At 42.6% G+C, this 72,089-nt stretch overlaps 1 protein-coding gene across 2 annotated transcripts; it reads left to right on the plus strand.

Moving 5' to 3' along the window:
- The first annotated feature begins 8,421 nt into the window (after positions 1–8,421).
- Positions 8,422–40,206, plus strand: LOC138648771 (5-hydroxytryptamine receptor 3A-like). 2 transcript variants are annotated; one of them, XM_069738656.1, is made up of 9 exons: positions 8,422–8,519; positions 13,830–13,975; positions 16,698–16,742; positions 25,898–26,007; positions 29,063–29,235; positions 36,968–37,128; positions 38,302–38,509; positions 39,268–39,474; positions 39,545–40,206. In XM_069738656.1, exons 1-9 carry the CDS (start codon positions 8,474–8,476, stop codon positions 39,814–39,816), a joined length of 1,368 nt encoding a protein of 455 aa, XP_069594757.1. In that variant the 5' UTR covers positions 8,422–8,473; the 3' UTR covers positions 39,817–40,206. The 2 variants fall into 2 exon arrangements, with proteins under 2 accessions (XP_069594757.1, XP_069594758.1); XM_069738657.1 differs by lacking the exon at positions 39,268–39,474.
- The last annotated feature ends 31,883 nt before the right edge of the window (positions 40,207–72,089 follow it).

Raw genomic sequence — 72,089 nt, forward strand, 5'->3', positions numbered from 1 at the left:
CAGACTACGTGCTAAGACATCTAACATCTGCACCAGCACCACCTCCAGTTTCTAACACGGATGCGCCCGCAAGTCAAGAAATGTCGCCACCTACTGCCAACAAGGTAACTTCCAGCACTAACTCACAATTTAGGCAACAGCCAGCAGAACCTATAGAGACTAAACCGCAGTTTAACCCTTATGCCGCATCATTTCGTCCTGATTTGTCGCAGTCATATAAGCCAGAGAACTTACATTCCCTACGGATACCACAAGTTCATCCTGCAACAATGACCGGGAGATCGGACATGTCTGACTTCGCCAGATGCATGATTCGCCGGGAGTTAATAAACATTAGTCTCTCAAAGTTTGATGATCGTGCTGAGAATTATAGAGCCTGGAAATCCACCTTTCAAGCATTGATCCAAGACCTTAATCTCACCGGCAAGGAACAACTGGATTTGCTTGTTAACTGGTTAGGCCCTGAATCAGCAGAGCGCATAAAGACAATAAGGGCAGTTCATGTGGACTACTCAGATGCAGGTCTTATTGCAGCCTGGGAGAGACTAGAACAAACCTATGGCAGCTCAGAAGCTATAGAATGTGCCTTATTTAAAAGACTGCAAACCTTCCCAAAGATAACTAACAAGGACAATAGAAAACTTCAAGATCTGAGCGACCTGCTAAAGGAAATAGAATTGGCAAAATTAGACCCACGTCTCTCAGGACTGAGCTACCTAGATACTGCTCATGGCGTTAATCCAATAGTGTCCAAGTTGCCACACGGCATGCAGGATAAATGGGCAGACCACGGCTCACGGTATAAAAGGCAGCATGATGTGTCCTTTCCCCCCTTTTCATATTTTTCCAGGTTCATCAGTGACCAAGCTCGGAAGAAGAATGATCCCAGCTTTGACTTCACTGAGCCTACTCCACCAGCATCATCATCATCTACAAGGTATGATAACATTGCCAAACGTAGAGATTCAAGGAACACAGTATCTGTGAGAAAGACTGACGTTCCACTTACTACACCTGCCTTCACTAAGACAAATAATGTTGCTCCTAAAGTCATGGACAATAACCGTATGTGCCCTATCCACAAAAGGCCTCACCCACTTAAAGAATGCCATGGATTCAGAGCAAGGAATTTGCAGGAGCGTAAAGATACCCTCAAGGAGCTTGGGATATGTTATAAGTGTTGCACCTCCTCAGACCACCTCGCTAAGGACTGTAAGGCCGCCATTAAGTGCACTGAATGCAGCAGTGATAAACACGTCACAGCCATGCATCCCACGCCAGCTCCATACAACTCACAACCTTCTGCAGCATCTAACCCTGCTCAAAAGCATGGCGGGGAGCCACAGGTCCCTGACCCAACTGCAACCGCTGTTTCCTCCTCATGTACTGAGGTATGTGGAGAAGGGACTGATCCTAAATGCTGTGCCAAGGTATGTCTGATTGAGGTCTATCCAGAAGGACAACCCGACAAGGCCTCCAAAATGTATGCCATAATAGATGAGCAAAGTAACCGATCTCTAGCAAGGCCCAAATTCTTTGAGATCTTCAACATAAAGGGACAAACGACTCCATACATCCTCAACACCTGCTCTGGTCGTGTTGAGACTTCTGGCAGGAGAGCCTCTGGGTACATAGTCTCTTCAATCAAGGGAAACGTGCATATACCCTTGCCAACCCTAATTGAATGTGACCAGATACCTGATAACAGGGAGGAGATTCCCACTCCGGAAGCCGCACTTCATCATCGCCACTTGAGGCACCTGACTAATGAAATTCCTCCTCTGGACATGAATGCTGATATTCTAATCCTACTCGGAAGGGACATTCTGAAGGTCCACAAGGTACGCCAACAATGCAACGGCCTAGATGATGCTCCATACGCCCAAAGACTCGACCTAGGCTGGGTAATCGTGGGCGATGTATGTCTGGATAGGAGTCACAAGGCATCCGAAGTCAACGCCTGTAAAACGTATGTGCTCCAAAATGGTCGAGCAACTCACTTTAAGCCATGCCTTCATCACTACGAAGTGAAAGAGAGGTTCTCTGATTGCATCCAGGAGCCTGACATCATTCCCACTCCCTACGGTGATGACTTAGGGAGAACAGTGTTTCACACAACAAAAGATGACAACAAAGTCGCCTTATCCATAGAAGACAAGGAGTTTCTTAAAATCATGGACAGTGGATTCTTCAAAAATGAATCTGACCGCTGGGTTGCTCCCTTACCCTTCAAGGCTTCAAGGACCAGCCTTCCTAATAACAGAGAACAGGCCTTATCTAGATTCATCTCACTGCAGAGAACATTAAGGAACAAGCCTGAAATGAAAGAACATTTCATTGCTTTTATGGACAAGATATTTCGCAATGATCACGCAGAGCCAGCTCCACCATTGCAAGCTGATGAAGAATGCTGGTATCTACCTTCCTTTGGAGTGTATCATCCAGGAAAGCCGAAACAAATCAGGGTGGTGTTCGATTAAAGCGCCAAACATGACGGCGTATCTCTGAATGACGTTCTCCTCACTGGTCCGAACCTGACTAACAACCTGGTTGGAGTGCTCATGAGATTCAGAAAGGAACCGGTCGCCATTACCGCCGACATCGAACAAATGTTCCATTGTTTCATCGTGCAACAAGATCACAGAAATTATCTCCGTTTTCTATGGCACCGAGACAACGATACCAACAAGGAAATGATCGAATACCGCATGAAGGTGCACGTTTTCGGAAACAGTCCTTCTCCTGCAGTCGCTACCTACGGCCTACGTAGGACCGCCTCCGATGGTGCAGCAGAGTTCGGGAAGGATGCCCAACAGTTCGTTGAAAAGGACTTCTACGTGGACGACGATCTTAAATCCCTGCCCACGGCGGAAGAAGCCACAGATCTGCTCAAACGGACACAAGGTATGCTTTCTAAAGCTCATTTAAGATTGCATAAAATTGCCTCCAATAGTGCTGTTGTCATGAAGGCCTTTCACCCTAATGATCATGCCGCAGAATTTAGGGACTTGAACCTAGGCTCAGACAATCCACCAGTACAGAGAAGTCTAGGCCTGAGGTGGAACTTGCTAAATGACTCCTTCAGCTTTCAGGTTAGTGGTTCAGAAAAACCATTTACTAAGCGTGGGGTTCTGTCAGTGGTGAACAGTCTATATGATCCACTTGGGTTTGTCGCACCCCTGACTATACAAGGCAAGCTCCTGCTGAGACAACTCTCAGAGTACATTAAGGACTGGGATATACCACTCCCTGCAGACAAACAACTAAAGTGGAAGTCATGGAGAGAATCTCTTTGCGCCTTGGAGAAGATCCACATACCACGTTGTTACACTCCAGCATCCCTAACTACAAGTCAAAGGAAGGAGATTCATGTATTCGCTGATGCCTCCACTGAAGCTATTGCCGATGTCGCTTACTTGAAGGTTGTAGACTCTAATAATGAAGCCCATGTTGGATTTCTGTTTGGAAAGGCTAAACTGGCTCCTAAACCCGAGCACACCATACCCAGACTCGAGCTCTGTGGGGCTGTACTAGCCATAGAGATTGCAGACTTCATACAGAGCGAACTAGCTATTCACGTGGATGACACAAAATTCTACACAGACAGTAAGGTAGTTCTGGGCTACATATACAACCAGACGAAACGCTTCTACGTCTGTCAGTAACCGAGTGGAAAGGATCAGGAAATCCTCCAAACCCCAGCAATGGCAGCACGTCCCATCCCATCTTAACCCTGCGGACCTTGCTACTAGACCATTGTCTATTGGTGCCTTCGCAAGCTCTTCTTGGTTGACCGGACCGGAGTTCCTTCACGAACAGTGCAAAGAGACTGCCGTTGAAGACAGCTTCAGCCTTGAGGATCCAGATGTCGACCCAGAGATCCGTCCTGATGTCAGCACCTTCATCACCAAATTCAAGGAGAAGGTTGGCTTGGACTGTCAGCGTTTTGATCGCTTCTCAAGATGGACGAGGCTGGTTCGTGCCATTGCAAGGTTAGTACACATTGTACAATGCTATCGCAATAAGGACAGTAACACTGATTGTCATGGTTGGCATATCTGCCATAAGCCTCTCTCTGCAGAAGACATTGCTCTGAGTGAACTCATTGTGATACGCAATGTGCAGCAGAATGTTTTTCACAAGGAACTGGAATGTATACGTAAAAAACAAGACGTTCCTAAAAACAGCCCCATTGTCAACTTAAACCCAGTAATAGACGAAAGGTGTTTATTGAGAGTTGGTGGTCGTTTAAACAAAGCTAAATTGGATGAGGCAGAAAAGAATCCTCTAATTATTCCTGGTCATCACCATATCACCACTCTACTTATTCGACATTACCATGAAAAAATCAAACATCAAGGCAGACACTTCACTGAAGGTGCTTTAAGAGCTGCAGGCCTCTGGATTGTGGGAGCAAAGAGACCGGTTTCCCATTTAATTCATCATTGTGTTCAGTGTCGTAAGACAAGAGGAAAACTGCAACAACAACAGATGTCTGATTTGCCTGTTGATAGGTAAATGGGGGCTCTGTGCTTGTCCTATGTTGGCTTGGATGTTTTTGGCCCATGGGCAGTCGCTGCACGTCGGACCAGAGGCGGGCATGCGGAAAGTAAACGTTGGGCAGTGTTGTTCACGTGCATGAGTGTACGAGCAGTACAGATAGAAGTGAGAGTCCATGGATTCCTCCAGTTTCATTAATGCCCTAAGACGATTCTTCTCCATCAGAGGACCAGTAAAACAACTAAGATCTGATTGTGGAACAAACTTTGTTGGTGCCTGTCGAGAACTACAACTGAATTCAACACCAGTCCAGAACTTCTTAACAACCAATGGCTGTTCCTGGGTCTTTAATCCTCCTCATGCTTCCCATATGGGCGGATCATGGGAAAGAATGATAGGCATTACTCGTCGGATACTGGAATCTATGCTGATGGACTCAAATCTTTCAAGACTCACTCACGAGACCTTGACCACTTTCTTAGCAGAAGTCTCTGCTATAGTAAACTCAAGAACTCTTGTACCCATATCTACGGATCCAGAATCTCCTACAATTCTCACTCCGGCAACTCTCCTCACCCAGAAACTTGGAACTGTTCCTAACCCGCCTGAAGACTCTGTGTCTGGTAACAAATATCAGAGACGGTGGAAATATGTGCAACATCTGGCTAATTGTTTCTGGAATAGATGGAAGAGGGAGTACCTGACACTTCTCCAAAAACGAAGAAAATGGCAACAAGTAAAGCCAAATTTACAAGTAGGAGATATTATCCTCATGAAAGACCAGAAGGAGGAAAGAAACAAATGGCCTATGGGACTTATATCTAAAACCTTTCCAAGTGACGATGGCAAGGTACGCAAGGTAGAAGTGACAGTTACTAAGCAAGGTGACCCCAAAACTTTCATTAGGCCTATATCAGAGATTATTTTACTCATACCGGTTGAGGATTGATTATCCATCCAATCAGTAGGAACTCTTTCAAGGAACTTCAACCTTTGGATTACAAATGGGTTGGAGACAGTTTGGCCTAGCGCGGCTTCTCCAATCCGAAGATGGGTTATCCTTTGGATTACTTCAAGAAATTGTTCTAGACTTGTTATTCAATATGTTATTGTTGCATTGCATGCGTTGTTTTTATCTTACAGGTTGAGGTATCCCTCCATGCACTTCTGGTGAACACTCCCAATTCGAGACTTATGGTATAGTGAAATCCAAGGATTTCAGACGGGGAGTGTGCTGCTCAGTTTATTATGATAGACTTTCAGCCATACATGGACATTATGTAGTGCTAATAAGCCTGGTTCTATCATTTGTTATACTTTGCTGCCATCTACTGGCCGTTTGCTATATCACTGTAATATTTGTTATGGAATTCTCCCACACCTTTCTGTCTTTAGCTCCTCCTATCTTTTTCCTTCTCTTCCTGTTTTGTACTCCGTGCCATCTTGGATCCCACATGTGCTGCAGAGCTGGAGAAAGGATTCTCTTGTTACCTCTAACCTGAAGCTTCTATTATCTCTGTCTGGTGATTCTGTAACAGCTCTAACCTACAGTCCTCACTCTCACCAAGGTACTGTAAATAAAACCTGTTGAATGTATCACTGCATCATCCTTCCGGATCACCACGCGCGGCTGATAGAGACTGGTGGCACAGGTTGGCGAGTAACGCTACCTGCCATTGTTTATATAGCGATTTGTGATCACATCCCTCAGACACATCTCATCCACGTATATCGGTGGCAGAATAACTATCCTCTCTAGTCGTTCACAACGTGTCAGACTTGTACTGTTTTGCTGGTGCACATACTGGTTTAAAAAATGTGTGAAATGACTCACAGAAATTGGTTATGCCACTGTGTTTTTGCAATTAAGCCTGACGTTCCCAGGGTTGGATGTCTAGAACTAGGATGCACACTGTGTGCCTCACTGCTGTCTTCAGAATAAACACTCTTAAGATTGTCTACAAGCGTGTTTTGATAATCCAGCATGCGCGCATCACTTTCCGGGCAGCGAAGCATCTAGCTAAATTTACTCTTGTACCGTGGCTCTAACAAAGTGGCAACCCAGTAGTCAACACTATTTCTGACCCTAAGAATATGGGAATCATGTTGATAGATAGTGAAGCAAGAAAGTGCTCATGTGTTGGGCGCTTCTATGAAGTCCAATTTCACTGTGTGTTGGTGGCGGGGTAACACTCAAGGTTGCTTCCTCCGTCCCCTCCTGCCAACCACAGACAACAGAGAGGGGCTCATTATCCTCTTCATCTCTTGACTGTTGCGCATCCATCACTTTGTTCTCCTCTATTTGTTAATCGGATCCTGCACTATTACTAACAGTTTGTCTGGTACCATGAGCCCTCCTCGATTGCTGTAAGCCACCCTTCTGTGGAACCCGCCTGTGAGACAGTCTGGAAATTTGAAATATTGTTATCTCTTCCGCATCATCCTCTGTTCCTCTGGACCACCACCTCCTCACGCAGACTATTCAAAGTGTGCACCAGCATGTAGATGACCCGAATAGTGATGCTGATAACGGCATTGTCAGCGCCAACCATCTTAGTAGCCATTTCAAAAGTGTTCAGAAGGGTACAGAGATCCTTAATCTGTGACCACTCCGCAAGCATGATTTGCACCACGTCCATACTGCGTTGGCCCAGGCTATGCAAAAGGACATACTGCACCAAGGCTCGTTGCTACTGCCACAGTCCCACACCAGTCCATCATAGTCCACATGGAGTTCCCACGCTGGTCCGCAGTAGTATGCATGGAGGTCAAATGACAATCCCGTCTCCATATTTCAAGCCTTTCAACAAGCTCTATTAAACATCAGAACACTGAACAGTAACATGTAATTCTGGGAGAAGTCCGTGTCATTACAGCTCGGGTTCGCTCCTCCCTACTCTCAATATAAAATTGACCAAGAAATATGATATTAGGAGGATTGATTTTTTGAATATCAGCATTGAAGTGGATAATCTTTTTTACAAACCGATGTCTACAGAAAATCGACATCACTCAACTCTTTGATACATGCCACATCCGCTCACAGTGCTGCTACCATAAGGGCTCTCCCGGTTGGACAGGTCAGGAGTATCAGCTCATCTGAAGAAAAATTTGAGATGCAGACTAGGGATCTTAGATCAAGATTTGAACAAAGGAGATACAGTCATAGATGTATCAAAAATTAGATCTATTATTTCCAAACAATGGTCAGTAATAAAAACAGAACCGTCTTTGGGGCCTACTGGTGACTTGTCCTCGCTCCTGGGCATGGGTATTGATGATTTGATGGCTGAGCGATGCTGGGTTGATGTATGCGGCGTAGTGAGTCACATGATGGTTAACATGGATACAAAAGATCCTGCAGGATACATTGTATACACTATCTCCCCTTGAGAAAGCACATCAACATGCGAAACGCTTGTTGGGGAATGGGGACCTCTCTCTGTCCTTCATTTAAAAATCTTAGTGCTTACTTTTGAATTTATAGGTAAGAAAAATGTCTCTTTATATTTTAGGTATTGGCAGTTATTAAAAGATGCTATTGGGAATTTGGACCATTATATCTTTCATGAGAGACTCTACACATACTCATGGGTGCATGTTTATATATCATGTTTGCAGATACGAATTAAATTAAATTATTTATGTTACCTGTTTGTTCATCCTTTTCTATGCAGCTTTTCTAATGTAACTTATTTGCATTTTGAATAAATATATCTTTTAAACCTTTAAATCCCAGTTATCCTCTGATCCTTTTATTAAAAATGATGCATTTTGTTTTGTCGCTATATTAAGTACATTTCTCCATTTCCTTCCTCCAGTCAGTCTGATAAGCTCCAAGAAAAACTCTATTTCAAACAAGTTTATCAACTTTCTATACCCTTTGAGTCTCTGAAAAAAGGAGAATAACTCCTCCCTATATACAAAACAAAGTCTCAGTGACAGCAAAACATGTATTTCTTTCTGTCTCGCAATGTCTCCGCACAGCCTGACCCTCCTGCTAACATGTACCTTGTTTGGTAGGTTTGTCTACATTTATTATATAAAAATAATTTCAATTTTGTAAGATTTGCAACAAGATAACACATTTACTTTTATTATCCCTGACGTTGGAGCGAGGTCGTTAGTGTCCTCATTGTAGCTATCGGCATGAGTTCATAGTCTGAACAGTTACTTTCTTTTTAGGATAAAGAAAAATAAAATTTTTGTGTGTTAAGTTGTAAGTTTTCAAATGAGTTGTGTCTATGTAGCTATAGGAAAGGGATTCAACACAGATCATCCATACGTGACTTATCCATAATGCAAAAAAGTATTCATTATTATTAAAACATTACAAGTAACAGGATACGTAGTGATCATCTATGTTCATAAATAACACTGGGGAACACAATTTTTTAAGAGTTAGGTTAGACAACTGTTCTTAATTAATTTTTGGATGCTGAATCCAGAAATGATCTCAGTTTTTCTCTATCACGTCAAGTTTTTGAACTATAGGATTTTTGTCTTCTGAAAACTATGTAAACTACTGTACCTAAAAAGTGTTTTTTTTTAATTATTAAATAGTACAAATATGAACAAAAAATGAAACATATAAGAAATAGGCATGACAAAGTTGTGACTACTCTTACAAGTTGCCACGTAGCTCTATATGAGTCGAATTGTAATCAGACAAGTCTTATTACAGATATCAGTGCAATTGTGCTTCTCTGGCAGGTAAGTTGTGTAGGAAAAACTTGACGTGCTAGAAAAAAACTGATTACATTTTTGGAATCAGCATGCCAATTTTAGTATAAATCAGCTCAAAAACCTAAGGCTACGTTCACATTGGCGTTCCGCCAATGTGCGTCGCTGTTGTGCCGGCGACGCAGCGGCGACGCGCCCCTATGTTTAACATAGGGGACGCGTGCGTTTTTTGGGTGGCGTTTTTTGACACTTGCGTCGTTTACGACGCTAGCGTCGGACGCAAGAAAATGCAACAAGTTGCATTTTCTGTGCGTCCGATTCTCGTCAAAAAACGACGCACGCGTCGCAAAACGCGCGCGTTTTTGCGTGCGTTTGTGCGCGTTTTTTCATGCGTCGCGCGTTGCGTCGCTGACGCAGGGCGGCGCAACGCTAGTGTGAACGTAGCCTAACTCAACAGAAAATGTTTTTCAAATTGTTCCCCTGTGTAATCTTAAGATATATTCTTGGAAACCAATATTTTAAGGGAGGATTTTTTATTTGCATGTTGCATGTCTACATAGGCAGCTATAGGGACATAACATGTGAATAAATACAGAGCAGGGAGATCTATCGGTAGTGCATAGATCCCTGGACATAAGTTTTACTTTCTTATGCTAAAAATCAGCAAAATTGTGATGCATTTTTCCAAACTGGTGAGATTTGTAAAAAAAAAAAAAAAAAAAAAAATTATTTTTTTGCACAAATATTTTTTTGTAGTAGTCTCCATTAACTGGCTGTGTGCACACAACATCTTTTAGATGTCAAAGATTTATCCCAGGCAAAGATATTTCAGGAAAAAGCCGGTGGCTTCTTTCCTGAAGCAGCTTCTCCATTGGTTTTATGTTCATTTTCACCACCGATGCCTTTTCAATTGTTCTTTTCTTCCTGTATAATGAATATGTTACTTCTTTTTACAGTTCCACAGTTTCTGAACCCCAAGGGTGTAAAAGAGGTGACAAAATACTGAATATGTACAGGACAGACCAAAAGTTTGGACACATCTTCTCATTTAAAGATTTTTCTGTATTTTCATGACTATGAAAATTGTACATTCACACTGAAGGCATCAAAACTATGAATTAACACATGTGGAATTATATACTTAACAAAAAAGTGTGAAACAACTGAAAATATGTCTTATATTCTAGGTTCTTCAAAGTAGCCACCTTTTGCTTTGATGAATGCTTTGCACACTCTTTGCATTCTCTTGATGAGCTTCAAGAGGTAGTCACCGGGAATGGTTTTCACTTCACAGGTGTGCCCTGCCAGGCTTAATAAGTGGGATTTCTTGCCATATAAATGGAGTTGGGACCATCAGTTGTGTTGTGCAGAAGTCTGGTGGATACACAGCTGATAGTCCTATTGAATAGACTGTTAGAATTTGTATTATGGCAAGAAAAAGGCAGCTAAGTAAAGAAAAATGAGTGACCATCATTATTTTAAGAAATGAAGGTCAGTCAGTCCGAAAAATTGGGAAAACTTTGAAAGTGTCCCCAAGTGCAGTGGCAAAAACCATCAAGTGCTACAAAGAAACTGGCTTACATGAGGACCGCCCCAGGAAAGGAAGACCAAGAGCCACCTCTGCTTCTGAGGATAAGTTTATTCGAGTCACCAGCCTCAGAAATTCAAGGTTAACAGCAGCTCAGATTAGAGACCAGGTCAATGCCACACAGAGTTCTAGCAGCAGACACATCTCTACAACAACTGTTAAGAGGAGACTTTGTGCAGCAGGCCTTCATGGTAAAATAGCTGCTAGGAAACCACTGCTAAGGACAGGCAACAAGCAGAAGAGACTTGTTTGGGCTTAAGAACACAAGGAATGGACATTAGACCAGTGGAAATCTGTGCTTTGGTCTGATTAGTCCAAATTTGAGGTCTTTGGTTTCAACCACCGTGACTTTGTGCGATGTAGAAAAGGTGAATGGATGGACTCTACATGCCTGGTTCCCACCGTGAAGCATGGAGGAGGCGGTGTGATGGTGTGGAGGTGCTTTGCTGGTGACACTGTTGGGGACTTATTCAAAATTGAAGGCATTCTGAACCAGTATGGCTACCACAGCATCTTGCAGCGGCATGCTATTCCATCCAGTTTGCGTTTAGTTGGACCATCATTTATTTTTCAACAGGACAATGACCCCAAACACACCTCCAGGCTGTGTAAGGGCTATTTGACCAAGAAGGAGAGGGATGGGGTGCTATGCCAGATGGCCTGGCCTCCACAGTCACCAGCCCTGAACCCAATCGAGATGGTTTGGGGTGAGCTGGACCGCATAGTGAAGGCAAAAGGGCCAACAAGTGCTAAGCATCTCTGGGAACTCCTTCAAGATTGTTGGAAGACCATTCCCGGTGACTACCTCTTGAAGCTCATCGAGAGAATGCCAAGAGTGTTCAAAGCAGTCATCAAAGCAAAAGGTGGCTACTTTGAAGAACCTAGAATATAAGACATTTTCAGTTGTTTCACAATTTTTTGTTAAGTATATCATTCCACGTGTTAATTCATAGTTTTGATGCCTTCAGTGTGAATGTACAATTTTCCCAGTCATGAAAATACAGAAAAATCTTTAAATGAGAAGGTGTGTCCAAACTTTTGGTCTGTACTGTGTATGTGCACAGCAATGTTGTTTTTACTTTGCTGTTCATTATGACTATTTTTTGATACCTTTTTTTAGTGCTTTTTGAAAAAGATACTGTCTGCATATAGCCATTCAAAGCACTTTGAAAATCCATTTTATGTACCCACTTAGAGAACTATTCGTAAATTAAGGGAGTAGCCTGTTCTTGACAAGGGTGAAGTGAGACTACAAAGAGTGTGTCTCACTCTAAAGGATTTGTCTAATCCTGCGTTACACAGATAATCCACTCCAAACTATTCACTGTCCAATCAAAAGGCTTATAAAATATATATATATAAGGTTGAAACCATAACTTTGCATACACTATATAAAAAGACACATATGTATGTTTTTTCTCAATATCTAACATGAAATCAGAATAAACCTTTCCCACTTTAGGTCAATAAGGAATACCATAATTATTAATATTTGCCAAAGGCCAGCATAATCAGTGAGAGAGAGAGAGAGAATGTTTTACGGCATTTTTGTTTCTTGCTGCAAAGTCAAGAGTTTACATAAACTAAGATTACTATGCCTTTAAACAATTCTGGACTGCCCATATGATGATTTCATGTGTTTGGAAGCTTCTGTTTTTTTGTCAACATCTGAGTTAATTAGAGACACACCTGTGGATGTGTTTTAATGCACACCTGAAATACACTGCTTCTTTGTGGCATTTGGAAAGTCTAAAGATATCAGCCAAGATATCAGGAAGAGAATTGTGGACTTGAACAAGTCTGGCTCATGCTTGAGTACAAATTCAAGATACCTGAAGGTGCCTCGTTCATCTGTACAAACAATTATACACAAGTACAACCAAGATGGGAATATCCAGCCATCATACCACTCATGAAGAAGATGGGTCCTGTGTCCCAGAGATGACCGTGCATTGGCCTGACGTGCATTTCAACCCAAGGACAAAAGCAAAAGACCTTGTGAAGATGATGGCAGAAGCTGGTGAGATTGTGTCAATATCCAAAGTAGAAACGTGTACTGTATCAACATGGGCTGAAAGGTCACTCTGCCAGGAAGAAGCCATTACTCCAAAAGAAACATAAAAAATGCCAGATTAATGTTTGCAAATGCACACAGGAACAAATACCTTAATTTTTGAAGACATGTCCTGTGGCCTGATGAAACTAAAATTGAACTTATTGGTCATAATGACCATCGTTATTTTTGGAGATAAAAGGGAGAAGCTTGGAAGCCTAAGAACACCATACCAATTGTGAAACACAGTGGTGGCAGCTTCATGTTATGAAGTTGTTTTGCTGCAGGAGGGACTGGTGCACTTCACAAAATAGATATCATAAGAAAAGAAGATTATCTGGCAATAGTGAAGCAACATCTCAAAACATCAGCCTGGAAGTTCAAGCTGGGCGGAAATGGGTCTTCCAAATGAACAATGACCCGAAACATACTGTCAAAATGGTAACAAAGTGGCCTAAGGATAACAAAGTCAATGTTTTGGAGTGACCATCACAAAGACTTGATCTCAATCCTATTGAAAATTTATGGGCAAAGCTGAAAAGGCAGGTGCGAGCAAGGCGACCTACAAACCTGCATCAGTTACACCAATTTTGCCAGGAGGAATGGAACCAAATTCAGACCAACTATTGTGAGAAGCTTGTGGAAGGATATCCCAAACGTTTGACACAAGTCATTAAAGGGCAATGGTACCAAATACCAATGAAATGTATGTAAACTTTTTACTTTGCAATAAGTAATAAAAATGCCTTAAAACATTCTCGCGCTCTCTCATTATTCTGGCATTTGGCAAATATGAATATGTAATCTTAATTGACCTAAAGCAGGAAACGTTTATTCTGACTTCATGTCAGATATTGAGCAAAACATGCAGATGTGTCTTTTTATATAGTGTATGTAAACTTCTAGTTTCAACTGTATACATCATTGGCCTTGCAGCACAGTATCGGTACCGCTCCTAATGCATTTCCTTCTCTTATAATTAATTCTGCTTTCTCTACTTCCTAGGTGTCAGTTTCTGCCAGAAGAACTGTAGTTTTGACGATTTGATCCAAAATCTGTCCTTCCCAAATCCAAATTTTCGCCCAGTGAAAAACTGGACAACTGTAACAGAAGTATCTATTGGAATGACCCTGTACACTGTCGTTCAACTGGTATCTTCATGTTTTCAAATGTTTTTCTGAAATACGATAACATTTTATAGGAGATAAGGGCTTATCATTTTTTGTGTAATCCTCTAAGGCTAGGTTCACATTGCGCTAATGGGTGTCCCCAATTGTCGCAATTAACGCCATGCAATGGATCCGTTAGCGCACCCATTGACGGCAATGTGCTAACGGGTCTCTAGCGCATCGCTAGCGCATGCCATTTTCGGCATGCGCTAGCGATGTCCCGTTAGTTTCGGACGGACCGCGGACGCTGCTTGCAGCGTCCGAGGTCCGTTCCTCGCTAGCGCAGATCGGGCATCTGCGCTAGCAGGATCGCCAAACGCGATCCCTTTTGGGACATTGCGTTAGCGCAATCCGCTAGTGTATGCGCTAAACAGACTGCCCTAACGCAATGTGAACCTAGCCTAAGGCTATGTGAACACAGAGTATTTTCTGAAGTGGTCAAAAATGATGAACCGTTTAATAGTAGAAACCACTTCAGGAAACACTCTTTCTTTAGGTGTTTCCTTAGATCATTTTGCAGCTTTTTTAACCTTTTTGGAAGATTTTTTTGTAAACTTTTTTTTTGGTGGGTGGTTTGTAGCCTTTTGATTGGAAAGTGCATAGTTTGGTGAGGATTCCTCCATCAAGAGCCACTTCAAAGTAGTGACGTGCACTTACGCCAAGTTTTGTGCTACATTTTCAGAGCATAACGTCTTCAGCTATCCAATCAAAACTATTTTTTTTTAGAGAATTTCAGCTCCTAAAACTCAACAAATAACCAAATCCATATTCTTAACAGGCAGTTTTTCACACACAAAAACACTCAAAAGACTGAATATGTGAACAGCAAAGTTTTACAAAAGAAATGAATAGGAAGAGTCTTTCAAGCATTTTTGTAGCAATTTTTTAAGCATTTTTTTAAAATTGGGTCCTTAAAAAAAAAAAAAAAAACTATGCACACATATACCCTTGATATCACAAAATCCTGATAAATTTTTAGAATTTGATTAGAGAATAGAGCTATGTTTCGTTTGAATTGTTGATAAAGAAATAAAAATATGTCAAAGATGTGAAAAACATTTTTAAAAAGACTCAAACTGGTATTTAAAGAAAAAACAAGAAATATTACTCTTAAAATCCTATTCTGAAGCAAACCTGGACCCAACTGATCTCAACTTTCTAGTCCATGGCCTTCTTCAACCAATTGATATACCGTACTCAATGGGGACCTGTCATAACCAATATTTTGTGGGAATTAGAAAGTGATGGATAGGGAGCAGCGCAGAATCTGTGAGGGTAACTGTCACTTTTTTTTTTTTATACCAGTTGGAACTCTTCTATAATTGTCTAATGGGTACTTCAGTCTGTCTGTAATGGAAATCCCACATGGCTGATTGGTCGTGGCCGCCATGCCGTGACCAATCAGCGACGGGCACAGTCCAGCCGAGAATTAGTCCCTCCCTACTTCCATCCAGTCAGTGCCCAGGGCCCGCTCCATACTCCCCTCTAGTCAGCGCTGACACAGGGTTAATGGCAGCGTTAACAGACCGCATTATGCCGCGGGTAACGCACTCCGTTAACGCTGCTATTAAACCTGTGTGACTAACGTTTTACTATTGATGCTGCCTATTCAGCATCAATAGTAAAAAGATATAATGTTAAAAATAATAAAAAAACGAAAAACCTGCTATTCTCACATTCCGTCGTCCGCCGATGCGCACGCGGCTGCCGCCAGCTTCCGTTCCCAGAGATGCATTGCGAAATTACCCAGAAGATTTAGCGGTCTCGTGAGACTGCTAAGTCATCTGGGTAATTTCGCAATGCATCGTTGGGAACGGAAGCTGGCGGCAGCAGCACGCACATCGGGACAGCTTCGCTGGACGCCGGCGGGTGAGTATATAACTATTTTTTATTTTTTTTATTTTTTTTTACAGGGATATGGTGCCCACACTGCTATATACTACGTTGGCTGGGTTATATACTGCGTAGCTGCTATATACTACGTGGCCAGTGTTATATACTATGTGGGCTGTTATATACTGCTTGGGCTGTGCTATATATTACGTGGGCTGTGTTATATACTGCGTGGGCTGTATTATATACTGCGTGGGCAGTGTTATATACTGCGCGGCCTGTGTTATGTACTGTATGGGCTGTGTTATATACTGCATGGGCTGTGTAATATACTGCGTGGGCTGTGTAATATACTGCGTGGCTGTTATATACTGCATGTCTGCTATATACTACAAGGCTCCTATATACTACGTGGCCTGTGCTATATACTATGTGGCTGCTATATACATACATGCATACATATTCTAGAATACCTGATGCGTTCGAATCGGGCCACCATCTAGTTTAATAATAATGTACAATTTTCCAACAGTCTACACTAGTAACACAGAGCATTACCACATAGGGAAGCAGTAATATGCAAATATATTCCAGAAAGACTGGTATCCTTGAACACTTCCTTCTCGCCTATGCCAACTTACAATGCTGAAAATCAAAAATCCTGCCACACTTTAGTTACTAACCTAATACAAAAAATGAAAATAGTGATATCTGTACATTACAAGACACATTTGCACCACTGTTATACCATGATATTTTCTGTTTTTTTAATTACCCAATTATGTCTGTGCATATTTCCATCTGTTAATATTCAACTGTATATTAATAAATAAAAAGTAATAATTTCAATTCACATTGATTCTGCTTCTAGGACACAAGTTTGCAGTCTTTAACTACCTTGTTGTGGTTCAACATGGTAAGAGATATAGATTTCTAAATATAAGTAATATGAATATGTTTTCAAGTTCCTGACAAGGACAATTATTTTAATTTTCACCAGTATCAATTTATGAAGTAATAACTCTGGAACACTTCAATGTATCCCAGTGATGCTGAGAATATTTTTTGTGACATATTGTACTTCGTAATATTGGTAACATTTGTTTGATATGCCTTGTTTTTATTTGTGAAAATATTAAAAATGTGGTGAAAATTTTGACATTTTGGAAATTTTGAAAGCTTATTTTTTTTGTTCTTAAACCGGAATTCAAACAAAATAGTAAATGAATGACATTTACTACATATCTACTTTCCATCAACGCAATTTTTGAAACATACCTTTTAGTTCTTAGGAAGTTAGAAGGGTTAAAAGTTGATCAGTAATTTCTAATTTTTCCAACAAAATTTTCAAAAAAACATTTTTTAGGGAGCACATCACACTTGAGGTGACTTTGATGGGCCTATATGACATACAGTGCCCAAAAGTGACACCATTCTAAAAACTGCCCCACAGAAGCTGCTCAAAACCACACACAATAAATTTTTTTAACCCTTTAGGTGCTTCACAGGAATTAAAGGAATATAGAATGAATAAATTAACATTTCAATTTTTTTACACAAAAATGTTACTTTAGCCATAAGTTTTCCATTTTTAAAAGGGTAACAGTAGAAAATGAGCTATATAATTTGTTGTGCAATTTCTTCTGAATACGCCAATACCCAATACGTGGTGGAAAACTACTGTTTAAGTGCACAGCAGGGCTCAGAAGGGAATTAGCGCCACTTGAATTTTGGAGCTCAAAATTGTGTGGAATAGACAGTGAACGCCATGTCGTGTTTTGAGAGCCACTGATGTGCTCAAACTGTGGAAACCTTCCCAAGTGACTATTTTGGAAACCAGACACCTATTTATTAAGATGTGTGGTGAGCACCTTGAACTCCTAGGTGCTACACAGAATTTTATAATATTGAGAAATAAATATACAAAATCAAATTTTTCTAGCAAAAAATGTACTTTTAGCCCCATATTTTTTATTTTCACAAGGGTAATAGGAGCAAAATGGACTGTAGAATTTGTTGTGAAATTTCTCATGAGTACACAGATACTCCATATGTGGTCAAAAACTACTTTTGAGGCACATTGCAAAACTCAGAATTGAAGAAGCAACCTACTGGAGTTCAGATTTTGATGAAATAGTTTGAGGGTGTCATCTTACATTGGCAGAGCCCCTGAGGCCCCAAAGCAGCAGAACCCCCCATAAGTGACCCCATTTTACATTTTACACCCTACCAATGAGGTGCAGTGAGTGTGTTGATACCACATATGCCTCACAGAATTTTATATCATTGGGAAGTGATTTAAGAATAATTAAATTTTTACCATTAAAATGTTATTTTAGCTGCAAATTTTAATTTTTATATTGGCTAATAGGAAAAAGTGGGCCTTACAATTTGTTGTGCAATTTCACCTGAGTGCAAAAATATCCTACATGTAATCAGGAACTACTTTTCAGGCAAAGCGAAAAACTCAAAAGGGAAGGAGCGCCATATTATAGTCTAGATTTTATTATTATGATTTGCAAGTGCCATGACCCACTGGAAGAGCCCTAGGAGTGCTAGAACAGCAGAACCCCCTATAAGTGACCCCATTTTACAAACTAAAGGGTCCAGTGATCATATTGACACCATGGGTGTGTCAAAGCATTTTATACCATTGGGCAGTGAGGAAAAAAATTACATTTTACCACAAAAAAATAGTTTTAGCCCCAGAATTTACATTTTTACACAGGGAAATGGTGAAACATGGCACCATGATTTGTCACACATTTTCTGCTGAACGTGGCAATAACCCATATGTGCTGTTCAGTAATGCTTAGCCAGATGGTGAGACTCAGGAGCGAATGAGGCTTTTTGCCTTCTTGAGCACAGATTTTCGAAGAACAGTTTGCAGACTCCATATACTGTACAGAGCCCCTAAGTGCTAGAACAGCAAGAGACCCCATTTTGGAAATGATACCCCTTTGGAAATTTATTTACAGGTGCAGGGTTGATTCGACTCCATAAGTGTTTTCCAGAAACAAGCAGTAGTGGCTGTTGCTGAGTGAAAATTGCAAATCTTCTATTGTAGTACATGTACATTTTAGTCACTAGTTCGTTGTAGTGCCCAGCTTGTGCTCCTGGAGATATGCAACCACAAATTACGCAGGCTCTCATCACAACAGAAATGCCAAACATGTGGACGCTAAATGTGCCTTTGGCACACTGGGGCTCAGAAAGGAGGGGGCATTTGGATTCGGGAGTGCACAATTTGCTAAATTTATTTTTGGGGTAGAGGAGGCATTTAGCTTTTTAAGAGCCTTTGTACTATCAATAATGTGGAAGGTCCCTATATTTCCAGTGACAAATGATGGACCTGAGTCAGGACTTTTTTTTTTTTTGTGGATAGATTTGAGGCTTTTGTTGGGAACATTTTACATAACATTTTGGATCACATTTATCCTGCACTCTACGTTGAGCACTTACTTTGGGGTTTCTATATAAATCCCCAAGTGATTTGCTTCAGATGAAGCCACCAATGGATCCAATCACTATAATGAGGCAGCAGAGATACTCTGAACGCCATCTGACCTCTATGGGACTTTAATTTTTAACACTTTGATCACAGGTATAATGCATTGCAATGCTTTATACCTGTCAGTGTTACACTGATAGAAGCATCTTAGCATGGTCTAACAGCATTTCTGTAGCCTTGTGTCCCGGATGTCATCATGACGACATCAGGTCACCATGGCAACGATCAGGCCCTCGCAATGATTAAAATGATTTCCAAGGTGAAGAAATCTGTCTTGTGGTTCTTGTGTAATCAGTGTTAGAAGTTTTCAGTTAATAATATGCCGGTGCTACGGGGCGGGACTGTAGGCAGAGTATTATCCTCCTGCTTTAGGTCAGAGAAACCACGAAGAGACTTGCCCACATGTCACCCCAAAACACAAACAAACATGCGACCTGTGGGCAAGTCTCTCCTTGGTTTATCTGGCTTAGAGCAGGGTAGAGCAGGAAGATAAGACCCTGCCTACAATCCTGCCCCAGATCACTGGAATATCATTAGCTGCAAACTTCTAACACTGATTACACAGCAACCACAAGAAGAATTTCAGCACCAGGTATCATGTTAATCAGTATAATGGTACCAACCTGACAATACGTACGCTACTCACCTGGTAGCAGTGTTTTTTCAGGAGCCATGACAGCACAACGAGAGAGGGGATCCGCCCTTCAGGGACAGGAAACCTCAGACATAAAAGGGCGGCACCTCACTCACCCGCCAGTTGGTTTACAGAGTATGAAAGGACCTTCTAGGTTAGTAGCACATAAACAATATTAATATATGGTACAATTCACCCAGTGAATAAACTTAGGAATTTTCTAAAGGAAGTGTTGAACCCATAAACAAAGAGGGTAGGGAATATAAGGGTGCTGTCATGGCTCCTGAAAAAACACTGCTACCAGGTGAGTAGCGTACGTATTTATTCAGTCGCCATGACAGCACAACGAGAGACTTTCAGAGAAGTAAAAAGGTGACTAGGGAGGGATAATAGCTTCCAGCACCCTTCTCCCAAACGTGAGGTCGGGGGAGCCACCTAGATCTAATCTATAGTGTCTAAGAAAGGTGGATGGAGAAGACCATGTGGCCGCCTTACAGATGTCCTCAATCGATACTTCTGCTCTCTCAGCCCAGGATGTGGCTACCGCACGAGTGGAGTGAGCCTTTATACCTTCTGGAATCTCCACGCCACCTGCGGTATAAGCAAGAGATATCGCCTCCCTAATCCATCTGGCTAGGGTATTTTTTGACACTCTAAGTCCCTTCCTAACCCCCTGGTAGGATAAAAATAATGCGTGGTCTTTTTTCCAGGTGTCTGTTACTGAAATGTATTTAAGAAGGCACCTACGTACGTCCAAACAATGAAATCTCTGCTCCTTATTGTTAGAGGGATTAGGACAAAATGAAGGTAGGATCACCTCCTGGGATCTATGAAATTTTGAGGCAACCTTTGGAAGATAAAGAGGGTCAGGCCTCATCACCACTCTATCTTCCAAAAATTGCATATATGGACGTTGCCTGGATAATGCCTGAAGATCACTAACCCTTCTTGCCGATGTAAGAGCAACTAAGAGGGCTGTTTTGACCGACAGGATCTTGATCGGGACAGAGTCAATAGGCTCGAACGGAGCTTGTGTTAGAGCTGAGAGCACAAGATTTAGGTCCCATGGAACTATTCTCTGTTTAACAACCGGCCTGGATCTGGTGACCGCTTTGAAAAACCTTGTTATCCAGTGATTACTGGCTATGTTGGAATTATATAGTGCCCCTAGAGCTGAAACCTGAACTCTAAGGGTGCTGGTGGCTAAGCCTAACTCTAGGCCCTTCTGTAAAAATTCTAGGATCTGAGCAATATCAGGTTTTTGATCGATTTGTGCTCCTGAACTTGATAGGAACTTCCTCCATACCCTAACATAAATGCTAGTCGTGGAGGCTTTCCTACTTTTAAGTAGAGTATTTACAAGATTCTGGGAGAATCCCTTTCCTTTCAGAAGTGACCTCTCAAGTTCCACGCTGTCAGGTGCAAGTTGGTTACTCGTGGATGGAAGACTGGACCCTGGGAAAGGAGGTCCGGTATTTCTGGGAGGATCCATGGTTGGGAAATGGACATGCTTCTCAACCATGGGAACCAAGACCTTCTGGGCCAGAATGGGGCTATTAAAACCACTCGGGCTCAGTCTTCGCGAATTTTCCTCAGAACTATAGGAATGAGATTCAGAGGAGGGAAAGCGTAGGCGAGATTGAAATTCCAGGGGATCAGAAGAGCGTCGACTGCGTACGGGTTGTCCCTTGGGTCTAGGGAACAGAATTGATGGAGTTTCTTGTTTCCTCGACTGGCAAACAGATCTATCTCTGGACATCCCCACAACCGCACGATCTGATTGAAGACAGCCGGTTTTAGAGACCAGTCCCCTTGTGTGAGCTCGTTGCGGCTTAAGTAATCGGCCATGGTATTTAGATTTCCCTTTATATGAAGGGCCGTAAGGGAGAGCAGGTGATTTTCGGCCATCTGAAAGATATGATTTGTAACGTTCATTAATGACCTAGACCGTGTACCTCCTTGGTGGTTCACATAAGCAACGGTCACCTGGTTGTCAGAGAGTATCCTAACATGTCTACCCTGCAGAGGTATAAGGAACCTATCTAAGGCGCGTTCCACCGCCATCAATTCCTTCAGATTGGAGGACGTGTCTCGCTCAGAATGGGACCACAGACCCTGAATGCAATTGCCCTCCCAGTGTGCTCCCCACCCCGTGGGGCTAGCATCCGTTGTTATTACCCGTGATATATGATATGTCCAAGGTACCCCTTTACGCAGATTAGGGATGTGTGTCCACCACCTTAGTGAACCCGTGGCCTCTACAGATAGGGAAAATTTTTTGTCAAGGTTAGCGCCCAGACGCCGAAAATTATGCAGAACATCCCATTGCAGAGCCCTGGAGTGAAACTGTGCCCACATCACCGCCGGAAAACAAGAAGTAAGTGAACCTAAGAGTGACATAGCACTTCTTAGGGAAACTACGGGATTACTAATTGCCCTGGAGGCCAGCCGGTGAATAGTATCAACTTTTGAGTCTGGCAGGCGACATTCCTGCTGGGCTGAATCCACAGTAAGACCCAAGAACTGCTGTGATGTTGAGGGCTGAAGACGCGACTTTTTGAGATTGATAATCCATCCTAAGTTGTGTAACGCCGCCATCACTTTCCCCAACTGTTCTTTACAGTGTACCTCTGAGCGCCCAACGATCAATAAATCATCCAGATAGGGAATTATTAGTATATTTTGCTCATGAAGGTGTGCCATAACCTCCACCATAATCTTAGTGAACACCCGAGGTGCGACTGCAACACCAAAGGGGAGTGCCCGATATTGAAAGTGCTCCACTGTGCCGGCAAGAGAAATCGCCACCCTGAGAAAGCGCTGATGAGTTGCATGTATCGGGACATGATAATAGGCGTCTTTCAGATCTAAGACAACCATGAAGCAATTGTGAAAAAGAAGCTTTATTGCCGACTTCACAGATTCCATTTTAAAGGATGGGACCAGCAGGAATACATTCAGGCCCTTCAGATTGATGATGGTACGATAAGATCCATCTGGCTTCTTTACCAGGAATAAAGGGGAGTAAAACCCCGTACCTTGTTCCTCCGTAGGTACTTTAACGAGAACCCCCTTTTTTTGGAGATCTCGAACCTCTGACTCCAACGCCAACTGTTCTGCGGGAGAAGAACGGATAGGAGTTAATTTGAATTTTTCCAGGGGGGTATGGTGGAATTGGAACTTTAGCCCCTCTTTAATGATACTGAGTATCCATGGACTATTGGTGATTTTTACCCAGGCTGGGTAGAAGGCCAAAAGCCTACCGCCCACCTGGGCCGCCAGTCATTGATGCTTTTTAGAGTCTCTAGAAGAGTTAAACATGTAACCTCTACCTCTTCCCCTGTAAGAGTTGTATCTGGTCGATTCTCTATTTGAATCCCTGTCCGATCTTCGGCGATATGGCCCTCCTCTATTATAGTCCCGTCTATAGAAGGGTCTTGCTAGGAGAGGGAATCGCTTCTTACTGTCACCTGCTTTTTCTAGAAGCTCATCCAGCACTGGGCCAAACAAATGAACCCCCTCACAGGGGATGCCACATAGTTTTGATCTGGCCTGCAAGTCTCCTGGCCAGCATTTTATCCAAAGAGCCCTACGGGCCGCATTGGACAGTGCTGATGACCTTGCCGCTAGCCTAACAGAATCGGCTGACGCATCCGCAAGGAAGGCTGCTGCATCCTGAATCATAGACATAGATGATAGGATCTCACTCCTAGGAACCTTATCCTTGAGCTGGTTTTCTAGATTACCCAGCCATACCATCAACGACCGGGCAGTGCAGGTGGCCGCAATCGCTGGTCTCAGGGAACCCGCTGATGTTTCCCAAGCTCCTTTAAGGAATACCTCAGCTTTCCTATCAAGCGGGTCTTTTAGGCTCCCCAGATCCTCAAACGGAAGAGACGTCTTTTTACATGCTTTAGCCACCGCCGCATCCAGTTTCGGGACCTTGTCCCAGGGGGAAGAAGCTTCTTCCTCAAAGGGATATCTTCTTTTGAACGCTGGTGGGAGAGACCCCTTCCTTTCGGGTTTTTTCCATTCTCTCGTAATCAGAGACTTAACTTTATCAACTACGGGAAATACTCTTCTGGATTTGCGATCTATGCCTTTAAACATTATATCCTGGATGGAACATTCCGCCTGGGTCTCCTCAATGCCCATAGTGCTATTGACAGCTTTGACTAAGCGGTTAACCCTGTCCAGTGATAGACAGGTTCGACTAGATTCCACGTCCTCTGATGATGATGACGGATGAGAATCCGAACTCACACCACCCGTGTCTGAATCCACATCCGAGGCTGGGGATAATATCTCCTTCCTCTTTTTTGAAACTGTCTTCTGAGACCTTATGGAATCTCTGACCTCCTGTCTAACCAGATCCCTAAGAGTAGACGTAAGGTCAGGGGTCTCGTCCTCAATTAATTGTTGAATGCAGATGCTGCACAATTTCTTTTTATGTCCATCCGGAAGAGGTTCCGTACAGATGGCACACTCTCTATGTTTGGATTTGGACACAGATTTCCTCCCCTAATAAGGAGAGAGGGAATACAAGGAGGGACAGCTATCAGAAATGTACTTTCACGAAGCTCACTTACCCATCCCTGCAGTGAATGGTACCGTGATCGGGGGGTCCTTCTTAGCCGGAGATTTCTTACGGCCAGAGGACTTAGTTGACTTCTGAGTTTCTTTGGCTCTACCAGCGCGACTACTGCCACTAGACCGCCGCTGGGAGCTGCTCAAAGGTTGTTCAGGTAACTGCTGCTGCTCACCGCCCAGCTGCGGTGTTCCTTCCAGAGACTCCATTCCAAGATGGTGGACAGGAACAATGTTGAGGCCTCAGTGCAGCGTTTAAATCCATCCCCCTGGGTACCACCCCCGGATGGGGGGTCAGCAGGGACATCCCTCGGTGCACCGCTAATTGGTACTGCCTCCGCTAGCGCCCGTAGAGCGCCAGACTCCCTGAGGCCAAAATCCCCCCCTGCGACGCCGGGCGCCGCCATTAGCCAGGATAAGACGCTACCGCGCATGCGCGGCCGCGTCATCGCCCCGCGCCGCACCCGCGTCATCAGGACACGCCCCTTCCGGACGCGGCCGCGGCGCTGAGAGCAGACGCGCCGAGCAAGGACGGCAGCGCTCACCTAGCCACCGCAGACCCCAGCAGCAGCGGCGGACCGACCCCAGGAGCTCCGGCAGATGCGCACCATTGGGCCTCACGTACCAGGTGAACAGCGGCACCACAGAAGTCAAGCCCCCCGCTTAGGGCTGCTTCCTCCTGCTGTCACCTACACAGACAGTCCCCCTGCCGTGTGGTGCTTCCATCCCCCTGATCAGGCCGAGGTAGGGGACCCCCGCTACCTGCATCGGCCTGTCAGGAGTGGGATAGCTTCTATCTTCAACCCTCTTCTCTGGGCCTGTCTGAAGAGGTTCCACTGTCAGGGACAGGAAACCAACTGGCGGGTGAGTGAGGTGCCGCCCTTTTATGTCTGAGGTTTCCTGTCCCTGAAGGGCGGATCCCCTCTCTCGTTGTGCTGTCATGGCGACTGAATAAATGCCTGTAGTTTACTTAGCAAAATCCTGCTGACAAGTTCACTTTAAGTCATCCAATGATAGATCTTCTTTACACCACATATGCATAGTGATTTCTTTTTACAAAAAGAGCAGCTATGGCAGAATGGAAAATATGATTGTGGGTACTTTTTGTTTTTGTTCTTTTTTTAACATAGCGTATAACTAAAAAAAACTCAAAGTTAAATTAGTTGGGGCAAATCTGTGACTAAAATTGCAAAATAAATCCCCTTTTGCATTTTCCAGATTACTGTCTTCTCTAAATATTTATTTATGGCCGTTAATATTAATGAAAGAAAAGCATAGGTACTGTGAACATAGGAAGATGAAATGTACAATGTAACCTAAAACGAATTTTATGCTGCAGAAATGGATAAATGAATTCATAGAATGGGATCCAGACCGGTTTTGTTCCATTAACAAAATATTATTGTCAAAAGAAACACTTTGGAAGCCAGACCTGTATATCTATGAACGGTAAGTCTAAAATATACAATGTTTTTATAAGGCAAAGGTTGTCACTATAACAATTTCTACCTAAAGAATGCATGTGTCTAAGCAAATACAGATGAAAGTGAGTGATATGGGTTAGGATGGCATCAAAGAAAAAAAATTGTAGAGCAGAGAGATTAAACCAATTAAGAAAAAGGTCCAGATTCCAATGAAGGCTTACATTTATTGAAAAATGTTTAAAATAATAAAGTATCCATGACAACAGCAACGCGTTTCGAACACTGGCAATGTTCTTTGTCAGAGCTGTATTAATGATCGTGCAACAATTTATACAAAAAGACTCAGAAGTACTGTAAATGTCAGTCAAATGTTTGAATATACATATTTTTTTAGATTCCAAGAAGTGCAGCCAACATATGACTTATTGCAAAAGCAAATTGGCATAATTCTTAGTTACCTGTACAAATTTGCAAATTCTACAACAATTTTCCCTATATCTGAAAAAGCCCTTACAATTTAGTCAAGTGTGTTGGTCAGATTTGATGCTGAGGAGAAGGAATGATAAGATATTTCCAAGGGTTTTTGCTCTTTTTGTCACCACCGAACATCCACAGCTCAAAATCTGAGAAAAAATAAAGTCGTCTTTAAGTGAAGGCAGATATTTTAATATTATCCTTTTAATATAATTGAACTGAAGACTATACTGTATAGACAGAACAGGCTTATCACCCAATTAAGTAATTCTGAGCATTTTTCTGTCCCACAACATTTCTGGCCCTATTCAGAACCCAAGATGAGTAACCTCTCTTCCTCATCTTCCTATCACATTCAACAAGATCCCCCTTCTAAGTTGCATGCATCACTGCAAATACGTTTTATATGAGTAAACTCACCCACCGGTACTGATTCAGTAGGCTGCTTTGGATGGCCACTGGCTGCATGCAAGATAGTATTTCCTGAGAGATGCTTAGCAAAAGTAGAAGTCACAATGTCATTGCCCAAACTCTCTAATCTAAGATCCTGGAAAGAAACACCGGAATTATGAAAAAAGGGAAATAACAAACCATACGGATTGCTGTTGATGTAAGAGATAAAATCAGGTATGGGAGACACATCGCCACTCCAAATGAAGAGGAGGTCATCAATGTATCTACCATACCAAAATAAACTGGAAACAAAATGGTTATACAGAACATATAACCAATTCAATTCCCCAAAAAGACATCACCAGGTTGGCTAAAGACAATGAAAATTTTGCACCCATCAATACTCCCCTAGATTGAAGAAAAAAATCATTCCCAAACATAAAAAAATAATTGTGGGTCATGAGAAAATGCACAGCCCATGTAATATAAGTGCAGAGGTCAACAGAATACTCACTGTAACAAAATAAATTAAATCTCAGTGCTTCCATGGCCACCTCATGAGGTATACAGGTGTAAAGCGAGATCACATCACAGCTTAGCCATGAGTAACTGAGATCCCAGGAAATTTGTGATGGAAATCCTTTAGGAAACTAGAAGTTCTCTGGACCAAGGGCCGCAATAGAGAATCAAACCACTCACCTACACGTTTGGTTACCAAACCAATTCCAGAGACATTCGGCCTGATTGAGGGAGGATTTAGTGCTTAATGTGTCTTGGGAAGGCCGTACATAAAAGACTATTTAGGCTGCTCTACAATTAAATATTCTTTCTGATGCTTTGTCAAAACCCCCAAAGCAAGACCATCATTTATGATGGAATGCGTCTCTTTGGTGTATACCGGCAATGGATTAGACAATAGCTTTTTATAGGTGGTTGCATCAGGCACTAAAATCCACATTTGCGAATTAAACACATCAAGATCCATGACAACTACCAAGCCACCTTTATCCAACATTTTTACCATGTTGTCCACGTTCTTTAACTCCTCTAAGGCTAAAAATTCAAGCCAAGAGAAATTAGCTTGCCTGCGAGTAATGGTTGCAGATGAATGTAAATCTCTCAGTTCACGTTGCACCATTTCTTGGAACTGCTCCATAAATGCTGTTCTCGACTGAATTGGATAAAATTATGGATTGGGCGTCTTATACGCCATGGCCTGGTTCACATGAGGCATGTTAGTTTCCTCATCCGCATGTAATTCCTGCAAATTTAGTACTGACATCTGCTCTATAAAATTCAGTGTTCGATATTCATTTTGCTCAGATTGAGCGGAGTTATCTACTTCACCAACCACATTTTCAGTGAAAAAATGTCTTTTCACAGTAAGATTTCTAATGAACCTATTTATATCGATGAGTGCCAAATAAATCGAAAGTCCTTTCCGGTACAAAATTAAGCACATAGCTAAGGACACAAATTTGTGTACTGGACAAAACCTGTTTAGATAAATTCAGAACATTTGAAGACTGTGGTGTATTTAAAACTTCCTCCTGCGTCGAGATGACATGCTCACAATATTTTCGGTGTTTTCATCCACTACGTTTTCTGTGTGTTTTGGGCTTTTTTTGCTTTGCGAAAATAGGAAAAATCCTGACATGAATTGGTGGAGTCTAATTTATTGGCGTTGCTGTCTGAGAGCTAAGGGTCTGAAGAGCTGAAGCTCATATGTATATATGGAGACCCTCTTTCACGTGAACTAGTGCGCGTTAACATACATTTAGGAGATCTGGGGAATTTATCCCACCTACCCCATTCTTACGCTTGAGGCCAATTATATATGAAGCATCATATGGGGCCAATTACATATGGAGCCCATTCTGTTTGGAGCAATATATGGGGCCTATCATATGCACGGTGCCCTTTTCTACTGTATGACAAGAAGATGCGCAAGACTCTCCTTCCTCGAGGAACTGTATTATTAGCAAATGGATAAAGGGGTAATTTGCTCGACAGTCCTAAAAAGGATATGAAAATAGAAATAAACACTATGTTCTGTACTGGGTGGCAAAACACAAAACACTTACAGTATGAGGGTCTAATTGTTATCGCTGCTATGGGACCCCTTTTTCTATGTACAAGACTGTAATTGCACTTATATGAACTCATAATTTAAGATTGTTGGTAAAATGTTATCTTTGTCTTGTATTATTCAGGATAGAAGATGAAGATAATTCTCCTGTAGTGCCCTTCTATTCCCTTAAGTACAATGGAGAAATTAAAGTCTCGTTTCCACTGAGAATTGTTAGTTCCTGTAACCTAAATGTCTACAAGTTTCCGTTTGACATCCAGAGGTGTAATCTGACATTTGGTTCATATATTCACTCAGGCATGTGTAGATAGGACTGAAGTGTGTGTATATATATATATATATATATATATATATATATATATATATATATATATATATATATATATATATATATATATATATATATATATATATATATATATATATATATATATATATATAGCGCATCGTGATTACTCGCTAATCCCACCCCCTGCACAGAAGCTCTGCCCCCACCCCATCAACACACATAATCCTGCCCCTCACCCCATTACCACACACAATCCCACCCCCCACCCCATTGCCACCCACAATCCCGCCCCCCCACCCCATTGCCACCCTCAATCCCGCCCCCCACCCCATTGCCACACACAATCCCGCCCCCCCACCCCATTGCCACACATAATCCCGCCCCCCACCCCATTACCACACACAATCCCGCTCCCCACCCCATTACCACACACAATCCCGCCCCCCACCCCATTACCACACACAATCCCGCCCCCCACCCCATCACCACACCCAATCTCGCCCCCCACCACATCACCACACCCAATCCTGCCCCCCACATCACCACACACAATCCCGCCCCCCACCCCATCATCACACACAATCCCATCCCCCACCACATTACCACACGTAATCCCGCCCCCAACACATTACCACATGTAATCCCACCCCCCAACACATCACCACACGTAATCTTGCCCCCCACCCCATTACCACACATAATCCCACCCCCACATCACCACACATAATCCCACCCACCACATTACCACACATAATCCTGCCCCCCACCACATTACCACATGTAACCCCACCCCCCAACACATCACCACACATAATCCCGCCCACCACATTACCACACATAATCCGGCCCCCCCACATTACCACACATAATCCCACCCCCCACATTACCACACGAGGCTCCGTCCCCACACATTACCACACGAGGCCCGGTCCCCCAACTTAACCACACGAGGCTCCGTCCCCACACATTACCACACGAGGCTCCGTCCCCACACATTACCACACGAGGCTCCGTCCCCACACATTACCACAAGAGGATCCGTCCTCACACATTACCACACGAGGCTCCATCCCCACGCATTACCACACGAGGCTCCGTCCCCACACATTACCACACGTTAATTTACCACCTGCGTAAGCGCTATTGAATTTTGTCATTATTTATTTTAGTTTAATCACTAGCAGCATTAATTAGATAGCAATGAGCGTGCCGAGCGTTAGCTGGAAACACCTAGTATATATATATATATATATATATATATATAATGTCCAGACAAAATGTGAACTGTAGGTGGCATTAAGACATGCCAGGGTCTCCCTCTGAGTGGAGACTGCATTGTTCACCAAGGAAAGCTGAGCAGTCTGTGTGTTGAAGCTGCAGAGAAACATGTGGAGGCAGCAGCCGGTTCAGTGTAAACTGTGCACGGAGATGAACACTTCTGTTTGGCGTTGAAAGCTGCTGAAACTCAGGCTCAACAGGATGCTGAGATATGGTAGGATCGCACTTCCTCTGTGTTTAAAGTATTGCTCCAAGAGAAAGGATTATAATTTGTTCGCATGAGTCCGCACTGACATACAGTGGGGCAAAAAAGTATTTAGTCAGTCAGCAATAGTGCAAGTTCCACCACTTAAAAAGATGAGAGGCGTCTGTAATTTACATCATAGGTAGACCTCAACTATGGGAGACAAACTGAGAAAAAAAAAATCCAGAAAATCACATTGTCTGTTTTTTTATCATTTTTTTTGCATATTATGGTGGAAAATAAGTATTTGGTCAGAAACAAACAATCAAGATTTCTGGCTCTCACAGACCTGTAACTTCTTCTTTAAGAGTCTCCTCTTTCCTCCACTCATTACCTGTAGTAATGGCACCTGTTTAAACTTGTTATCAGTATAAAAAGACACCTGTGCACACCCTCAAACAGTCTGACTCCAAACTCCACTATGGTGAAGACCAAAGAGCTGTCAAAGGACACCAGAAACAAAATTGTAGCCCTGCACCAGGCTGGGAAGACTGAATCTGCAATAGCCAACCAGCTTGGAGTGAAGAAATCAACAGTGGGAGCAATAATTAGAAAATGGAAGACATACAAGACCACTGATAATCTCCCTCGATCTGGGGCTCCACGCAAAATCCCAGCCTGTGGGGTCAGAATGATCACAAGAACGGTGAGCAAAAATCCCAGAACCACGCGGGGGGACCTAGTGAATGAACTGCAGAGACCTGGGACCAATGTAACAAGGCCTACCATAAGTAACACACTACGCCACCATGGACTCAGATCCTGCAGTGCCAGACGTGTCCCACTGCTTAAGCCAGTACATGTCCGGGCCCGTCTGTTGTTTGCTAGAGAGCATTTGGATGATCCAGAGGAGTTTTGGGAGAATGTCCTATGGTCTGATGAAACCAAACTGGAACTGTTTGGTAGAAACACAACTTGTCGTGTTTGGAGGAAAAAGAATACTGAGTTGCATCCATCAAACACCATACCTACTGTAAAGCATGGTGGTGGAAACATCATGCTTTGGGGCTGTTTCTCTGCAAAGGGGCCAGGACGACTGATCCGGGTACATGAAAGAATGAATGGGGCCATGTATCGTGAGATTTTGAGTGCAAACCTCCTTCCATCAGCAAGGGCATTGAAGATGAAACGTGGATGGGTCTTTCAACATGACAATGATCCAAAGCACACCGCCAGGGCAATGAAGGAGTGGCTTCGTAAGAAGCATTTCAAGGTCCTGGAGTGGCCTAGCCAGTCTCCAGATCTCAACCCTATAGAAAACCTTTGGAGGGAGTTGAAAGTCTGTGTTGCCAAGCGAAAAGCCAAAAACATCACTGCTCTAGAGGAGATCTGCATGGAGGAATGGGCCAACATACCAACAACAATGTGTGGCAACCTTGTGAAGACTTACAGAAAACGTTTGACCTCTGTCATTGCCAACAAAGGATATATTACAAAGTATTGAGATGAAATTTTGTTTCTGACCAAATACTTATTTTCCACCATAATATGCAAATAAAATGTTAAAAAAACAGACAATGTGATTTTCTGGATTTTTTTTCTCAGTTTGTCTCCCATAGTTGAGGTCTACCTATGATGTAAATTACAGACGCCTCTCATCTTTTTAAGTGGTGGAACTTGCACTATTGCTGACTGACTAAATACTTTTTTGCCCCACTGTATGTGCCTGCTAAATGAACTGTTGGTTTGCTGTGACACCTTTGCTCCCTGAAGAGGATGTTTTAGGTTTTGAATTCCCTGGAGATTTATGAAAGCAATAAAACTGCACTTTTGGACCAAACCGCATTGCCTGTGTGAATGCTACCAAATGCCTACCTGAGATTGTGAATCACTACAATATTATATATATATATATATACAGTGGGGCAAAAAAGTATTTAGTCAGTCAGCAATAGTGCAAGTTCCACCACTTAAAAAGATGAGAGGCGTCTGTAATTTACATCATAGGTAGACCTCAACTATGGGAGACAAACTGAGAAAAAAAAATCCAGAATATCACATTGTCTGTTTTTTTAACATTTTTTTTGCATATTATGGTGGAAAATAAGTATTTGGTCAGAAACAAACAATCAAGATTTCTGGCTCTCACAGACCTGTAACTTCTTCTTTAAGAGTCTCCTCTTTCCTCCACTCATTACCTGTAGTAATGGCACCTGTTTAAACTTGTTATCAGTATAAAAAGACACCTGTGCACACCCTCAAACAGTCTGACTCCAAACTCCACTATGGTGAAGACCAAAGAGCTGTCAAAGGACACCAGAAACAAAATTGTAGCCCTGCACCAGGCTGGGAAGACTGAATCTGCAATAGCCAACCAGCTTGGAGTGAAGAAATCAACAGTGGGAGCAATAATTAGAAAATGGAAGACATACAAGACCACTGATAATCTCCCTCCATCTGGGGCTCCACGCAAAATCCCACCCCGTAGGGTCAGAATGATCACAAGAACGGTGAGCAAAAATCCCAGAACCATGCGGGGGGACCTAGTGAATGAACTGCAGAGAGCTGGGACCAATGTAACAAGGCCTACCATAAGTAACACACTACGCCACCATGGACTCAGATCCTGCAGTGCCAGACGTGTCCCACTGCTTAAGCCAGTACATGTCCGGGCCCATCTGAAGTTTGCTAGAGAGCATTTGGATGATCCAGAGGAGTTTTGGGAGAATGTCCTATGGTCTGATGAAACCAAACTGGAACTGTTTGGTAGAAACACAACTTGTCGTGTTTGGAGGAAAAAGAATACTGAGTTGCATCCATCAAACACCATACCTACTGTAAAGCATGGTGGTGGAAACATCATGCTTTGGGGCTGTTTCTCTGCAAAGGGGCCAGGACGACTGATCCGGGTACATGAAAGAATGAATGGGGCCATGTATTGTGAGATTTTGAGTGCAAACCTCCTTCCATCAGCAAGGGCATTGAAGATGAAACGTGGCTGGGTCTTTCAACATGACAATGATCCAAAGCACACCGCCAGGGCAACGAAGGAGTGGCTTCGTAAGAAGCATTTCAAGGTCCTGGAGTGGCCTAGCCAGTCTCCAGATCTCAACCCTATAGAAAACCTTTGGAGGGAGTTGAAAGTCCGTGTTGCCAAGCGAAAAGCCAAAAACATCACTGCTCTAGAGGAGATCTGCATGGAGGAATGGGCCAACATACCAACAACAGTGTGTGCTAACCTGGTGAAGACTTACAGAAAACGTTTATCCTCTGTCATTGCCAACAAAGGATATATTACAAAGTATTGAAATGAAATTTTGTTTCTGACCAAATACTTATTTTCCACCATAATATGCAAATAAAATGTTAAAAAAACAGACAATGTGATTTTCTGGATTTTTTTTTCTCAGTTTGTCTCCCATAGTTGAGGTCTACCTATGATGTAAATTACAGACACCTCTCATCTTTTTAAGTGGTGGAACTTGCACTATTGCTGACTGACTAAATACTTTTTTGCCCCACTGTATATATATATATATATATATATATATATATATATATATATATAATGCAACGGATGGGGCACCCCTGGTTAAAATGCCTGTAATTGTGAACAATTAAGTAAGTTGAAGAGTAAATTATCTCTAAAAGGCCTAAAGTTAACGATGACGCATTTCCTTTGCATATTTGGGAGTTTTTTACATTTTAAAAATTACAAAAAAGAAAATGGGTAAATGCAAAAATTTGGGCACATTGCATGGTTAGTACCATGTAGCACACCCTTTTTGCAAGTATCACAAGTTGCAAATGCTTTTCTTAGCCAGCCAAGAGTTTTTCAATTCTTCTTCGCGGAATTTTCATCCATTCTTCCTTGGAAAATTATTCCAGTTCTGTGAGATTCCTGGGTCGTCTTACATGCACTGCTATTTTGAGGTCTAGCCACAGGTTGTCAATGATTTTGAGATCAGCGGACTGTAAGGGCCATTGTAAAACCTTCAGCTTGCATCTTTTGAAGTTGTCTATTGTGGATTTTTACTTGTGTTTAGAATCATTATCCATTTGTAGAAGCCATCCTCTTTTCAACTTCAGCTTTTTTACAAATGGTGTTATGTTTGCATCAAGAATTTGTTCACATTTCATTGAATCCATTCTTCTCTCTACTCATGAAATGTTCTCTGTGCCATTGGCTGCAACACAACCCCAAAGCATGATTGATACAACCCCATGCTTAATGATTGTCAAGATGTCCTTTTCCTGAAATTCTGCACCCTTTTTTCTCCACACTTACTTGATTATTATGGCCAAAGAATTTTATTTTAACCTCATCGGTCCACAGTACTTGTTTTCAAAATGTATCAGGCTTGTTTAGATGTTCTTTTTCATACTTCGGACACTGAATTTAATGCTTAAACGCAGGACAGGCTTTCTTTTGATGAGTCTTCCATGAAGGCCATATTTGTGCAGGTGTCTCTGAACAGTAAAGCAATGTATCACAACTCTAGAGTCTGCTAAATCTTTCTGAAGGCCTTGTGCAGTCAAGAAGGGGTTCTGATTTGCCTCTCTAGCAATCGTACAAGTAGCTCTTACTGAAATTTTGCTTGATCTTCCAGACTTTATGTTGACCCCCACTGTTCCTGTTAACTGCCATTTCTTATTCACAATTTGAACTGAGGAAAGGACTTCTTGAAAACGCTTTGCTATCTTCTTATACCCTTCTCCTGCTTGGTGAGCGTCCAGCATTTTCATTTTCAGAGTGCTAGGCAACTGCTTAGAAGAACCCATGGCTGCAGTTTTTTGGCATAAGGTTAGAGGAGACTGGATTTTTATAAAGCTGGGAAATTTGCATCATCTGGCCTTCACGATAGTGAACAAGCCATATCCTAACAGGCTAATTACGGTTTTTAAACCTTGGTCATTATCTGAGCACACAAATCTCCAAGGGCACCTAAACGTTTGCATTGATCCATTTTCCTTTTTGCAATTTTTAATTTTATATTCAATCATGTGGACATTATAAAGAGTATCCTCAACTTGGGTCCCCTCTATAAACCAGAATCAACAACCCTTTGGTAAATTCAAACCTGCCTTATGTTACATGTATAACCTATGATCTTAATGGCCACCAGTCAGCATTACATTTGCCCTCCCCATGGTCCAATGGCTGCCTGACTTCAGCTTTCTCCTACATAATCAGCTGTTTTCGATGCTGGTCATAGTATTATATGATAGTCTTAAGCTCCTGGATGTTAAAGGGAACTTGCCAACAGGTTCTCCCAATATAAACTGCGGTCACCACCTTTACTGCCTCTTTTACAACAGTCTAACAAGCTGCATATAAGTCCAACATGTCCTTTCCATAGCCAAAAAAATACCTTTTATTGTTCCCCCATATGGCGCAGTCCCGTTAGATGGGCATCACTGGCCTTACTTTATTGCCTTCTCTCCAAATGGCCATCCTCTTTCCCTGCTTCTTGTGGTTGGTGCATCCTATGTCATACACACAGTGTCCCCAGTATCGCTCCTGCCCAGGCATACTTCACTGCCTAGATAAGAGTAAAGTACTGTATTGCACATGCCCCTGCTTTACTTCCAGATCAGTAGTGCTTTTTGGCCAGTGACTCCCATCTTATTGGACAGCGCCTTAGGGGGGATAATAAAGGGTATTTTGGGGGCTAAGCAGAGGGCGTGTGAAATTTATATACAGCTTGCTTGACTGCTGCAAAAGTGGCAATAAAGGTGGTGGACATAGTTTATACTGGGAAAACCCAGTGACAGGTTCCCTTTAAACAATGATATACAACATCCTAAGGTTGCTATGTGTAAGCCAAAACGAGGAGTAAAACCTACTAGGAGAAAAAACATACTTACTAAAATTGGTGGCATTAGCATAAGGATGTTTAAGCCCCACCTCGGAACTCTCCCACCAGCACAGGAATGCCCACACCTAAGCAAGACCTTTTGGGATCATCCTAGTTATGGAAGCCCTGCTCTCTTCAGAACTATACCACCCAAAATTTGACAGGATTCTATTAAAAAGAAAATCACGACAGTCCTGGAAAGTTCAGGACTGTTAACAGCAAACTAAAATCGGAACATTCGTTTTTCTTTGTTTTGGACCAACTCTTGTTTTTTTGTTTGCACATATTGAATCAAAATATTGTGACGTGAATGTGGCCCGACTCGTCTCATACAAATTTTGATTGACACAATTCTTCTCTATTGGCAATCAAAGCTGGGAACGCTACGAGTATTTTGACAACCTTATTTCTACTTTACAGTTCAAGATATCATCATGGTAACGAATGCAAGTGCCACGGAGGTGTTCAACGCTTCACTTAAACTCTTTGTTAGCAAAGGTGACTGGGGCCTTAAAAATATCATAGTGAGACCTAGAACTGTGGTCAGTGGGAATGTCAAATACAGTGCAATTTACTATGAGGTAAGAGACAGAGTAACTGAATCATTTTAATGGGCAATCTTGCATTTTTGTTTTTTATTCTTTGCTGCTGGGGTTAATGGGAAAAATTAGAAGGGAAGTGCCGGGTACAACCAGAACACCAGCACTGACTTTGAAGGTGACTCAGCCGCCTATTTTGCATATTACTATTTTTTACTATTTTATATTTAAATAATTGTTTTTAGGGGAAGGGTAAATATTTGTTAAATAAAAACAATATTGATTCTGCAATAAACTTTAAATTAAAGTTAGTAGGTACCACCCTCCAGCAGCAGTAGCATCTAATGTAGGTATTATAGACTACAAATCCATATCTGCTGACAAGCAATACACATAGAGAGAAAATGGCACTACTACAGCTTTGGTAGTGGTCCTGCCTGAGGAAAGGATGGTAATCCTGAAATATTTATAGTGGAAGCCTCAGCAAGGGCATAATAAGCGTAATTAGTCTTGCTTGAAAAATTAGCAAATTAATCACATACAGTTCCTCTTCCATACCCTAAAAACAGTACATATCCAGTCACTACATATATCGTTGTCCCTGATAAAGACCACCTATGGGTCGAAACGTTGGACTTTATCTATTCTTTAACTTTGGTGATGAATCAAATAAAATTTGTTAATTTTTCAAACAAGACTAAATATTCTTATTTGTGTTGGTGCTGAGGTTTCTGTTATAAATGTTGACAGGCAATAGTACCTATTATTCTAAAGCTACATTCACACATACTGTATGTGTCTATGGAATGAAGAGTTTCTTTTTTTCATGTGAGTCCGTATTACCTCCATGTTGCATCCAAGATACATCCATTCTTATTCTCGTCTGTTTTAAAAACCGAAGGAGGTAGACTGTGAACTTTCAGAAATCCATTGGATCAGTGAAAAAACAGATAAAACACATCTGTTAACTGAACCAATAGACTTTAATGGCTGACTCTAATCCGCAAAATGGCATAAGTTTCACAGATCGGATACACAATTTCAAAAATTGATCTGTATATAGATCAATGAATTTATATGGGTCCATGTGCTGTCCGAAAAAAAAATGGACAACACTCGGGTTGCATAACACGGATATGTATAAGTACTTTATTGCAAACAGAAAAGTTGTGGTCATATTTCTCCTGTAATAATTTATATTTTTCCTTTTTGTAGATAACTCTACAACGAATGGCTATATTTTACATCATCACACTTATTGTCCCAGCATACGTCTTAGTTATTTTGGATATTTTCAGTATGTTCATACCAATGGAGTCTGCTGAAAGACTTGGCTTTAAAATAACCCTTGTGTTGGGTTTCTCTGTGCTGCTTTTAATTCTAAACACCATGCTCCCAAACTCTGATGTGCTTCCAGTGTTAGGTATGTTGTCCTCTAACTACATATTTGACAACTCAGAAGGGTCAACCACTTCGTCTTCAAATGGCAGAGTCCCTAGTCTTACCCACCCTCATCATAGAGCATGATGGGCTACCCAAGCTCCGTCGACCCTGGTATCTGCCAAGGCTTACATTTGGGGTGCTTACACAATTTCTTTTATGAAAACTTTCTTTTTATTGCATGGAGATCTTCCTTCTCCTAGGAATGATGTAAGATAGCATTACTGGAAGGAGATGTGACCATCATCATTGTTTAATTAGTATTGATCTATCCACTCTATATAAATGTTGACGTTTCGGCCCAAGTCAGGCCTTCATCAGAAATGGTCTTCAGTTTCTGGTGTCGACATTAACAAATTAGGTACAACTGAGCAGTGGAATATTTATGAGAAGGATATCACAGCGCTGGGGTCAATGCACAACAGTGCAGGAGATAATTGCGCATTATCCCCCGCACTGTTGGGCACTGATCCCAGCACTGTGATATCCTTCTCATAAATATTGCACTGCTCAGTTGTACCTGATTTGTTAATGTCACCACTAGAAACTGAAGCCAATTTGTGATGAAGGCCTGACTTGGGCCGAAATGTCAACATTTATAAACAGTGGATAGATCAATACTAATAAAATCTTTAGATGCACCAAATTTATCAAACATCATGCAACACTTTCATAAATTTGGAGCAAATAATGGCAACACAGCCACAAGCAAAACTTGTGATATTTTTTACTCTCGGACAGGTCTCTTCTGCTGTCTGTGCATGGCGGTCATGATGATCAGCATACTTGGATGCATTGCTGTCTCCTACATGTTAATGATATCTGAATCTCAACCAACCGTCCCTTTGTGGGTAAAATCCTGGATCTTGAGATACCTGGCACATGTCCTTTTCTTTAGAAGTCAGTCCTTTTTGAAATATGGGATCGCCCCTCCAGAAGTAGAAACATGTAAGTAGATGTAGGTTGGGGAACAGGAGGCATGATACAATACTTATGGAATCCAATCATTTCTTCCTAGATGTTAACAACAGGGCGCTGGAAGAACAAGTCCTGGAAACTAAAAGGAAGCCTGAAAGAGACAAGGAAGATAGTATGGAGGTGCAGATGTTGAAGATGCTTCTGCTACAAGTCAAGAAGATCCACAAGAACATTGTAGATTCTGAAGCCATGAATGAGGTCAAGACAGAATGGCATGCCGCAGCCATCGTAGTCGACCGGCTCATCCTTATAATATATCTCTGTATTGTAGTCATTTTATTTATTTATGTGATCATAATCTGGTACACATAGGTACACTATAGTACCAGAAACAGGTTTTGTGTATTTAATGTGTTGAAAAACTTTAAATTTTTCTATTGGAGAGGATGGAAAAAATATATTCTGCCATTTTTTTGTTTTTATTTTTTCATTAATGCTTTTCATTATGTTATGTAAATAATATGATTATGGTGATACATGTAATTTTTTTGTGTGTTTAGCTACTTTTTCACAATTACAAAAACTATAAAATGATTTGCGCCACCTTTCTATATTTTTAAGTTGTTTGTTGTTGTTTTTACATTTTAACCCCTTCACCCCGAAGCCTGTTTTCACCTAAGTGACAGGGCCAATTTTTACAATTCTGACCATTGTCACTTTATGAGGTAATAACTCTGAAACGCTTCAACGGATCCTGACGATTCTGACATTGTTTTCTCATGACATTGTACTTCATGATAGTGGTAAAATTTATTTGATATTATTTTCGTTTATTTGTGAAAAAAATGGAAATTTGGCAAAAATTTTGAAAATTTTGCAATTTTCAAACTTTGAATTTTTATACCCTTGCATTAGAGACTCATATCGCACAAATTAGTTAATAAATAACATTTCCCACATGTCTACTTTACATCAGCAACATTTTGGAACCAATTTTTTTTTCGTTAGGGAGTTATAAGGGTTAAAAGTTAAACAGCGATTTCTCATTTTTTCAACAACTTTTATAAAACCATTTTTTGTAGGGACCACATCATATTTGAAGTCACTTTGAGAGGCTTATAGGATTTAAAATACCCAAAAGTGACACCATTCTAAAAACTACACCCCCCGAGGTACTCAAAACCACATTCAAGAAGTTTATTAACCCTTCAGGTGCTTCACAGGAATTAACGGAATGTGGAAGGAAAAAAATAACATTTAACTTTTTTTTCCACATAATGATCTTTTAGCAACATTTTTTTTATTTTCACAAGGGTAAAAGAAGAAAATGGACACTAAAGTTGTTGTGCAATTCCTTCTGAATACACTGATACCCCATATGTGGGGGAAAACCACTGTTTGGGCGCACGGCAGGGCTTGGAGGGGAAGGAGCGCCATTTGACTTTTACAAACCAAAATTGGCTGGAATTGAGATCGGACACCATGTCCCGTTTGGAGAGCCCCTGATGTGCCTAAACAGTGGAAAACCGCCACAAGTGACCCCATTTTGGAAACTAGACCCTTCAAGGAACTTATCTAGCTATGTGGTGAGCCCTTTGAACCCCCAGGTGCTTCACAGAAGTTTAGAACGTAGAGGTGTGAAAATAAAAAAATCAAATTTTTTCCCCAAAAATTATCTTTTAGCAACAATTTTTCTTATCTTCACAAGTGTAAAAGGAGAAAATGGACCACTACAGTTGTTGATCAATTTATCCTGAATACACGGATACCCCATATGTGGGGGAAAACCACTGTTTGGGCGCACGGCAGGGCTCGGAAGGGAAGGAGCGCCATTTGACTTTTACAAACCAAAATTGGCTGGAATTGAGATCGGACACCATGTCCCGTTTGGAGAGCCCCTGATGTGCCTAAACAGTGGAAAACCGCCACAAGTGACCCCATTTTGGAAACTAGACCCTTCAAGGAACTTATCTAGCTATGTGGTGAGCACTTTGAACCCCCAGGTGCTTCACAGAAGTTTAGAACGTAGAGGCGTGAAAATAAAAAATCAAATTTTTTCCCCAAAAATGATCTTTTAGCAACAATTTTTTTTATCTTCACAAGTGTAAAAGGAGAAAATGGACCACTAAAGTTGTTGATAAATTTATCCTGAATACACGGATACCCCATATGTGGGGGAAAACCACCGTTTGGGCGCACGGCAGGGCTCGGAAGGGAAGGAGCGCCATTTGACTTTTACAAACCAAAATTGGCTGGAATTGAGATCGGACACCATGTCCCGTTTGGAGAGCCCCTGATGTGCCTAAACAGTGGAAAACCACCACAAGTGACCCCATTTTGAAAACTAGACCTTTCAAGGAACTTATCTAGCTATGTGATGAGCACCGTGAACCTCCAAGTGCCTCACCAAAAATTATAACGATGAGTCGTAAAAAAAATAGAACACATTTTTTCCACAAAAATGATCTTTTAGCAAGGTTTTTTTGTTTTCCCAAGGGTTATAGCACAAAATAGAAAGAAAAAGATGTTGTGCAATTTTTCACGAGTACGCAGATACCCCATATGTGGGGAAAAACCACTGTTTGGGCGCATGGCAGAGCTCGGAAGGGAAGGAGCACCATTTCGAATGCAGACTTAGATGGATTGGTCTGCAGGCGTCACGTTGCATTTGCAGAGCCCCTGATGTACCTAAACAGTGGAAATCCTCCACAAGTGACCCCATTTTGAAAACTGGACCTCCCAAGGAATTTATTTAGATATGTGGTGAGCACCGTAAACCTCCAAGTGCCTCACTCCACAAGTGACACCATTTTGAAAACTGGACCTCCCAAGGAATTTATTTAGATATGTGGTGAGCACCGTAAACCTCCAAGTGCCTCACTCCACAAGTGACCCCATTTTGAAAACTGGACCTCCCAAGGAATTTGTTTAGATATGTGGTGAGCACCGTAAACCTCCAAGTGCCTCACTCCACAAGTGACACCACTTTGAAAACTGGACCTCCCAAGGAATTTATTTAGATATGTGGTGAGCACCGTAAACCTCCAAGTGCCTCACTCCACAAGTTACCCCATGTTGGAAACTACACAGTGTGTTGTGTCAACAGGGTATAAACTAATTTTTATTAATTTGTGGACGTGTGGTATGCTTTGAAGCAATCCTTAATGCAAAGGCCAGGTTTCTCAGGGCAGGTTTCACAATGGTAAATTGTGTCCTTTCGGATTCCCCTCTTGGAACATACTCTGCACCGTTTTTGTGATCGTCCTGTCCTCGCTGTTTGGGGAACCTGTCCTGGGAAATGTTGACCTTGGACAATATGGGCACTATCAGATTCAGAAGTACTGGGACCCTCACCTCCCTGAGTGCCAAACATTAAGGCCTTGATGACTACCTCCTGAAACTGAAGGAAGGTCCCCGTATTGCCTGCAGATCGGGACAGCACAAAAGCATTGTACAGTGCCATCTGTACAATGTGCACGGCCAATTTTTTGTACCATACGTAAGCTTTTCGCATGGCACTGTATGGTTGGAGGACCTGATCTGAGAGATCCACACCCCCCCATGTACCGATTGTAATCCAGGATACAATCTGGCTTTGGGACTTGTGTTGTGGTCCCACGAACAGTGACAAGGGTGCTGTTGTCACGGTGTATGGTGGTCAGGATAAGGACATCCCTTTTGTCCTTATACTTGACCACCAGCATGTTGTCGCTGCATTTGGCTCTGCTTTCCCCTTTTCTCAGCATTTGCCCAATTAGCGGCTTAGGGAGGCCTCGCTGATTTTTTCGCACGGTGCCACATGCAGCTGTACCTCTGGCAGAGAGGGCCTTGAAGAGTGGGATGCTGGTGTAAAAGTTGTCAATGTAGAGGTGATAACCCTTATCGAGCAGTGGATGCAGCAATTCCCACACAATTTTCCCACTCACCCCCAGGATGGGGGGGCATTCAGGGGGGTTAATCTGGGTGTCCTTACCCTCATAGACCCTAAATCTGTGGGTGTACCCTGAGGTACTCTCGCACAGTTTGTACAGCTTTATTCCGTACCTGGACCTCTTACTGGGCAGGTACTGTCGGAATTTTAGCCTCCCTTTGAAATGAACGAGATTCATCAATAGCGATGTCCCTCTGGGGTGTGTACGCCTCAGCAAATTTTCTGCTGAAGTGTTCAATCACTGTCCGAATTTTATATAGACGATCAAAGTTTGGATCGTCTCGGGGAGGACACTGCGCATTATCACTGAAATGCAAAAATTTTTGGATCGCTTCAAATCATGTCCTTTTCATGGCCATGCGGAATACCGATGTACTGTAGAGAATGTCAGTACTCCAGTATTGCCGAAGCTTTGGCTTTTTGATTAGGCCCATATGCAGCACAATTCCCCAAAATGTCATCATCTCTGCTGCATTTACGGGGGTCCATCTGGCATAAGATGACGTGGGATTTTGGGTGAAAAATTGTTGGGCATACAAGTTCGTCTGGGCCACCATAATATTTATTATTTCATCACTGAAAAAGAATTTGAAGAAGTCAATTTCAGTGAGGCCAGTCGTGTCAAACTGGATTCCTGAGCTGCTGCTGAAATCCGGAATGACGGGCTGAAAATTTTCCGGGGGTGCAATCCATACGGGATCGATCGCTGCAGGAGTTGCCCGTGTCCCACGGCGCCTTGTTGGGGGTCCTTCCTCACCAGATGAGGAGGAGGATGAGGAAGAGGAGGAGGAGGAGGAGGAGGAGGAGGAGGAGGAGGAGGAGGAGGAATAGAGGAATGTGGGATCTTCCTCACTGGCTGAATCCGTGTCGGACGCAAGGATGGCGTAAGCCTCCTCTGGTGAATAGCGCCTTGTTGACGAATGGGCCATTTTTTTTCCCAAACCCTGGGTATGTGTGTGTAAGTGGTGCTTTTACACGTGTAATGTGTGGGGCTTGTGTATAGGGTACTCTTTATTAAAACCAATCAGAGAGAAAAAACAAGTAGTGAGAAAAAATGTAGAAGAAACAAGAAAAAAAAGATGAAAAGAAAAATCAATGTAAAAAAATAAGTTTGTATAAAAAAAAAGTATAAATTTACCCTACGCAACTAAATATTTTTTTTGCAAAAGAAAAAACGAACGCCACTAACAGTGTGACGTACGCTCCCCTAATGCACTAGAGATTATCCGGCGATAGCAGATTTTTTTAATGCACAAGACGCTACCTCCCTACCTATAAAACTCAGTACGATTTTTTTTTTCTAAAAGATGATCGGTCATCACTAACGCTGTGACGCCGGCTACACTAACATACTACCACTAAACTACTCTGTACAATTTTTTTTTTCTCTAAAAAAAAAAAAAGACCGGTCGTCACGAACGCTGTGACACCAGCTAATCTACGTCTAAGACCACACTGTACTAACTACAATTTTTTTTCTAAAAACAAAAAAAAAACGGACGTCGCTTAGACTGCAATGTCCGCTACACTAACTAACTAAAATAAAAAAGTCCTGTGGCGCAGTCTCTGATCAGCAGCGATACTGATCAGAGCGCTGCGGACACAGGAAGAGCACGAATGCTCTGCACGGGACGCCGCGCACAGGAAAAAAAGTGCAAAAAAGTGCGCAAAAAATTGAATTGGAGGGGGGTACTTGAACAGGGATGGAGGGACGTCACCAAACACTGACGCCGGCTACACTACCTTGTTACGTCTAAAACTACACTGTACTAACTACAATTTTTTTTCTAAAAAAAAAAAAAAACGAACGTCGCTTAGACTGCAATGTCCGCTACACTAACTAACTAAAAAAAAAGTCCTGTGGCGCAGTCTCTGATCAGCAGCGATACTGATCAGAGCGCTGCGGACACAGGAAGAGCACGAATGCTCTGCGCGGGACGCCGCGCACAGGAAAAAAAGCGCAAAAAAGTGCGCAAAAAATTTCAATTGGAGGGTGGGGGAGGGAGGGGTTATTGGAACAGGGATGGGGGATGGGAAAGGGGTGGGGGAGGTGTGATCACAGGAGTCACACAGCAGGCAGATGGCAGCAGAGAGCACACAGCACGGAGCACAAGCTGAAGCAGGAGCACAAGCTGGAGGCAGGAGATCGCAGGGAGGATCGCACTGGCCACCAATGGATTCCTTCACTAAGGTGACACAGAGGGGCTTAGACCACCGCTCTGCACGCCAAATCTGAGAGAAAGATGGCGTGCAGGGCGGTGATCGGTATTTTAAATTAACCTCTTTGGCGCTGATTGGCTAGAAGCTATTGTTCAGCCAATCAGCGCCATAGGGGTTAATCAGGTGAGGTGACGTGTGAATCACCCCACCTACTGTGACGGCTGTGATTGGTGCGACGTCACACAGCATCAATCACAGCCTGTCACATGCTTTTTTTTTTTTTTTTGAAACTTTATTGTCATGTCGCTGTGATTGGCTGGTCAGAATTGACCAGACAATCACAGCGATCGCTGATGCGGGGGGGGGGGGGTGTGCAGGCACCCGGGGCTGCGTGCAGGGATGGTCTGCTGTCAGGGACAGCAGACATCGGAACCCGATCACCGCGCGATGCCGCGCGGTGACCGGAAAATGGCGGCGCCGTACTAGTACTGCGGCTGGCACTAATGCAGTTCCGGCAGCGCAGTACTAGTACGGCGCGAAGGGGTTAATACCATAATATATTTAATACCATAATATATTTTTTTCTTTGCATAATGAAGTCTCACTAAGGAAATTGAGCCTTGGTTGAGCTCAATAACACACTGTAATACTTCTATATATACCGTATTTTTCGGACTAAAAGACGCACTTTTTCCCCCCCAAAAAAGGGAGGAAAATGGGGGGTGCGTCTAATAGTCGCAATGCAGGCTTACCTAGGTGGCAGAGGTGCGGTGGCAGAGGTCCGGTGGCAGAGGTGCGGTTGCGGGGGTGTGGCGGCAGAGGAGGCGCAGTAAGCGGGGTCCCTTTCCCCGGTATGGTGATGCAGCAGGCCCGGTATGCAGCAGAGCCGGGTGAATCCTCTTGTTATCGGTGGTGGCGGCCATTTTCCGGAGGCCGCGCGTGCGCAGATGGAGCGCTCTGCTTCCCGGGGCTTCAGGAAAATGGCTGCCGCGATCTCCATCTGCGCACGCGCGGCCTCCCGCGGCCATTTTCCTGAAGCCCCGGGAGCAGAGCGCTTCATCTGCACACGCGCGGCCTCAGGAAGATGGCCGCGCCCACCGATAAGAGGATTCACCCGGCTCTGCTGCATACCGGGCCTGCTGCATCACCATACCGGGGAAAGGGACCCCGCTTCCTGCGCCTCCTCTGCTGCCACACCCCCGCCACCGCACCTCTGCCACCGCACCTCTGCCACCTAGGTAAGCCTGCATGGTACGCCAGGGACCCCTCTCACGCCATACCTCTCACTGCACCTCCTGATCCCAGCACCTCCTCATCCCAGCACCTCCTGATCCCAGCACCTCCTCATCCCAGCACCTCCTCATCCCAGCACCTCCTCATCCCAGCACCTCCTCATCCCAGCACCTCCTCATCCCAGCACCTCCTCATCCCAGCACCTCCTCATCCCAGCACCTCCTGATCCCAGCACCTCCTGATCCCAGCACCTCCTGATCCCAGCACCTCCTGATCCCAGCACCTCCTGATCCCAGCACCTCCTGATCCCAGCACCTTCTCATCCCAGCACCTTCTCGTCCCAGCACCTTCTCATCCCAGCACCTCCTCATCCCAGCATCACCCCACCTTGCCTCCTGTGACCCTGCTCTGCCACCGCCATAAGATACTGTAAATTCGGACAATAAGACGGACCCCCATGTTATAAAAAATCTTTTTTTCTGCAATTTTCACCCCAAATTTGGGGTGCGTCTTATGGTCCGGTGCGTCCTATAGTCCGAAAAATACGGTACTTCACTGTCGTTTGAGCAGATGAAACCAAAGTGGAAATGTTTGACCATGTCATGTCAAAGGTTTTTTTTATATAATTTTTCAATGCCTATCCAGTTAAATTGTGCTAAAAATAATATATGTTCATCATTACTACCGCTCCAGTGCTACTTCTCCATCAGTGCTCATGGTCTCTGTTGACAGTACCGATGTCATAACTACAGTGCATCTGACGACAGGAGCTAATCAGGTTATTGATAGTGAGCATTGACAACAAATCTATTGGGACATATGCCTCCACTATAGAAATGCCTCTTGTAGAATGTTGCTCGAAAGTGTTTTGGATGTCTGAAATGTCACTGCTAATACCAGGGGGTTTGCACTACATCCTTGTAGTAAAATGTGCAATGAGTTGCTGATGACATGGCTAGACAAACCAGGAAAAAGTTCATATGCCAGATAGGAATTACCTGTCCAAAGGGAAACTGAAGATTGTGAGGAGACTGGTAAATTTGTGTGAAAGACTAATGTAGTGACTGTGAACGATAGGTACCAAGTGTGGGAAAACTGCCAGTGAAGCTACTGCAGGATACTGCTGAAAGGTGACTGTGACTGGGAACCATGATATGAACTGTGATCGTGTGTTCAGAATTACCATTAAGGTTAATGCCCCATGCCACATTTTGCTACTTTCATGAAATGAACACACCCCACAATGGAGCCCATTCTTTTACTTAAAATAAAATCATAAAGGTTGGACTCTGAGGAACTAAAAACTGTCTGAAACTTTATAATCACCATGCCTTCTGCAGAGCGAAACGCGCGTCGGGGCAGAGGGACTTCATTTGTTCAACGGGCTTGTGCAATACAGGTACAGTTTCATTTTACACCGTCAATTCAGCTTTGTATCTGTTCCCTTGTTTGGCCGAGGAATTTGCACCCATGGTTGTGGCTGACAGGGATTTGGTTCTGATTATATTAACAGACTGATGCATGGATTTTCCCAGTATGTATACTTATATAGCAACCATTTTACACTGATTGCTTTTGTTTGACTAGTGTCTTATATAGGAATTTAGTGATTTTTGTATTTGCACTTTACACAGTGACTCTAATCCGTCTTATTTTTAAATTTTTTGGCATTAATTGTGTTTTTTTGGTTCAAATCTTTTACTACCAAGGCATGCTGTTGCGGCCTTGTGACATACTTTCAATATAATGTTTTTTACTTTTTCGTGTAATTTTGTTTACAGCCAATTAATGATTTGCAGAATTTTATTACTGTACTTTGATCCCCATGAGATGCTGTGAATAGATTCCCTCCTTTTTATTTGTTAGTGATTTTTTTTAATGAAAAATGCATTTTTAAACACTTATTAATATAATATTATATTTTATTCTTGAACTTTATGCACTTCTTTATTTGCCTTGGTCACGTCCTCGTGGTAAATTGTGTGTTAGTTATGTATCTTTTGAAGTACTAAAACCCAACCTATGGTTACTGGTTATATTATTTCTGGACTATACTGAGTTATTTTGTACTTCATGTTAGTGATAAATTTAGGCTGATAATTTTTGCATTTATTTGTAAAAATATGGGAATTTTCACAAAAAGGTTGAAAATTTCAAAATTTTCAAACTTTTAATTCTTATGCCCTTAAACCAGATCGTTATATCATACAAAATAGTTAATAAATTAAATTTACCACATGTCTATTTTACATCACCACCATTTATGAAACATAATTTTTAATTGCTAAGAAGTGTTAAAAATTTATCAAGATTTTCTCAATTTTCCCCCAAAAATGTACAAAATTTTTGTAGGGACAACAACACATTTGAAGTGAATTTGAGGGGCCTATATGACAGAAAATACCCAGACGTGTCGGTTTTTGCCCAAAATTTTAAATTTTCACAATGGTTAAAGGAACATACGATTTATTGGTGCAACTTCTCCTAGCTAAGCCGATCCCCCATATGTGGTGGAAAACTACTGTGTGGACACACGGTAGGGGCTCAGGAGGGGAGCAGCATACTTTTCACACACAAATGTTGTTTTAGCCCCATATTTTTATTTTCACAAGGGTAATAGGAGCAAAATGGACCATACAATTTGTTGAGCAATTTTTCCGAGTACACCGATGTGGTCGAAAAACTACTGTTTGGACGCACGGCAGGGTTCGAAAGGAAAAGAGCACCAACTAAATTCCGGAGCTCAATTTTGGCTGGACTAGATTGCGGATGCCATATTACTTTTGACAAGTCCTTGACATGTCAAAACAGCAGAATCCCTAAAAGTGAGTGCATTTTTTAAACTACACGTATTGAGGAATTCAACTATGGGTGTAGTGAGCATTTTTAACCTTCAGCCCATTCACAAAATTGTATAGCAATAGGCTGAGCAAATGGAAAATTATTGTTTCCACTAAAATGTTGCTTTGGCTCCAAGTTTTTAATTTTCAAAGGGGATAATAGGAGAAATTAATGGTACAATTTGTTATGCAATTATTCATGAGTGGTTAAAAACTACTTTTGAGGCATAGTGCAAAGTTCAGAAGCAAGGAAGCGGCATATTGGAGTTCAGATTTTGCTGGAATGGTTTGAGGGTGCCATGTCATATTGCAGAGCCCCTGAGGTGCAAGAACAGCAGAAGCCCCCCATGCTCTGAGCATGGTCCAACAGGTTTTCCTTTGCATGGTAACCTGGGGGTCATCATGACAACCATTGGTTGAGCATTTTATGACAATAAAAATAAAAAAAATTCTAATAATCAGAGTTGATTTAACTTGAATAATTTAATAAAAGTAGTATTCAAAATAACAATCTAAGAGTTGATAACTTATCCTAACCAAATTAAATAATTTAATATATCATGCTATCTCTAAGTAACATTAATAATGCTCTTTTCTCATTATTTATAGTGGAAACTAGTTTAAAGGTCTGAGTATTATTTTAGACAATGGGAAGATACAATGCAACACCCTACGTCAATTGGACCTGTGATAGAACTGACACACGTTGGTTAATTTGCCTGTAAATCAGGGCAGGCTGCTTTAAAAGACTTCAAATGCGGCCAATACCACCCTTAGAAAAAACAGACACCCATCCGTGAAATGCGCGTCAGGGACACAATCCAAGTATTTGTTAAGGGCAGCCAGCAATATTGGAGACAGGATGGATATAATTAGCTGAACATCCACATATAATTATAAATACTTGCTAGTCACCTATACTAAATAAATGCCCTAAGAGAAATTCGCTAGTCTTTACATTTTTTTTACTAAGGAGACATGATTGATGGATTCTATTCTTCAGCTCAATAAAAAGTACAAGTCAAGTGGACGTATATGGATCCATTTCACCCCCATAAGTTAAAGAAATGACTGGAAAAAAAATCTTTAACAATAGTAGAATGTCAGGGACATGCAACAGTGCTTATCAATGCAAATATTTTGAAAAGAGGCCAAACGTTTCCTTGTAGTTATATCAATATTACATTGCACAAAAATATCTACACATTGCAAAAACACTATTTAAAGAAACAAAATACTCACCAAAAAAACAGCAATTCTTCCCTTAATCTCCCCTCCTTTCATTAAACCCTATTGTTTCTCTTATGGCAGCCGAAACTAGGAAATATGTTTAAAAAAAAAATCTGGTTGAGTCCCACAAGTACTGTAAGACAACTAGAGTACACTAGGTCCTTCCCATCAGCAGTCTACAAGGCAAAAATAAGACAGTTCAGACGGAAAAAGACGCAACACTTGCTTTTCTACAAAACTGCTTGTTTCAGGAACAAGGAAAGAAATTTCCAGATTGGCGATGGTGACCGACACTGGACGGAAGTTTACCTGCACTTTTGTTCATTACTGTAGAGTTTATATAGAATGCATCGAAAAATTGTTTTATACAAATTCATAATAATGTGGATAGACATTGTTAAAAATTAAAACGTGCCCTTAGATTTCAAGAATCGGGAACAAAATTCATAAAATCAGGGCAGTAAAAATATGAGAGATGTATAGATATAGAAAGTCTTGAATCTGGAATTCTCAAGGAAAGTTGCCCAGGCTTGCACTGGCCCACAGGAGAACATGTAAATTTCCCGGTGGGCCCACCCAGCACCTTATATGAGCAGTTATTGAAACAATACGCTTGATTGTCTATATAGAGAGAGAGACAGCATCCCATCACTCATTTAACAAACTACCGAGTTTATTTTTTTTTATAGAAGAAGAGGTAAATTTGAAAATGTGGGTATTGTAATATTTGCATGTAGCTGAATAGTGGCCTCTTAGAATCGATGTTAATACTGGACCATTGGCACTCCAGTCCGATACTGCTTGCCCAAGTCTATTGAAGCACCTTCAATAATTCTTATAGAGCTGAGCTAGGAAGACCTCCCCTTCTACTAGCTGTACTGAAAGGGGTGCTAGAATGTCTCAGATGGAGCATAGAGTAAGTGAGAATGTTAAAGGGAATTAAATGGAATCGGTCATCAGATTTTCCCAATGTAAAGTACAAGCACTATCTTTGAGGCCGCTTTTACAGAATTCTAGTAAACTATATCTGAGTCCTCAATCCACTCTACATAGTACAAAAAATAGGTTTTATTGTACCCCCATACGATGCGGTCCAATCCGATGGGCATCATTGGTCTTCCTTTGGCACCTCCTCTCTCTTTTCAAGAGCTGTCCTCCTACCCTGCTTCATGTGGATGCATGTCCTATGTCATCCACATAGTGTCCCCCAATCACGCTCTGCCCTGCCCTGCTGATTAACCCCTTCATGCCGCGGCCCTTTTTCATTTTTGTGTTTTCGTTTTTCGCTCCCCTCCTTCCCAGAGCCGTAACTTTTTTATTTTTCCGTCAATATGGCCATGTGAGGGCTTGTTTTTTGCCTGCCGAGCTGACGTTTTTAATGATACCACATTTGTGCAGATATGTTCTTTTGATCGCCCGTTATTGCATTTGAATGCAATGTCGCGACGACCAAAAAAAACGTAATTCTGGTGTTTCAAATTTTTTTCTCGCTACGCTGTTTAGCGATCAGGTTAATGCTTTTTTTTACTGATAGATCGGGCGATTCTGAACGCGGCGATACCAAATATGTGTAGGTTTGATTTTTTTTTATTATTATATTTTGCATGGGGCGAAATGGGGGTTATTTAAACTTTCATATTTTTTTATTTTTTTTCATATTTTTAAAAACATTTTTTTTTTACTTTTGCCATGCCTCAATAGCCTCCATGGGAGGCTACAAGCTGGCACCACTCGATTGGCTCAGCTACATAGCAGCGAACATCAGATCGCTGCTATGTAGCTGAATTGCAGGTGTGCTATGAGCACCGACCACAGGGGGGCGCTCACAGCAGGCCGGCATCAGTAACCATAGAGGTCTCAAGGACCTCTATGGTTACCATCCTGACGCATCGCCGACCCCCGATCATGTGACGGGGGTCGGCGATGCGCTTCTTTTCCGGCCGCGCGACGGTTAAATGCCGCTGTCAGCGTTTGACAGCGGCATTTAACAGGTTAATAGCGGCAGGGGAATCGCGATTTCACCCGCCGCTATTGCGCGCACATGTCAGCTGTACAAAACAGCTGACATGTCTCGACTTTGATGTGGGCTCAACGCCGGAGCCCACATCAAAGGGGGAGACACGATATGAGCAGTACATGTACTGCTCATGTCATGAAGGGGAAGTACTGTAATGCACATGCGCCAGGAGAGACCAAACAATGCCTATGATACAAAAGTAAAGCAGACGCATGTGCATTACACATTACACACAATGTAGTTGTTAGGGATAGGCGGACCAATGGATGTTTGGGTGTGTCGGGTTCAGCCGAACTTTTTAAAAACCCAGTACCCAAATTTGATCCCAAACCCCATTCAAGGGAATGGGGGGCTCCAACATTCAGCAGATCCCATGCTGCCCTCTGTGTTACAGCGTGGGAAACACCGGCTCTAAATGGCAGTACCCTTACTGAAGTCACTGCCGGTCACAGCCGCTGGGTATTGCAGTTCCTACACTGTCACGCAGAGGACAGCGTGTGAACCAGCAGCTGTGACCAACGGTGACAAGGTCACTGACAGTCAGGTGCCAGCTAATGACTACTACTATCATCAGCTGATAGCAGGAGACACTGATGAGAGTATTCACCAGGGCATAGAGGTAGCTTTACTGCTATCGACAGGCGCCGGAGACAAAGAAAAACATGAACGTGGATTACTTCGTGGGGTCATTGGATTAATAAATTGATGAGTGAGGATATCTGTGAGTGAGTTTTTATTCAAATAACTTTTTTTTTGCTTTCATAAGAATTTTCATAAGAGGAATGAAAATGCAAGTTCCTTAAGGGGATTACAAGTAGACTCTTCAAAGGGGAAGAAGTCACTAACTCTAGTGCCATCTGTTGGAAGTAGCTATTTTAAAATTAAGTCAATATTGGCCCTTTAGATGCCTTTGTCAAATCACTTCATATAAGAATCTGAACTAGAAACCCCACTTTTAGACAAGTGTTTCAGAGTATTTGCCCCTCATCAGTGCAATGTAATAGAGCTGATTTGGCTGGGTGAGAGGCTTCTGAAAGGAGTCTAAGGGGAAAAAGTTTAACATGGGTCATGTAATGCTCCTCAGCCAAACCAGTTTACTTTCTTTGCCCTGATGGCAGCAAACACCATGAAACACGTATCTGCAAGTAGAATTTTAGGTTCAGCTTCTTATTCTAACTCATATGGCAAGGCTTGTTAAAGGATCGATATTGACTTTTAGGATTGCTACCACAAATAGGTGGCACTACAGTTCCTGTCTTCTTCTACTCTGAAGGGGCTATTGGCATGTTTAAATTACCAGAGGAGCATTGCTTGGCCTATAAGTCTCCCTACGCCAAAACTTGGTGCTCTCCACAAGAAACTTTACCTTTAAACCACCTTAAAAAAGTTGGCCATTTTTTCTTGCTTTCGTGCAGCTTTCTTCACAAACTGACCAACACTTTGGTCCATATAATAGCAGTTGATGGAGGGTAAATTTTACAGTTGTGAAAGGCTGATAGACTGGTCTGGTCACATACTCCTTCACCAGCAGCCACTGTAAAACACTGGTCAGTTGGTGACGCTAGTCGCATTAACAAGAGAAAGTGACCAACCCCTTTAATTGCTATAGAATGACAAATGCGTGTGACACCGTCATTCCTGCTCTGAGAGTGTCAAAGGTTCTCACGAGTGTCAAAGGTTGGGATATGAATTTACCTTTGTATACTAGTATTATCATGTCCATGTTGTTGCGATCGGGGCTGCAAAAATGCGGTTACGTAAATTGGAATCTGACCCTTCAACATGTGACATAGATGTTGCCCTCACACTCCAATTATGTAAAATTGTCTCACACCCTGTACTAATGTCCCCCATCCTAGGCCCCTTACAGGTATATATGTCACCCATCCTGGGTCCCTTCCTGGTATATATGTGCCCCATACTGGTATATATGGCCCCTATCATGCTAACCGAGTGTCTTAGACACCATTCACACCATCCATCTCAGTGGCAGAATCCACATTCTCAGTCGCACTCCCGTTTTCCACATCAGGCCCACCTTTCATACTAGACGCCATGAACAAGCCTTCCACATACCACTTGCATCATTACCACCATTCACACCATTGACAGGCATTTTAACCTCACGTTTACCATTTTTACCGCCACCATTATTATTAACACTATTATTTACACGTTTGGTTTTATTGCAGGGTCCAAAGATTTGTTCTTCACTTTTGCTGGAGTTTTAACTGAAGTGAGTACACCCTCAGCCGTGTTCCCTTTAAGAATAACACTGCAAGGTTTAAGCGGCATGTTGTGAGCAGGGTAGAGGCAATTACTTCACTCCTGCACTCTCCATGGACTTCTTCACTGCCTGGGCCCCTGCTGCCCCGACCACAACAGGTCTTGTCACAAGTAATGTCATAGGCACAGGAGACGACACACGTCAGCACACGCCGCCCAAGATACAGCCCCAGCAGCTTTCACGGCGATCATGACCAGCTTCTCAGCTGACACTACACACCTGACTTTTACTGGTGTGGGGGTCCCTTACTTTGATCCAGTAGCTGATCCGAATGTAGGGGACCCTGACACACCAGTACACACCGCCAGAGATGAGACCTCGGATGTCAGCACACCACTGACATTGGGGGACAACAGCCGCCTGTGGAGATTTGCAAACAGCATTCACTCCTGCTCCCTGCTAATGGATGGATGCAGGAGCGATATCTCATGCCATTCCCCGCATGTCAGTGGATGCAACAGGTGCCAGGTCGGCCCCCTCTTACTGAGGAGCGGACCTGAGTACCTCCATTACCTTTGGCACTGTCTAACGCCGGGTCAATCTCATTGTGTACACTGTCTAACTTTGTAGCCGTACGCACACTGATGTCCTCTCTGCTTCTACTAGCAGGGATGGCCTCCTGCAGTATGTGGAGCACCTTATGGGGCCATAATCAACCTTTATGCAGCATCATATGGAGCACATTTTCTATGGAGCATTTTATGGGGCCATAATCAACCTTTGTGCAGCATTATATGGGGCACATTACATTTTCTATAGAGCATCTTATGGGGCCATAATCAACCTTTGTGCAGCATTATATGGGGCATATTTTCGTATTAAGCATCTTATGGGGCCAATCATCAACTTTATGGAGCATTATATGGGGCACATTTTCTATGGAGCATCTTATGGGGCCATAATCAACCTTTGTGCAGCATTATATGGGGCAAATTTTCCATGGAACATCTTATAGGGCCATAATCAGCCTTTATACAGCAATGTATGGGGCAAATGTTTCTATGGAGCATCTTATGTGGCCATAATCAACCTTTATGCAGCATTATATGGGGCATATTTTTGTATTAAGCATCTTATGGGGCCCATCATAAACTTTATGGAGCATCATATGGGGCAAATTTTCTATGGAGCATCTTATAGGGCCATATTTAACCTTTATGCAGCATCATATGGGGCACATTTTCTATGGAGCATCTTATGCGGCCATAATCAACCTTAATGCAGCATTATATGGGGCAAATATTTCATTTCCTGCTGATTTATATACTTCTGCTTAAAATTGTAATATATGATCTGGAGCTATATTTATTAACTCCTTCTTGATTGGGCATTTTTTAATTTTTTTCCTCCTTTCTTAGAAAGTTGTAGTTTTGAACGACACCATTTATTTTGTCATTTAATGTTTATGAAAAAATAAGGGAAAAAAAAATTGTGTGGCAAAACTTGTGGAGAAAAAAGGGATTCAGACATCGTTTTTTTTTTTATTGTGTTAATTGTGTGGTAAAAATTACCTCACAAAATAATTATCCATGTCACTTACAATTCTGGCAATGCCCAACATGCATGGTGGAAGAAAATTACATTAAAAATCTATTTAAAAAAAATTGTTTTGTGTCGCCATATTCTAAGACATTGTAACATTTTGATATTGATACCTCGATGGCGCTGTGTAAGGGCTTATTTATTGTGTATGAAGCTGGAGCTTTTAATGACACCTTTCTTGGGCAGACAGGACATTAGGAAATATTTTAATAGCAATATTTAGATGAATATGGTGCCCCTAAAAAGCGCAAATTTGGGGTTTCCATTATCTTTTCTCATTTCAGTATTTACTGCTTGGAATAATTATTTTTATATTTTTGTATATCGGACTTATACCAATGGAGTGATCTTGGTTACGCTTATTTTTTTATATATATATTTTAATTGGAAAGGTTAAGTAAATCAAATTCAACTTTTGATTTTTTTTTTACTTTTTTTTTATTTATTTCATTTTTTTAGTCTCTTTAGAAGACTTGAATCTGTGATTTTCTGATCTTTTGTAACGGGACTATATTGTAATATTTAACTTTAGTAATGTTCTCATATAAAATTAAGCCAGGCTGGTTTTAACAATTGAATGAAAGTGAAAGATAGGGGCTTTCAGCAGGCCCATATAGTCATTACAACCAATGAACCCCTTTGTCGTGAGGAGACTAATGTGTGCTGGTGTGCACAAATCACTTAATTTAAATACCACTGTCAGCATTGAAATAGTTATACTGAAGCAATGGAAGTGTGCTCCAGTCATTGCAGTTTTAGGCAGGAGGCAACTAAGTAATACAGCTGGTATTAGCCTGGTAAAATGCATGCTCAGCACCTGAGCCCGCTCCATACACTTACCGCACAACATTGCAAACATTTCCATTATGTATTCTCAAAAAGATTAACAAATCTTGTATCATCTCAGCAGGTGCAAACCTTACGATGCCCTCTGACATAGCAGACGTGCCAGCACAAGACCTTGGTGATGCCAGGTCCCCTATTTTACCTTTGAGAGAATTGGTTAAGATAGAAAATCCTATTGACTTTTACAGCCTTAATGTACACGCTGATATTGGAAAAGGAAGCAATGGAAAGGTAAAAAAGAATTTATACTACTCCGTGCTCCCCAATATATTCTTCACCAGCTACACAGGAGGATATACATATTCATTACAGGATCTTCATATGTAATGCTGTTTGGGTTACACCAGTGATCCATTACACAGATCCCTATAATAGATGAGAGCTTGGTATGATCTTCTGTGATTTTTCTCCAGGTCCTCTTGGCATCAGATCCTGTCAGAAAAGAACTGCTGGCCCTTAAGGTCATGGAAAAGAGTCGTTGTGATGAGGACACATTCTTTACAGAGCTAAAGGTCCTAAGTATGAGCGCTCAATGCCGCTTCATAACATCTCTGCGGGGCTTTCTTGAAACACCACAAGTCTATACAATAGCCATGGAGTTTATGCCTGGAGGAGATCTGTTTATCCAAATGGGACAATCAATGATAGTCGAAACAGAGACAACAAGGTAAATGTCTTGAAACATAATAATCTGCTGCCCATACATTGTGGTCCTAAAGTGTATGTAACCACTGATCCATTCTCTACTTTCTACTCCACAGGAGCTTTGCAGCAGAAATAGTTTGCGGAATCCAATTTCTCCATGAACACGGCGTGAAACATGGGTAATCAGTTCATCTTCATAAATCTGTCCCCTTTGACTCTCTGTTGTCTCCTTACACATCTATTGCAGAAAGTTTTGTTCATAAATTATCCTCACCATTAGTGTCTGGTCCTTTTCCCTGCAGTGACCTGAAGCCTCATAACGTCCTCATCGATGACATGGGACATATAAAAATCTGTGACTTTGGCCTATCAGCCGTGAATGTTGGCAAGGATGACCTCTTGGAAGAAGTTGTTGGCACGATGGGTTACATTGTGCCCGAGGTAAGGAACCTCCCTGTGTGATTGACAGATATTAGGATTGAGTACTGACCTGAGTATCCTGCTCATATCTCATCACAGACGGGTCCTCATAGCCTCTGTGTGTAAATCACCTCCCCGGTATATTCAGCTCATCTCCTATTTTATGTTCCTACAGCTAATGGATAGAGAAGGCTACAATCATCTGGCCGATTCTTTTTCATTTGGTGTCATCCTGTACATGATGATTGTGGGGAAGCAGCCATTCCATAGCAGTGGCACGATGGACGACTACCATGAGTCTTTGGACAACGTCCCAGATTTTCCACCCTAGATCTCCAACGATGAGCTTGACATTCTAGAAGGGGTAAGTAGGATTAGGTGAAGAAGGATGATGGTAGATTATAAGGAATGATATTGAGGGCATGATGCCGACAGTCCATAGACATTGAGTAATAACGTATCAGTAATAATACATAATATAATGATTAATATTCTCTCTCATCTTCCAGCTTCTCTGCAAAACGCCATCTGCTCGGTATGCCATAACATCGTTCATCCGAGAGCGCACATTCTTCCACTCCATAAACTGGAGCGATGTGGAATCCGGCAGAGCCGAACCACCGTTCCAATACGGAGATGTAAGTATAACACATGGGACATCCATAGTCTTACCACTGCCCAGTAGTACCCATACCCACCATACACATCATTATATCCCCCCAGTATACAGTGTATATGTGAGGAGCCAGTTGTCAGAAGTGTAAATTTATCATCTTAAAAAGGAGAAGAGCAGCACTCACCTTTAAAAATCATTTTTTATTATCGTCCTTTAAAACATATCGTAAGGAGAGAGAGAGAGAAGGATCAGGTGCGGCTGTTCAGAGAGACCAGTCGATAGGTTTTACAGGACATTAATAAAGAAATATTTTTATACTGTGAATGCCACTTTTCTTCTTTTTTGGCCTGCAATTGTTTCCCCAGTTTGGTGTCTATTAAACTGAGCTCCCCTGTGGTTCATGGACCCTTTTTTAAATGTGCAACCTGCAATATTGTGATCTCCACCCAGACTTTATGATAGTGTCGAGTCGCTTCAATTTCTTTATTTTGAATATCTTTCTCTTCTTACAGTGGTAATAGGCTGATATAAAATAACCCCATTCCAGCAACATCCAGGAATGAAGCTTTCCATTAATTGGATGAGGCAACTAAACTGGACTTTCTCATTTACCAGACTGTAACAAATACTACTGAGCTGCCACCACATAACAACCACGTAGATTCGAGCACCAAACATCCAGGGATTTATTCCGATCGCCATATTTGGGGTCAGGGAAGAATTTTTTTCCCCTGAGAATATTCCAACAAGTCCTCTGGGTTATTTTTCGCCTTCCTCTGGATTGAAATGGCAAGTAATTAAAGGCTGAAATTGAAGGACTTCTTTCAGCCAAACTTGCCATTTGGATGACTCATCTACAATGTGGTGGTAAAGAGAAGACTACCAAATATGGACAGGCAGAAGGTAGCGGCTGCTACTTCTCCACCGGTTGTGGACAGACAGAAGGCAGCGGCTGCTCCTTCTCCACTGGATATGGACAGACAGAAGTTAACGGCTGCTCCTTCTCCACCGGATATGGACAGACAGAAGGCAGCGACTGCTCCTTCTCCACAGATATGGCCAGAAAGAAGGCAGCGGCAGCTCCTTCTCCACCAGATATGGCCAGAAAGAAGGCAGCGGCTGCTCCTTCTCCACTGGATATGGACAGACAGAAGGCAGCGGCTGCTCCTTCTCCACCGGATATGGACAGACAGAAGGCAGTGGCTGCTCATTCTCCACAGATATGGCCAGAAAGAAGGCAGCGGCTGCTCCTTCTCCACCGGATATGGACAGAAGGAAGCGGCTGCTCCTTCTCCACCAGATATGGCCAAAAAGAAGGCAGCGGCTGCTTCTTCTTATACTTGGCCTTATACAGACACTACATGGCTATGGACAGAATGAAGAAGCGGCTGCTCCTTCATCTACCTGGCCATGGCCAGACAGAAGGCCATATTGTTGATCGCGGTGCTGTACAGTCATGGCCAAAATTTTTGAGAATGACACCAAAATTATATTTTCACATGATCTGCTGCCCTCTGGTTTTTATTAGTGTTTGTCTGATGTTTATATTACATACAGAAATATAATTGCAATCATATTGTGAGTACCAATAGGTTATATTGACAGTTAGAATGAGTTAATGCAGCAAGTCAATATTTGCAGTGTTGACCCTTCTTCTTCAAGACCTCTGCAATTCTCCCTGGCATGCTCTCAATCAACTTCTGGACCAAATCCTGACTGATAGCAGTCCATTCTTGCATAATCAATGCTTGCATTTTGCCAGAATATGTTGGTTTTTGTTTGTCCACCCGTCTCTTGATGATTGACCACAAGTTCTCAATGGGATTAAGATCTGGGGAGTTTCCAGGCTATGGACCCAAAATCTCTATGTTTTGTTCCATGAGCCATTTAGTTATCACCTTTGCTTTATGGCAAGGTGCTCCATCATGCTGGAAAAGGCATTGTTGGGCGCCAAACTGCTCTTGGACGGTTGGGAGAAGTTGCTCTTGGAGGACATTCTGGTACCATTCTTTATTCATGGCTGTGTTTTTAGGCAAGACTGTGAGTGAGCCGATTCCCTTGGCTGAGAAGGAACCCCACACATGAATGGTTTCAGGATGCTTTACAGTTGGCATGAGACAAGACTGGTGGGAGCGCTCACCTCTTCTTCTCCGAATAAGCTGTTTTCCAGATGTCCCAAACAATCGAAAAGGGGATTCATAAGAGAAAATGACTTTGCCCCAGTCCTCAGCAGTCCACTCCCTGTACCTTTTGCAGAATATCAGTCGGTCCCTGATGTTTTTTCTGGAGAGAAGTGGCTTCTTTGCTGCCCTCCTTGAAATCAGGCCTTGCTCAAAGAGTCTCCGCCTCACAGTGCGTGCAGAAGCACTTACACCAGCCTGCTGCCATTCCTGAGCAAGCTCGGCACTGCTGGTAGTCCGATCCCGCAGCTGAAACAGTTTTAAGATACGGTCCTGGCGCTTGCTGGTCTTTCTTGGGCGCCCTGGAGCCTTTTTGACAACAATGGAAGCTCTCTCCTTGAAGTTCTTGATGATGCGATAGATTGTTGACTGAGGTGCAATCTTTGTAGCTGCGATACTCTTCCCTGTTAGGCCATTTTTGTGCAGTGCAATGATGGCTGCACGTGTTTCTTTAGAGATAACCATGGATAACTGAAGAGAAACAATGATACCAAGCACCAGCCTCCTTTTAAAGTGTCCAGTGATGTCATTCTTACTTAATCATGATTGATTGATCGCCAGCCCTGTCCTCATCAACACCCACACCTGTGTTAATGGATTAATCACTAAAACGATGTTAGCTGCTCCTTTTAAGGCAGGACTGCAATGATGTTGAAATGTGTTTTGGGGGTTAAAGTTCATTTTCTGGGAAAATATTGACTTTGCAAGTACAGTAATTGCTGTTAAGCTGATCACTCTGACATTCAGGAGTATATGCAAATTGCCATTAGAAAAAATGAAGCAGTAGACTTTGGAAAAATTAATATTTGTCTCATTCTCAAAATTTTTGTCCATGACTGTAGGAATCCAGGAAAACTCCAACTACACAGATCACACGTCACACATTCCTGCTCTTCTCCTCTCCAACGTGTGTGATCCAGACCAGGATGTGCAAAACCAGCACAGGTGCAACCAAAGGCATGAGGAGCGGAATTATCATCATCATCTGCTCCTTTCTATAGAAAGTGACTGTATCTATAGACTTTCTTATTTTATCTTTGTATATTAATAACTTTCATGCAAAAAAAAATATATTGAACATCTCTGGTGCTTCTAGATAGATTCTTCTGATATACAGAACTGCTTTTTGGTATTTTTATTAATATCCTGATGACCTAATGTAATTGTGGAAGGTGCTGAATATGTCACATAAGGATTTCTGCATAGAGTAAAATATTTAAGTTATAAAAAGAAATGAGAGAATTTAATCTACTCAAACTTTACAAGTATCCTCGGTTACTGCTCTCCCAGTAGCATAACTTATGGAGAAGCAGAGGTTGAAGTTTCCCCAAGCCCCTCACTCAGATGAGCCCACCCAAAGATTAACTGTATCGGTGAGGGCGACCAGGTGATAGGATAAGGGGGATAGCGTGACGTGATGAAATCATCACTTTGTGACTCTGAAGTCCCTTTCGTGATTCGGCATGATGACATTACCGTGTTGGTCTACCTGCGCCTTGCCAATGTCGGCCAACAAACTTCCCAGTTTCTGGTGTTAGGTAAGTATATGATGTTTATTTTTTGTTTTATTAATACTTGTAAGGGTACTGTAGGGGCATTATACAGTGTAGGGACTTCTGTGGGAGTATCATACAATATAAGGGGCATAAAGGTGTGTACAATTATTAAGTGTTGTGGGATCATATAGTATTGGGGGCTTTATACTGTGTAAGGACTACTGTGGGGGTATCATACAGTGTGTCATACCGGCCTTCTCTGACACTGCGGCCGCTTCTTCTGACTGCTCCTCTCGCTGCGTCTCCGCCCACCGCTCTGGGCATCGCACTGGTTCCCCGGTTCCTCTTCCTGCTGCTCGGGGATTCCAGCGTGGTGTCCATGCTTCCTCATTCCTCCGTCCTGTGCCTGCTCCGCACATGCGCCTTAGGTCCCGGGCGCGCACTCCTCCCTCTTCTTAACCCTTTCCGCGTCCTCTCTGCTCCTGGGTTCTCCAATCAGGTAACTCCTTGGACTATATCAGGCATCTCCTCCATAATGGAGGCGCCTGATTATTGCGTGCTGTTCGTACTCAGTTTAGGCCTTGTCTGGTTCTGACTCTTGTCCGCTCTAGACTAGTTTGCCCTCGCAGGCTACTTTCCCGTATTATCCTCTTGTCTCCTTCCGTTTTCTAGCCCTGTCTCCAGTAGTCCGTTCTGTGTTCCCGCTTCCTTTTCCATACAGTCCTGTTAGTCTTTCCCTCCTAACTCCCGTCCACCCTCTCCTGTCTCTTCCAGAGCCGTCCCTCTTGGTGCCGGCTGTTGCGGTATTTGACCCCCTCGGGCCTGCTCCCAACTATCCCTGTATAGGGGTTGGCAATCCCGGGTTCGCTCGTTCGTGGGTGCGTCAGTACCGTGACCCAGAGGGTCCACTCTATTTTAGCCCATCTCTGACGTCACACAGTGTGGGAACAACTGTGAGAGCCATCATACAGTGTGGGTAATACTGAAGGGGTATTATGCAATGTGGGAACTACTGTTTGGACCATCATACCATGTTGGGGGCAATATACTGTGTACCATAAACTGTTGGGGGGAGCATACAGTATGGATGGTTCTATACAATGCCAAATAGCGCCACAGGTTGTCCAGGAGCCATAGATGCCCTGACTCAGGTCATAGAGGAGATCAGAACACCATCTGCCATCTTGAAAGGAAGCTGCTATACTTGGAATTTATAGTGAAAGAAATAAGTATTTGATCCCTTGCTGATTTTGTAAGTTTGCCTACTGACAAAGACATGAATAGTCTATAATTTTAAGGGTAGATTAATTTTATCATTGAGAGATAGAATATCAAAAATATAATCCAGAAGATCACATTGTATACATTATATACATTTGTTTGCATTTTGCAGTGAGAAATAAGTATTTGATCAACTACCAACCATTAAGAGTTCTGCCTCCTACAGACCAGTTAGACGCTCCTAATCAACTCATTACCTGCTAAAGACAGCTGTCTTACATAGTCACCTGTATAAAAGACTCCTGTCCACAGACTCAATTAATCAGTCAGACTATTACTTCTACAACATGGGCAAAACCAAAGAGCTTTATAAGGATGTCAGGGGCAAGATCAGAGACCTGCACAAAGCTGGAATGGGCTACAAAACCAAAGTAAGATGCTGGGTGAGAAGGAGACAACTGTTGGTGCAATAGTAAGAAAATGGAATAAATACAAAATGACTATCAATCTGCATCGATCTGGGGCACCATGCAAAATCTCACCTCGTGGGGTATCTTTGATCATGAGGAAGGTGAGAGATCAGCCTAAAACTACATGGGGGGAACTTGTTAATGATTTCAAGGCAGCTGGGACCACAGTCACCAAGAAAACCATTGGTAACATATTACGCCTTAAAGGTTTAAAATCCTGCAGTTCCCGCAAGGTACCCCAGCTCAAGAAGGCACATGTGCAGGCCCATCTGAAGTTTGTCAATGAACACCTGGATGATTCTGAGTGATTGCTAGAAGGTGCGGTGGTCAGATGAGACAAAAATTGAGCTCTTCGGCATTAACTTAACTCGCCGTGTTTGGAGGAAGAGAAATGCTGCCTATGACCCAAAGAACACCATCCCCACTGTCAAGCATGGAGGTGGAAACATTGTGTTTTGGGGATGTTTCTCTTCACAGGACTACTTCACCGTATCAATGGGAGAATGGATGAAGCCATGTACCGTAAAATCCTGAGTGACAACCTCCTTCCCTCCACCAGGACATTAACCCCTTCATGACCGGGGGATTTTTCATTTTTCCGTGTTCGTTTTTCGCTCCCCTCCTTCCCAGAGCCATAACTTTTTTATTTTTCCATCAATTTGGCCATGTGAGGGCTTATTTTTTGCGGGACGAGTTGTACTTTTGAACGACATCATTGGTTTTAGCATGTCGTGTACTAGAAAACGGGAAAAAAATTCCAAGTGCGGTGAAATTGCAAAAAAAGTGCAATCCCACATTGGTTTTTTGTTTGGCTTTTTTGCTAGGTTCACTAAATGCTAAAAATGACCTGCCATTATGATTCTCCAGGTCATTACGAGTTCATAGACACCAAACATGACTAGGTTATTTTTTATCTAAGTGGTGAAAAAAAATTCCAAACTTTGCTAAAAAAAATAAATAAATTGCGCCATTTTCCGATACTCGTAGCGTCTCCATTTTTCATCATCTGGGGTCGGTTGAGGGCTTATTTTTTGCGTGCCGAGATGACGTTTTTAATGATAGCATTTCGGTGCAGATACGTTCTTTTGATCGCCCGTTATTGCATTTTAATGCAATGTCGCGGCGACCAAAAAAACGTAATTCTGGCGTTTCGAGTTTTTTTCCCGCTACGCTGTTTAGCGATCAGGTTAATACTTTTTTTAATTGATAGATCGGGCGATTCGGAGCGCGGCGATACCAAATATGCGTAGATTTGATATTTTTTTTATTGATTTATTTTGATTGAGGCGAAAGGGGGGTGATTTAAACTTTTATGTTTTTTTTATTTTTTTCACATTTTTTTAAACTTTTTTTTTTTACTTTTGCCATGCTTCAATAGCCTCCATGAGAGGCTAGAAGCAGGCACAACCCGATCGGCTCTGCTACATAGCAGCGATCTGCTGATCGCTGCTATGTAGCAGAATTGCACGTGTGCTGTGAGCGCCGACCACAGGGTGGCGCTCACAGCGACGGGCAATCAGTAACCATAGAGGTCTCAAGGACCTCTATGGTTACAATATACAAGCATCGCCGACCCCCGATCATGTGACGGGGGTCGGCGATGACGTCATTTCCGGCCGCCCGGCCGGAAGCGGTAGTTAAATGCCGCTGTCTGCGTTTGACAGCGGCATTTAACTAGTTAATAGGTGCGGGCAGATCGCGATTCTGCCCGCGCCTATTACGGGCACATGTCAGCTGTTCAAAACAGCTGACATGTCCCGGCTTTGGTGCGGGCTCACCGCGGAGCCCTGCATCAAAGCAGGGGAGCCGGCATCGGACGGTATAGTACGTCCGATGCCGGTAAGGGGTTAAAAATGGGTCGTGGCTGGGTCTTCCAGCAAGACAATGACTCAAAACATACAGCCAAAGTAACAAAGCAGTGGCTTAAAATGAAGCACATTAAGGTCATGGAGTGGCCTAGCCAGTCTCTAGACCTTAATCCCATAGAAAACTTATGGAGGGAGTTGAAGCACTGAGTTGCCAAGTGATAGCCTCAAAATCTTAATGGTTTAGAGATGATCTGCAAAGAGGAGTGGACCAAAATTCCTCCTGACATGTGCAAACCTCATCATCAACTACAAAAAGCCTCTGACTGCTGTGCTTGCCAACGAGGGTTTTGCCACCAAGTATTAAGTCTTGTTTGCCACAGGGATCAAATACTTATTTTTCAGTGCACAATGCAAAAAATATCTATAATTTATACAATGTGATTTTCTTGATTTTATTTTTGATATTCTACCTCTCAATGTTAAAATTAACCTACCCTTAAAATTATAGACTGTTCATGTCTTTGTCAGTGGGCAAACTTACAAAATCAGCAAGGGAACAAATTATTCCCCCATGATAGATAGATAGATAGATAGATAGATAGATAGATAGATAGATAGAAAAGTAAAGTACTAACTAACTTCAATGCAAATATGTTGTGAAAAAGGAAATATTGGGAAAAATATCATTACTCACGTGTTAAAATGACAAGGACTCGCTACAATGCTTGTCAATACATTTCTCGTTGGTTGGAGATGAGATGGAGCGTGTCCTTTCACCAGGTGAATTCATAGCGGAGAAGATATAACATAAAATACATTTCACAGTTACTTAAGAACCATTCAGGTGAGATATGTCACAGTTTAAGTCCATTCTCTTCGCAGTCTCAGCACTATTTCATAGAATTTATTATCCTCCATCTGACAACCTTTAGCGTTTCGTTGTGGCTCTTTGTACTTTGGTTCTGTTAGGTATTGTGTCTTTCTCATTATTCTGTTGGAGAACAGATACAAAACAGTTGTGCTATTTCATATTCATCTATTGAAAAAAAGAATTCCTGTGTTATGAAGAAAAGCTTACAAGGAAGTGTTGTAGTTATCAATGTAGACAATATTTGGCAATGCACAGATTGGCCAAATATCTGCTTTTAGGTTGCAAAAAAATCAGTGGCATGTAAAAGTTTGGGCACCCCTGATCAAAATTACTGTTATTGTGAACAAACTAAAGAAGAAATTATCTCTAAAAGGCATAAAGTTGCAGATCATAAATTTGCTTTGCATTCTAGGCAAAAATATATATATTTTCATCTTTTACATTTTAACCCCTTCATGACCGGGGGATTTTTCGTTTTTCCGTGTTCGTTTTTCGCTCCCCTCCTTCCCAGAGCCATAACTTTTTTATTTTTCCGTCAATTTGGCCATGTGAGGGCTTATTTTTTGCGGGACGAGTTGTACTTTTGAACGACATCATTGGTTTTAGCATGTTGTGTACTAGAAAACGGGAAAAAAATTCCAAGTGCGGTGAAATTGCAAAAAAAGTGTAATCCCACATTGGTTTTTTGTTTGGCTTTTTTGCTAGGTTCACTAAATGCTAAAAATGACCTGCCATTATGATGCTCCAGGTCATTACGAGTTCATGGACACCAAACATGACTAGGTTATTTTTTATCTAAGTGGTAAAAAAAAATTACAAACTTTGCTAAAAAAAAAAAAAAAATTGCGCCATTTTCCGATACTCGTAGCGTCTCCATTTTTCATGATCTGGGGTTAGTTGAGGGCTTATTTTTTGCATGCCGAGATGACGTTTTTAATGATAGCATTTCGGTGCAGATACGTTCTTTTCATCGCCCGTTATTGCATTTTAATGCAATGTCGCGGCGACCAAAAAAAACGTAATTCTGGCGTTTCGAATTTTTTTCCCGCTACGCTGTTTAGCGATCAGGTTAATACTTTTTTTAATTGATAGATCGGGCGATTCTGAGCGCGGCGATACCAAATATGCGTAGATTTGATATTTTTTTTATTGATTTATTTTGATTGGGGCGAAAGGGGGGTGATTTAAACTTTTATGTTTTTTTTTTATTTTTTTCACATTTTTTTAAACTTTTTTTTTTTACTTTTGCCATGCTTCGATAGCCTCCATGGGAGGCTAGAAGCAGGCACAGCACGATCGGCTCTGCTACATAGCAGCGATCTGCTGATCGCTGCTATGTAGCAGAATTGCACGTGTGCTGTGAGCGCCGACCACAGGGTGGCGCTCACAGCGACGGGTGATCAATAACCATAGAGGTCTCAAGGACCTCTATGGTTACAATGGAGACACATCGCCGACCCCCGATCATGTGACGGGGGTCGGCGATGACGTCATTTCCGGCCGCCCGGCCGGAAGCGGTAGTTAAATGCCGCTGTCTGCATTTGACAGCGGCATTTAACTAGTTAATAGGTGCGGGCAGATCGCGATTCTGCCCGCGCCTATTACGGGCACATGTCAGCTGTTCAAAACAGCTGACATGTCCCGGCTTTTGTGCGGGCTCACCGCGGAGCCTTGCATCAAAGCAGGGGAGCCGGCATCGGACGGTATAGTACGTCCGATGCCGGTAAGGGGTTAAAAATTACAAATACAGAAATGCTCCGATGCAAAAGTTTACGCATTCTGCATGGTTTAATACCTAGTAGCACCCCCTTTGGAACGTAACAAAGCTTGTAAATGCTTTACGTAGCCAGTCAAGAGTCCTTCAATTGTTTGAGGGATTTTCATCCATTATTCCTTGGAAAATTATTCCAGTTCTGTGAGATTCCTGGGTCATCTTGCATGCACTGTTATTTTGAGGTCTAGCCACAGATTTTCAAGGATGTTCAGATCAGGGGACTGTGAGGGCCATTTTAAAACCTTCAGCTTGCACCTTTTGAGGTCATCTATTGTGGATTTTGATGTGTGTTTAGGATCATTATCCATTTATAGAAGCCATCTGTTTTCAACTTCAGCTTTTTTACAGATGATATGTTTGCATCACAAATTTGTTGAAATGTCATTGAATCCCTTCTTCCCTCTACTTGTGAAATGTTCCCCGTGCCACTGTAACACAACCCCAAAGCATGATTGATCCACTCCCATGCTTAATAATTGGCGAGATGTTCATTTCCTGAAATTCTGTGTCCTTTTTTCTGCACACATACCTTTGATCATTGTTTCCAAAGCGTTCTATTTTAACCTCTTAAGCCCACAGGACTTGTTTCCCAAATGCATAAGGCTGGTTTAGATATTCTTTTGCATACTTCTGATGCTGAATTTTATGGTGAAGATGCAGGAGAGGTTTTCTTCTGATGACTCTTACATGAAGGCCATATTTTTATGCAGGTGTCTCTGAACAGTAGAACAATGTATAACAACTAGTGTTGAGCGATACTGTCCGATACTTGAAAGTATCGGTATCGGATAGTATCGGCCGATACCCGAAAAATATCGGATATCGCCGATACCGATATCCGATACCAATACAAGTCAATGGGACACCAAGTATCGGAAGGTATCCTGATGGATCCCAGGGTCTGAAGGAGAGGAAACTCTCCTTCAGGCCCTGGGATCCATATTAATGTGTAAAATAAAGAATTAAAATAAAAAATATTGTTATATTCACCTCTCCGGCGGCCCCTGGAACATCACCGTGAGGAACCGGCGTCCGGCAGGCTTCTTTGTTCAAAATGAGCGCCTTTAGGACCTGCGGAATGACGTCGCGGCTTCTGATTGGTCGCGTGCCGCCCATGTGACCGCCACGCGACCAATCAGAAGCCGCGACGTCATTCCTCAGGTCCTAAAGGCGCTCATTCTAGGAATTTATCTGAGGAATGACGTCGTGGCTTCTGATTGGTCGCGTGGCGGTCACATGGGCGGCACGCGACCAATCAGAAGCCGCGACGTCATTCCTACGGTCCTAAAGGCGCTCATTTTAAACAAAGAAGCCTGCCGGACGCCGGTGACTCGCGGTGATGTTCCAGGGGCCGCCGGAGAGGTGAATATAACAATATTTTTTATTTTAATTCTTTATTTTACACCTCCGATACCGATACCCGATACCACAAAAATATCGGATCTCGGTATCGGAATTCCGATACCGCAAGTATCGGCCGATACCCGATACTTGCGGTATCGGAATGCTCAACACTAATAACAACTCCAGATTCTGCTAAATATTTCTGAAGGTCTTTTGCAGTTAAGCGGAGTTTCTGATTTGACTCTCTAGCAATCCTACAAGCAGCTCTCACTGAAATTTAGCTTGATCTTCCAGACCTTATCTTGACGTCCACTGTTTCTGGTATCTGCCATTTCTTAATTACATTTCAAACTGAATAAAGGGTAACTTGAAAAAGCTTTGCAAACTTCTTATAGTCTTCTCTTGCTTTGTGGGTGTAGGGATTCGGACAGAAATCAGAGAGTGGACCCTCTGGGTCGTGACTCTAGAGCCCCCGGGGTCGAGCGGACCAGATGGAATCACCCCCTATACAGGGAGTGTTAGGAGCAGGACCTCGGGGGAATGGAGATACAACAGCTAGAGCCAAAGGGACGACCCAAGATAAAGAAGGAGACCACAGAGTATTGGAATGGCGGGGAATAATAGGAAAACAGGACTTAACTGTTAATGACAGGAACACGAGACGATGTAGGACACGGCAGGAACACAGGACTTGGCAGGAAACGGCAGGTACACGGAACTTGGCAGGACACAGCAGGAACACGGAACTTGGCAGGACACAGCAGGAACACGGAACTTGGCAGGATACAGCAGGAACACGGAACTTGGCAGGATACAGCAGGAACACGGAACTTGGCAGGACACAGCAGGAACACGGAACTTGGCAGGACACAGCAGGAACACGGAACTTGGCAGGACACCGCAGGAACACGGAACTTGGCAGGACACAGCAGGAACACGGAACTTGGCAGGACACAGCAGGAACACGGAACTTGGCAGGACAACACTGAGACAAAGCGAACACTAAGCAGGGAAAAGATACAGCTACAGGGGAGCCTAGGGCATAGGGACACTGACGGCAGACAGTGCACCTACAAGGCAAAGGCGTCTTGCCTGGAAAGATGCCGGGAAGAAATACCCGATGGGCGCCGCCATATTGGGGCAGAGCCACCGGGTCGCGACCTCCCAGAAGGCTCTGCGACGCGACCGCGCATGCGCAGAGAGACCGGACGCCGTGAGCCGGCGAAGGAGGAAGCAGAGCGGCGAGGGACAGGATCGCGAGTGCGCCGAGGGATGGGAGAAGCCGGGTAAGTATGTGCAGCGGACATAACAGTGGGCCTCCACCATTTTAAATTTTCAGAGAGCTAGGCAGTTGCTTAGAAGGACCCATGGCTGCTTTTTTGGCACAAGGTTAGAGGAGTCTGGGTTTTTATAAAGCTGAGAAGCTTACATCACCTGGACTTTCCGATTAATGATAGTGAACAAGCCATAACCCTTACAGGGTAATTAAGGTCTGAAACCTTGGTAAACCTTATCTGAGCAAACAAAGTTTGGGTGCCCAAACTTTTGCATTGGATCAGTTTTTCTTTTTGTAAAATTTAATGTGCAAAAGATGAAAAAAAAAGTTATATATATATATATACATATACACACTATCATTCAAAAGTTTAGGGTCACCCAGACAATTTTGTGCTTTCCATGAAAACTCATACTTTTGTTACTCAAATGAGTTGCC

This window comes from Ranitomeya imitator, chromosome 9, assembly GCF_032444005.1.
Source record: "Ranitomeya imitator isolate aRanImi1 chromosome 9, aRanImi1.pri, whole genome shotgun sequence".
NCBI lineage: Eukaryota > Metazoa > Chordata > Amphibia > Anura > Dendrobatidae > Ranitomeya > Ranitomeya imitator.

Coding starts and splice junctions, on each gene's coding strand:
- LOC138648771 (XM_069738656.1), top strand. CDS start 8,474: ATGTCTCCGCACAGCCTGACCCTCCTGCTAACATGTACCTTGTTTG. Junction 26,008..29,062: donor GACCTGTATATCTATGAACG/GTAAGTCTAAAA, acceptor TGTATTATTCAG/GATAGAAGATGAAGATAATT. Junction 38,510..39,267: donor TGATGTGCTTCCAGTGTTAG/GTATGTTGTCCT, acceptor ACTCTCGGACAG/GTCTCTTCTGCTGTCTGTGC.